Below are 72,089 nucleotides of genomic sequence, written 5' to 3'. Positions count from 1 at the left end.
CAGGTATGTATCTTTTTCCGTCTTTTCGGTTGTTATCAGTATTTTTTTGTTTAGAATTTGGTATCGATTTGGGTAAGTGTTATCCTTGCTTTAATTCTCTGTTATTGTTTGAGTTGTATCATCAAGAATTATTATATGGCATTTTCATGTCATGAATCATTGGTGGGTCAGAAGGGTTGCATCTTGTTGAGCGTGTTTCAATGCGTTCGGTCGTTATTCTGGTTCTTGGTCGAGATCGGTTCAGGGGTATTGTGAGGAAGGTCCATGGTCAGGTTCATCATGTTATTTCTCCAGTATCGTCGGGGTTTAATGGGTTGAGAAATTGGTCTTAGTTGGATCTTGGGAGTGTCAAGGGAAGTTGTCTGTTGCTGAGGTTTTGGTCTTGTCATTAGTTCAGAGGGATTCAAGATTTAAGTGTGGTATCATTAAAGCGTTTGGGGTTCTCAGTTATGCTGGGATTTCGGGGAGTGTTTATCTGGTCTTCAGGGTTGTGCAGTCGTTGAGTTTGGTTATTAATGGAAAAATAGCAATGGTAAGTACAGGTTGTCAGCGGCTCAATCATATGGGGTAAGACGGATTGAGAATCCTTCAAACCTTGTGCACTGGGAGAGCTTCGTCGAATCCAAGTGGGGGAGAACCGTTCAGATTTCCAAGGGCAGAATTAGGCGTGAAACTAGGATTAGTTTCTCCCCCCCCCTCCCGCCCCAACAGCGGGGAGGAAGGCAGCCAAGTAGCCGTCTAGATTGAGGATTTTGGGAGTTGGGAGTTCTTGAAACTTCCTAATAGTTGGTTAGCGCCTCCTTGGTGATGAATAGCAGGTCTTTCGTGGACCCGGGTTGGGTTCCCAAGCATGACTCAGGCCCAGCTTTTTTGGGTTTTGAGCATTCTAACACTCCTATGGTGTACATGCAACCCTATAAACCTTGGATCTATGTTTTCTCTATTATACATGAAAATATTAACTATTCCAAGGTTTCATCCTAACTAGCATATTATGAAGCACCTATACTACAAAGTTCTAGTTAGATGACATACCTTTTGATGTAGCTTGATGTCTTCAAGCTTTAAGAGCTTAGCCCCAATAGTGTGGAAGCCTCAAATGGAATCACAAATCACCAAAACACCTTGGAAGAACTTGAGAGAATATGTATGCACACTAAAATCGGCCCACTCTTATTTTCACACACTTGTGCCAATTTTGTGAGCCAAGGACCCCTTTATATATTATGGAGGATTAGGGTTACATCCATGTAAACCCTAATACCCATGACCTTTCATTTACATAGGATCCATGGGTTAAAAGCTCCATGGACCATCCATGAAAGCTTAGCCCAACCTAAATGAACTTGGCCCATTCCATATATATAAGAGTCCATATTTAATTAGTTCTTTTTGATCACTTAATTAATTCTAAATTAATTCTTGATCAATACTAATTAAATAATATGATTCCATATTAATATATTAGAACTTATAATATATTAATATAAATCATAAATATACTATTCTCAAAAGACTATCCATATAAATTGTGTCGGTGAAGTGCAACCCAAATGGACCATGTCGGGTCGGGTCAAGTACATACCAAATATAGTTATGGACTTAGACATTAATCCAACAAGCTTAGGCACTTGGTCAGATGAGAGTTCGATTGGGGAAGTGTAGGGATGGATTGATAGTTGTGCGGTAAGACCATGGGCGGTGGCCATGGCAAGATAGGAGTGTTGTAAGACTACGGGGTGGCCGTAGCATACACTAGATGGCAGTTAGCGTGGAAGTGTTGTAAGACTGCAGGGTAGCTTGTAGCATTCACCGATCCCTGTGCAGCGGTGAGGGTGTGGCAACTCTATGATTAGTCATGGATTTCTTCTGATAGATTAGGCCAAGGTGGATCAATTCGTAAGACTGTGGGAGAGCCACAACATATTTGGAAATCAGGAAATGGTAGGTTGTTGGAGGTCAGGTATGATATAAGACTACAATTGGTTTTATAGCATTCACTTTTAGCATTAGAATTGGTGGTGAGAAAGTTTGGGCAATTATTACCAGTTGAGGCTTTCTTTTGGTAGTCGGGTGGGGTGACTATGTGTTTCTTTTGACTCAGCAACCGGGCAGGAATCCGGTGTTTCAGTTAGATGGCGAACAAGTTGAGACCAGGGAGGTCTCATCTGCTTTTGGAAAGCAACTAGGGACAGCAAGATGAGTCAGGGCGGTATCGGTGATTTGGGATTTGTGTGTGGTGTCCCTTGTTATTTGGAGTATATGCTAAGTCACTTGCAGTTTGTATTAAATAATATCAGAGTAATTGGTTTAATCCTGTTGCGCAGCTCTCGTTTGAGTCTAACCATTGTAGAGATGAATCTTTTACATGAAGGATTATCTGAGCCTTCTATCAAGTATAAGTGTTCTGCAGCAGTGATGGAGAGTGATTTTATTCCCAACGGATGATTCAAGATAATCAAGGATGGAAGTGCTTTGTTTAAGGTATTCAATAAGGATTTGGCATCGTAGTGGTTCAGTGTGGGCAGTCTGTTCGGGAGTCAGACCAATTTAAGATTTAAAGTTTCTGGGAAGGTAGAAGTGGGTTTCTGCATGGGATTAAGGATTTATTCTTCAAAGGGTTGATGAGTTTCTTCTCAGGGTTGTGGTTGTGTCCCTCGGGCTGCCAGGCATGCTGGGGATGGTAATGAATAATTTTGAGGACAAAATCGAATTCAAGTGGGGGGAAGTTGAAACACTCGGTTTCGAATCGCTCCATTATTCAGGGTCGTGGCCTGATCATCGGTTACCATAAGGTTTAAGGCGTTGGGGAAGAAAGGATTTGGCCCTTTTTGGATGTGGGTGTTATAGTCTAAGTGATTCACATTTTCGTTTGTGTTTTGGAGCCAAAGGGTATAATCGTAAATTGGTAGTTCCGGCCTTCATGAATTTTGGGTTTTTGATCGAGAAGTTTTAAGGCTAAGGTGAGTTATTAGAAGTGTAGGGATTCTCTTCACCTTTCCGTGGATATAAAGTTCGTCGGAAACGGACTTAAAATGAAGGAGTTATGGCCATGTAAAGTTCTAGGGTTTTGGAAGGTCATCTAGTACGCGAGGCATCCTAGATGTGTATGCGGGGAGTACCGAGTTAAGTGATCGCGGGTGGTCCAAGAGTACGTCGGGCGTACTAATGGGTACGCGGGGCGCACTCCCTTTAGCACTAAACCGTATTTTTTGGGGTTTTACCCTATATAAGCAACATATTAACCTTCCTCTGGTCATTTTGGGTCAGCCTCCGCCCCTCTTATCATTCATTAATACCCTAGAGTGCTTAGAGTGAGTGTTGAATATTGGAAGAGTGTTAGTGGTGGTTTGTGCAAGAGAAGGACAAGGTTGAAGACTCAATATTTGGGAAGGAGCTTAGAGATATAATATTTGCATCATCATTTTGTGACTCTGAAGTTATAAAGTCTCTATCTTGCTCAGTCACTGAATAAATCTTCTTTTGAGCTTGTATAGTCATTTTAGTTCCTCTTGGTTGGTCCTTGGGAGCTTGGGTTGTTCCAGAAGCTTAATTTTGTAGATCTGGTCATTTAAGAAGTCCCTTAAGCGTAAAGATGCAAGCTTTATGGTGTATTTGATCTCATACATGTGTTAAGACCTTTTATTAAGCTCTTTTGATCTCTAGAGCCCCATTAAGCCATGCATGCAAGTCAAGTTGCCAACTTTTCAAGATAAGTCATCTATAGGAATCAGATTTGAGGGTTTGGAATAAGGGCTTAAGGGATTAAGTGCTTTTTGGAGTTGGTTGGGGTTCTGAGGAGTACGTTGGGCGTACCCATCTAGTACGTTGTGCGTACTAGCCCTAAAGGGTGTACGCTGGGTGTACCAGCTGAGTATGCGGGGGGTACTCGGCCAAGTTGGGTTTTCTTGAATTGTTGACTTGTTGGGCACTTGACCATTGACCAGAAGTGGACTAGGATTGACCATTGGATATTTTGGGCCTTTTAGGATATTAGGCCTTCCCGGGATAGGTCCATGATGGATTTGGGCCCAATTTGGATATTTGGGCCTTACTGGGTCATGTGGTGTCATTCGGTTTTAGGCTATCTTTAGGCTTGGTTGTTTAGGGCTTTGTGGGGCCATCAGAGGACAAGTGTTTTGGATTGGGGAAAGTTAATGGGCTTTAGGGTATGGTCCATGTAAGGGTTTGTGCCTAATATGGAAAATTAGGCCATAAGTGGGCTTTGGATGATCATTGGTTTGTGGGTCTTTATGATTGGGATTTTGGGCCTTAGTCTTGGACCAAACTAGGTGAGGGGTAAATGGTCCTTACCCTATATTGGTATTGCTCGATTTGGATTGAACCCAATTGCTAATTGAGTGTTATTTGTTTGATAGCGCGGGGATTCTAGCAGATCAGCAGTCAGAGGTTTATTCGTGGGTTCAACTGTCGAGGTGAGTCTTCCTTCGTGAAATTCGTCGGTCGAAAGAACCAAGACCGGCCCACTAGTTATGATATAGCATGATAACTGTCTTTGTGATAATTGTCGGTCGTGTATGAATAGTTTGATAATTCTCTGATTTATGTGTGTTATTATGTGGTAGTGGTAGGGGGTGAAATAGACCTGGTATCCAGTTAAAATAGACCAAAGGGGCAAGTTAGGAACCCATATATGCTCGGCATTATCCAGTTGAACTAGACCGAATGGGCAGGTCGAGCACCCAGATAGCATTATCCGGTTTAAATAGACCAAAGGGGCACGTCGAGCACCCATATATGCTCATCATTATCCGGTTGAAATAGACCGAAGAGGCAAGTCGAGAACCCAGATATGCTCGGTATTATCCAGTTGAAAGAGAACGAAGGGGTAGGACGCGCACCTAGATATGTATGGCAATGTGTTGTTTTGTATGTGGTATGATTGGGGAACTCACTAAGTTTTGTTCTTACAGTTTGTGGTTTATGGTTTCAGGACTTCCAGTTCGAAAGGGTAGGGCCCGGCTTGATTGCAGCGCATACACATGTAATTTCCGCAACTTGTGATTTTGGGAAGGTACTATGATAATTGTTTTTGTGTGAAATACTTCTAAATGTTTGAATAAAGGATAAATGAGTGTTTTGATTATGATTCAATAATGAAAATTTTACCTTAGTATTTTGGGATGTTATACTACCCCCATGGTCTGACATCCAAGTGCGATGGGCTACCCCCATGGTCTGACATCCAAGTGCCTTGGGCTACTCCCCTTGTCTTTCATTGAAATGCCATGGGCTACCCCCATGGTTTGACATCCAAGTGCCATGGGCTACCCACATGGTCTTTCATGTAAGTATCATAAAGACAAATAACATTCCACATAACAAGTAAAGGGCGGGAAATAGTGCCTTCGACTCGCGGACATAGTGACAAAACTCACCTCGCGCTACCGAATCCACAGAAAGAATCTTTGGTTGTTGGCCCGCATACACCCGGATTTTCCGCAACTTGTGATTTTGGGAATGTACTATGATAATTGTTTTTATGTGAAATACTTCTAAATGTTTGAATAAAGGATAAATTAGTGTTTTGATTATGCATTAAAAATGAAATTTTTACCTTAGTATTTTGGAATGTTACAAGTTTGTAACAGAGCCTTGGGTAAAAGACCTTTTTACCCTTCCCTATACTTGGTCTAAGGCCCAATTCCAAATGTCCAAAGGCCCAATTTTCCAACATAATCATTCAAGGCCCAACTATGGCCTAATTTTCCAAATTGGGCCCCATAACCCTTTATGGTCCTGGCATCCAAAAGAGCCCAAAAGATACTAACTATAAGCCTAAAAGGAATCTAATGGCCCAACAAGTCCCAAACTAAGACAACCCAACTATGGCCCAAAACTCAAAATCCCAAAACAATCCTCTGGCAGTACACCCAGTGTACTCGAGATGCACATCCCACGTATTCGACCATGATGCGCAATGTAAAACTTTATGATGCACGTTCATCCAATTATGTTGAGCGTACCTCCCAGTACACCCAACGTACTAGTCAGGAATCCAAAAGACCACATTTTGCTCTTAATGGGTTAAGACAAGATGTCAAAAACATAGATCTGGTCCCTAGCCAAGGTCTTAACCAATAAAGTTTCTAACTTTGCTCAAAAACACGACTTAATGGGACTCAACACTTAAAAAGGAACTTAATAAGAGCTTAATACATGTATGGACCAAAAACTTTCAAAAAGTTTCCATTTTTATGAACAAGGGACCTTGGTGGAGCTTAGATCTAACATCCACTACTTCTCGAGTAGATCAGAAGCTCACCTTTACAATAAGGGACTCAAAAAGGCCAAAAGAACTCCATCAAAGTAGATCCAACTAAAAATATCATGAAGGTTAAAGCTTTTTACCTTAGGAAGCTTGCAAATAGAAAGATACTCCTAGATCTAGAGGCTCAAGCCACACCTCCAAATGATTCTCTTCTTCTTCTTCTTCTTCTTCTTCACAAAACACCCATCAAGCATATTCCATGCTCAAAACTACCAGATTGCACATAGGGTTCGATTCTAGGGTTATAAATGGATGGAGGCTAAAGTTACTAGTGTTTGGTGAAGAGAAAAATGAGCTTAAATAGGGTCCAAAGCCCTAAAATAGGGTTTGCATGAATCTGGAGTATGCCCCGTGTACTCCTAGTACGCTTAGCGTACTGCTCTCAAGTTCGCGATCTTTTGCCTTCGTAAGCCCAGCATACTTACCTTCGCATCAGTACGCCCCACGTACTCCATATGTACACCCCGCGTACTAGGGTTTTGCCTTAAACCTTGCAACCTTCTGAAGGCCATAACTCCTTTGTTATAAGCCCGGTTCCGACGATCCTTATATCCACGAAGACGTAACGAGATGCTCTACACTTCTATCAAATCATACACACCTTAAGATTTCCTGAACAAAAATCCATTTTCCATGAAAGTACGAGCTGACACTCTACCAAGATACCCCTTGGCTCCAAAACACAAACCAAACACCCGGATCATCTAAATTACGTCACCCACACCCAACTGGGAAACGATTCGGGACCAGGCGTTACAATATATATATATATATATATATATATATATATATATATATATATATATATATATATATATATATATATATATATATATATATATATATATATGTGTGTGTGTGTGTGTGTGTGTGTGTCTGTGTGTGTGTATGTGTGTGTGTGTGTGTTTGTGTGTGTATGTGTTTGTGTGTGTTCTCTCTCAATGAACATTCATGTTTTGAGCTACAAGCACCACATTAGCATGGGTCTTTAAACAAATATCAAAAGTCTTTAGTGAATACCCGATAATATAACACTTCTCTAATCTCGATTCAAGTTGGTCATAGTTTTTTTGTCTAACGAAAGACCACGCAACACCATACATAAATATGAGGGAACCTTCCAACTCCACATTTCATGAGGTGTCTTTAAAACCTACTTAGTTGGTTACTAGGTTCAATATATGCTCTACTAATGTAATTGGTAGCAAAGAACGACTCATCATAGATCGAACCATATAACATTTGATTCTTCATTTAGCAATATGATTATCACTAGTACAAAAATGACCTACGTTCACACTTTCAAAAAAAGGCATATGAAACTTTTTATAAAAGTGTGGCCAAAGGTCACAACAAAAATCCAGTGACTATTTTTGGATACATTTAAATTAGTTTATGTGGCCATTGTACAGATAATCAAAACTTTAACTACACTTAATTATACCAAATGTGACAACTATTAGCCACACTCGAACGCTATGACCATATATCACCATCAGCCACGAATATTGATTAGCATTATGATACATTTTTTTATATGAAATAATAGATAAATATATGGTGATATGAGATAATTGTATATGTTTCTATATCAAGATGCCCTTTTAGACATATGAAAGCCAATGTAGCTAAAAGGTGATACTTATGGTCACATTAAATATTTGTGTGTCCATAGGGTGGTGTTTACTAGTGACTTAGTAAAAGCAAGAAAACAAGTCACTTTTAGTGGTATATGGCTATGTGCCTTTTATTATGTGTGTCAAAATATGATGAATTGGCTTTTAAAAACAAATATTGTGAGTGTAAGTAGCATTTGGTTATGGTTAAAATTATTATGTGTGTCTATAAGTAAACCTAGGTATAGAACACATATAATGTCTTATCAGAATAATAGTATGGTCATTAAATGTGTGACTATGATTTTATAATGGTAATTCTTTTTGTACTAGTGTATGTCTAAAGTTAAAGAATAGTCTACATAAAACGAAAATATGTTGCTGTAAGTATTTACTAGTGACATATTAATATATTTTGTGCTTCATTTTTTTTATTTTTTTTTGGGAGAGGGAGACCCTCTCGCAATTTTTATAAAACAAAAAGAAAATGATAGAAAATGAGGAAAAGGGTTAAAAGGGGTCATGGGAGACTTTTACTGGTGAGGTAACGTGATTAACGCGAGGGGGACTGCAAAGTTGGATAGAGAACGAAAGATATAGGGGTTGTTTGGCAGGATAGGTAATCTTTTAAGATCTAGATTTTCAAGAGGTTTGAATTTTTAAGAGGGTCTGAATTCTTAAGATCTGAAATTTTAACATGTTGTTTGGTTGGAACCTCTGAAATTATGTGCTTAATTATAAAAATGACAATTTTACCCTTTGTATTATTTTTTTACTAAATGCAATGTTTATTTTTCTAAAATACAATGCTCTAACTGGAAGAGGTGGAAGTATGATGTTATAATATAGAAATCAATAAAAGTACATTGTTATTTCTAACATTTAGCCCTTTACAAAAACAAGCTTACAATAGATATGAAAACAACCTGAAAAGAACACTAGTACAGAAACAAAAACACAAATTGTGTATATAAATTGCAATTTGAAGGTTTTGTTCCTGACAATTCTACCATGACAACTTTGATGTTGTACAATGCAAATAACGGATTTTTCACCCAGACAGATTCCATATGGAATGAAATTATAAACAGTTCTTATAATCTTGATATTCACATAATTTTGGGCCTACTTGACGCTTACATATTCACATAATCTCTGAAATTATGTGCTTAATTATAAAAATGACAATTTTACCCTTTGTATTATTTTTTTACTAAATGCAATGTTTATTTTTCTAAAATACAATGCTCTAACTGGAAGAGGTGGAAGTATGATGTTATAATATAGAAATCAATAAAAGTACATTGTTATTTCTAACATTTAGCCCTTTACAAAAACAAGCTTACAATAGATATGAAAACAACCTGAAAAGAACACTAGTACAGAAACAAAAACACAAATTGTGTATATAAATTGCAATTTGAAGGTTTTGTTCCTGACAATTCTACCATGACAACTTTGATGTTGTACAATGCAAATAACGGATTTTTCACCCAGACAGATTCCATATGGAATGAAATTATAAACAGTTCTTATAATCTTGATATTCACATAATTTTGGGCCTACTTGACGCTTACATTGAAGCAAGGTTTTTTGACGAACTAATCCAAATTATACATCAACCGCTATCTTACTCCAAAAATGGCTTTATGTTCACAATCATATGCTAAACACCTACAAAAAAAATATCCAAACCAGTCAGGTGGCATCTACAGGAAGTATTAAATTACCATTCAATCTGATGTTGACTAAATGAACAATACATAGTGGTAATCGAATTTTAGGGCAAGACAAAAAAGAAGAAAAAACCGATATATGAACTTATAATTGAATTCATAGCAAAAAAGATTGAACAAATCAATGTATCACTAAGAATCGATTTCAAGGGGGGGAAAAAGAAATTTTTTTGATGTATTCAGGGGAAAAAACAATTCCAGCAAAAAAATTGATTTTAGAGAAAGAAAGTTTTACCCCGAGAGACGTTGTCGTTGGATCTTGATGACGTTGGCAAAGGCACTGGCTAGAGTTGGTTCAAGGGCTGGCGGAGGCGGTCACTGGACTGGAGGGCGATGGCCGGAGATGCGAGCGATGTGGAGGAGTGGAGGTGGTCGTCGCTGTAAGGCAAGAGAAGTAGATCGTCGACTGTAAGGTAAGAGCTTTCACCAATGCTGCAGAGCCGACGCTGACGATGGATGGGTGTGTAGGTCGGAGGTTAGTCTCTCATAGAGGCGGCGTTGTAGGGCATGCTTTGCTAGACGGAAGAAACGAGGAAGAAGAGGTAGAATGAAAAATAAGTGTGAGATTTTTAATTTTTAGTGAAAATTTGTAACAACCAAAGTCCAAATTTTTAGGGATTAGGGCTTATGGATTAAGGCTTGTGGCTTTAAGCTTACTTCTTAGAGTTTGGAGCTTAAGTTTTACGGTTTATGGCTTAAGCAGTAAGGCTTAGATCTTATGGCTTATAGCTTATGGCTTAAGGCTTATGGTTTATGGATTAATATGTCTTATGGCTCATGACATATGAATTAACGGTTAAGTCTTAGGGCGTATGGCTTATGGATCAAGGCTTAGGTCATATGGATTATTGCTAACTACTTATTGCTTATAGCTTGTCACTTAATTATATGAACACAATTTTAAAGAGCACACTTCCTTGTAGAGCAGATCTAGAACCGAGGTATTCAGTCTGGTTTTCGATTCTCCATTTTCCACTAAATTGGTTCCTAGTTCATTGATTGTCGGTCTGATCCGGTTCATGTCCAGACAAATGTTCATCCAAACATACAAATATATTTACTTCAAATTATATTTTTTATGCACCTTCACAAAATCGTTTTCTCTCCATGTTTATATTCTCCAAAAGAAAATGGATTTTTATAAGAATTAATTTTCCCTCCATTTTTATTTTACAAAAAAATTGATCTTTATATCATTTTCCCTCCATGTTTATTTTCCAAAAAATAAATAAATTGATTTCTATATTATTTTTCTCCATGTTTATTTTCACAAAAATTGATTTCTATATGATCCCCTTTCATTTTTCCCGTTAAATATTTAATGATTTATCCCTAAATAACCGCTTAGAAATAGAGGCTCCACATTTCCCTACTCATACTCATGAACATGCCTCTCATCGCGTTTCCAAACATCATCGTTCCTTGCTAATCGGTGTTCCCTGCTCTGGGTCGTCACCATCGCCATCGTCATCGTCATCGCCATCGCCATCGCCATCGTCGGCCAACTCTTGTCTCCATCGGAGACTCTCACGAGTCATACCTACCGTCGCCTCTTCTCGCCGTCCTTTTCTTTTACCTTGCTCATCGATGTTTCCTTCTTACCAGCGTTTCCTTGATCATCGTTTCCTTGATCATCGTCATCGTCGTCCGCCTACTGACGCTATCACAGACTCTCACGCCTATTGACTCCTCTTCCCATTTTTCTTTTCCGTGACCCTGTGCAGGTAATATTTTCAATCATCACTGACTCCCTTCATCGGTCCCTATAATCTTCTGTAAAACTAAGAAGCCATGAAATCTATAGCTTATTTTGCTTTGTGGAATCAGGTGCTCATTTTGCTGAAATAAGATACGTGTGAAAGCTTTAAGGTGTCTACTGGTAAGTTCACTTTCGTTTCTGTCCATAATGTGCTCGATGTAATGCCAAGGTATAGAAGTTGATAATATTCCTTGATTGGTTGATGGTATAGCCATGACTCATGTGGTGCTTGATTGATTTTTATTTCATGGAGATCTTATTAACATTAATTCTGTGTGCTCCACATTACACCTCCATGTTTTTTTATTTATGGAGCTTGAGGTCATTTTATATGTATTAATCTCAACATTGTTTGTGTATCCTCGCCATAGGTGCTAATGCAGTTGAGTACATTATCAACCATGGAGAAATTTTCAAATTTTCTTCGTTTTTGTTCAAGAGAGCAAGTTACCTGTTTTAATTTATGCTCTTATCTTCTTTATCAAAGTTCCTTAATTGCATTATATATACACATAGGCCTGACAAATGTTACATATGGAACAACCTCCCTAAGACATTTGTTTTTATCACTTTCTTGATTGGTTATAAATAAATCATGAAAATATTATCATGTGTTCCAAATTGCTCATGGAACAAGGTCTTGATCGTCCCTATAGGTATGTGTCCTTCAATCCTTCTTCTTCAAGCTATTGTGAGCCTTAGGAAGGACTTTGGGTTACAAAAGAAGGAAGCCATGGAACAAGGTTTTGATTGCGTCTCATGGGAATAATTTACCGAAATTGTAAGTATTACTGCTCAAATCAGAAACTAGCAGCAATCACTCACTTAATGATCATGTTCATATCTTTTTCATGTAGTAACCGTGTTGTAAGCCATGGGAGGTGAGCGAGCAGATATGTGCACTTAAGGATATTGGTCCAAGTAAGTGCTCTAGTATCCGATCAGTTATATTTTTTTTATCAAAATAATTTCAAAAAATATATACATACAACTAGATAAATCATTATAGAATGATCTAGTTGTTGTTCAAACCCAAGAAATCTCATCATTAGAGTTATCCACCTATCTCTTATCATCATAGTGCTCTAGTTAATCTTCTTACTGATTCTCATGTACTCTTCGTCATGCTATATATGCAATTAAATGCAAGTAATGACAACATGCTTTTGATGACTTACTTAATATAGCAACCTACTTCAATTTCCTTTTCCATGTTTAACTTCTTCATAGCATCTGTGGATTTTGTTGGCAAATTGATGATAAATTGACTTCTATTTGTAGTTCCTTGTTATAATCTTCAATGTAGTTAACATAATTTGCAAAATAGCATAACATGTAATTCAATTTTTGAAGTTTAAGACTGATCCATTCCACATCTTGATTTAGGGAAACACATTTATCAAAAAAAGAGTGGAACAAGAATGATTATGTCTTTCAATAGTTATTTGATGCTACATTATCAACTATAAGTAATTTTAGTTCAAGATATCAAAATGCAAAAGACTAAAAAGAGAAAAGAGACCACCTACGCAATGGTACATCTGTTAAAGCAAACATGGAGCAATGGTGTTAATAAAAAAATGTATAACTTAACTTTCTTGGTTACAACTTTGCATATACTTCTATTTTTTATAACTCTGGATATGTTTTGATGCATGAATTTTAAAGTATTATTAATAAATTTTATTTTCTATTATATTTTAATGAATATTTCATTTTTTGTCGCATGTGCTTATACATAATTCATGGCCGTGTTTTAATTTTATATGTGTGACTAAAGTCAAATGACATTTATGATACACAATAGTCACAATAAAAAAATACATGTGTTTAGAAAGTATTTATAGCCATAATTATTTGACATAATGCTTGATTACAACAACACTTTTGCCATGTTTTTCTTAAACCGATGTGACTAAAAACTCAATAAACAATCTTTTTTGTAACTAAATAATAGTTACAACTACACTAACAATAAACTTGTATGACAGTTGGATGAGCAACAATCACAATCAAAAAACGCTTGTGTGTCTACAAATCGTTTATGACCACATTTATTCAACAATGCTTTTGTGACTAATTATTAGCAAATCGCTACTTATGTTATGAAATTAATTACATGTGACCATTTAGTGATCATAGTTACAGTCACCGTAAATGCATGTCTACAAAAGATATCCAATAGTCTTAATAAACTTTGAATTGTGTGACAATTTATTAGCAAAACGCCACATTGAAACAACATGTATCTCGCCAGTTGGTCATATACAGTCACTACAATTACTAAAAAAGTGTGACTACTGACGGTTTAACGCCACAATATTGGATAAAATGATTGATTTTATGAACAAAATTCCCTACCCAATTGTCACACTTTCATAATACGGCCACATGTTTTCATATCATACGGAAACTACATTTTAAAGTGACTATAAGACCCATACGATGGCGTCACCTTCCGTCATACTTTTAGTGAAAAAATAAAATGTCACTATACGTATATGCTCACACTTTTTGGGTGTGTCTGTGGGTCATTTAAGAAGTCCTTTAAGCATAAAGATGCAAGCTTTATGGTGTATTTGATCTCTTGCATGTGTTAAGACCTTTTATTAATCTCTTTTGAGCTCTAAAGCCCCATTAAGCCATGCATGCAAGTAAAGTTGCCAACTTTTTGTGATAAGTCATCTATAGGAATCAGATTTGAGGGTTTGGAACAACAGCTAAAGGGATTAAGTGCTTTTTGGAGTTGGTTGGAGTTCTGAGGAGTATGGTGGGCGTACCCATCTAGTACGTTGCGCGTACTGGCCCCAAAGGGTGTACGTTGGGTGTACCAGCTGAGTATGCGGGGGGTACTCGGCCAAGTTAGGTTTTCTTGAATTGTTGGCTTTTTAGGCATTTGACCATTTACCAGAACTGGACTAGGGTTGACCATTGGATATTTTGGGCCTTTTATTGGGCCTTCTTGGGATAGGTCCATGATGGATTTGGGCCAAATTTAGATATTTGGGCCTTATTGGGCCTTATGGTGTCATTCGGTTTTAAGATATCTTTAGGCTTGGTTGTTTGGGGCTTTTTGGGGCCATCAGAGGGCAAGTGTTTTGGATTGGGGAAATGTTAATGGGCTTTAGGGTAAGATCCATGTAAGGGTTTCGACCTAATTTGGAAAATTAGGCCATAAGTGGGATTTGGATGATCATTAGTTTGTGGGCCTTTATGATTGGGAGTTTGGGTCTTTGTCTTGGACAAAAGTAGGTGAGGGGTAAATGGTCTCTACCCCATATTGGTATTGCTAGATTTGGATTGAACCCAATTGCTAATTGGGTGTTATTTGTTTGATAGCACGGGGATTCTAGCAGATCAGTAGTCATAGGTTTATTCATGGGTTCAGCTGTCGAGGTGAGTCTTCCTTCGTAGAATTCGTGGGTCGAAGGTACCAAGACGGCCCACTAGTGATGATATAGCATGATAATTTTTTTGTGATAATTTTCGGTTGTGTATGGATGGTTTGATAATTTTTTGATTTATGTTTGTTATTATGTGGTAGTGGTAGTGTGAAATTAACCCGGTATCTGGTTGAAATAGACCAAAGGGGCAAGTCGAGCATCCAGATATGCTTGGCATTATCCGGTTGAAATAGACCGAAGGAGCAGGTCGAGCACCCAGATATGCTAGATATTATCCAGTTGAAATAGACCGAAGGTGCAGGTTGAGCACCCATATATGCTTGGCATTATCCGATTGAAATAGACTGAAGGGGCACGTCGAGCACCCAGATATGCTCGACATTATCTCGTTGAAATAGACCGAAGGGGTTGGCCGTGCACCCAGATATGTGTGACAGTATGTTGTTTTGTATGTGGTAAGATTGGGGAACTCACTAAGCTTTGTGCTTACAGTTTGTGGTTTATGGTTTCAGGTACTTCCGGTTCGAAAGGGAAGGGCCCGACTTGATCGCAGCGCATACACCTATAATTTCTGCAACTTGTGATTTTGGGAATGTACTCTGATAATTGTTTTTATGTGAAATACTTCTAAATGTTTGAATAAAGGAAAAATGAGTGTTTTGATTATGCTTTAATAATGAAATTTTTACCATAGTATTTTGGGATGTTACACTACCCCCATGGTCTGACATCCAAGTGTCATGGGCTACCCCATGGTCATTACTTGAAATGACATGGGCTACCCCCATGGTCTGACATCCAAATGCCATGGGCTACCCCAATGGTCTTTCCTTGAAATGCCATGGGTTACCCCCATGGTTTGACGTCCAAGTGTCAAAGGATACCCACATAGTCTTTCATGTGAGTATCATAGAGACAAATAGCATTCCACATAACAAGTAAAGGGCCAAAATTGGTGCCTTCGACCCATTGAAATAGTGAGAAAACTCACCTCGCGATACTGAATCTCACAGAAAGAATCTATGGCTGCTGGCCCACGTATACCCGTATTTTCTGCAACTTGTGATTTGGGGAATGTACTCTGATAATTTTTTTATGTGAAATACTTTTAAATGTTTGAATAAAGGATGAATGTGTGTTTTGATTATGCTTTAAAAATGAAATTTTTACCTTAGTATTTTGGGATGTTACAAGTTGGTATCAGAGCCTTGGTTTGAGGGATTCAGGCATACTCTCAGGTGTGCCTGAATCCAAACTGAGGGTTTGGTGGAAATTTTCATAAATTAAATATTTTATAAAAAGGGGTATCTAATCAAGAAAGGGGTGTGATGCGTGCAATCGGTCGAGCTCAAGTAAGTTCTCCCAAAATACCCATACATGTTATATGATATGATTTGATATATAAATATGTGAATCGCATGCTAGATAGGGTTAAGGATCTGCTCGGTTTTTGCATGATAGAATGCCAGGGGAGATGCCTTTGTATGCCTATTCCATGAACTGGTAGAATTGCATGCTAGTGATGATTAGTCAGCGATAGATTGGCCTTATTTGTGACGCCTTATAGCCATTGGGAGCATGGGAATAGCTATTGGTATCATTACAATGATTGAATTGGCCTTATTTCATGTTCCTCGTTTAGTTGTGGTCCTAAGGTAGAGTCTTTTATTCGATAGTCTATTTGATCATGTTTTGTGTATAATTTGCATGCATAAGGCAATCAACAGTGAAAGTGGAAATTCCTAGCATGAGTTGTAGTGTGTGTGGGTTTGAATGTTCTTTGGTTATTATATGGATTGGAGTGCTACTGCACAAATGTTGCTTGCTTTGTGCTTTGTGGAACTCCTAAGTGATGTGATTTAGCTATTGAGTGAATATGCCAAGTCACATGTGACAAGGGTTGAATAATCTTAGAGTGATGGATTTGACCCTATTGCACATCTCTCGTTTGAATCTAACCATTATGGGGATGATCCTTTTACTCGAAGGATTATCCGAGCCTTGTTGCATGTGATGGTATTCATGAGGTGGTTAGGTGACATTATGGGGAGTTCTTCAGCAACTGATGGCAGGGTGAGGTCGGAAACCTAGGAAAGTTGAGGAATTGCTTCAGTGGGTTTTGTTGTGCTGTTTAGCGAGTGCTTAATGTATGGGTCTGAGAAGGTGACTTAGAGGATTCGTGATGATTCTTGAGGAAAGTATGGATAGGTGTGGAAGGTAGTATTGGTCCCGTACTAATGAAAGCACAAGATCCATACTCAAATCGGGGAGAGTCCTGGAAAATCTAGGAATCCTGTAGGATGAGGATTCTTGGGCATGTTCTGATCTTTTCATTGTTGTTTTTAGTATGGTGTTGAGCGCTTAGGAAGGGAGTTCAGGTTTTGGTTTTGGCTCAGGTGCATGTACTAAGCCGATTGATAAACGCATATGCGGGTTCATCTCGTCGGATATTACCCGCGGTTTCCTTGAATGGACTCATGTAGTCCTTGGTTCAATCAAGGAAAGGATTTTGGAGCTATTGGATGGTCATCTCTAGGTCTTTTGGGCCGAGGTCGTAGCGGGGTTGTTGGGGGCTCATCTGGAGCCCAAAGCTTATGGATCCCTAGAATCCTCAGGAAGAAGGATCCTATTGTTAGCCCATGTCATTTGGGATTGGAGAAGGGTTATGCACCATGTCTTCAGGAAAGTCGACCACATGATTGGATTGCCACGAAGGTTTTGTAACCCCTACACAAGGAGTTACCCGACATCATTGGGTGTATCACTGATAGATTGGTTGACAAGTTCGAGGGTCAGATCTCGTCTATTCAGACAGTTAATGGGATGGTCAGGGTAACTCGGGAGCAGCAGATTGGTTTGGATAGGCAGCTGGGGAAGAGGAAGCGGACTCATGGTCTAGCTCGGCGATCTGGGTAGTTGGACGATGTCGTAGCTGGTGTCAGAGACCCGAAGGGTCGTGGTGGTTGCACAAAAAAGGAGGAAGGGGCGCTTGAGGATGTGCGAAGCAGGTCTAAGTGTGGCACATGCGGAGGGAAGGGTCACCTCCGCCAAGAACGCACATCGGAGGTAGAGTTTTGCCATCGTTGTCATCAACATGGTCATATCAGGGCGAATTGCCCCCACCTAGTGGTTTGGGCAGCTCAGGTTTGATCGTAGGTACTTCAGCATGAAGAGAGATTCGGGATTTCTTCAGATGATATGACGAGTATGTATCTTGTGCAGTCTTTTTGGTTGTTATCAGTATTTTGTTTTTTGGAATTTTGTATCGATTTGGGTAAGTGTTATCCTTGGTTTAATTCTCTGTTATTGTTTGAGTTGCATCATCAAGAATTATTATATGCCATTTACATGCCATGAATCATTGGTGGGTCAGAAGGGTTGCATCTTGTTGAGTGGTGTAACATCCCAAGTCCAGGTATATCTTATAAACCCTTGTTCTTTTGGTAATTGTCAAGTTTAGCCCTTATTGAGAAAAAGGTGGTAAATGAGTACGTGGGGTGTACGTGTGTGTACGCTCAGCGTACTCATGTGCGTGTTTTTGACGCGGAAGCCACCTAGTACGCTGGGCGTACCAGAGGGTACTTTGGGCGTACTAGGTCCATAATGAAAACCCTAATTTGGGGTGTATCCCTATATAAAGGATATGATGGCCCCATTCCTTGCCACCATCCTTAGACAAACAACTCTCTTAAAGCCCAGATTCATGTCAATTATGCTGGTGTGTGCTTTTGAGAGCATTTAAGTGATCTTGTGTGTTCTTGGAGTGAAGAAGGAGCTTTGAAGAAGAAGGAGTGGGAGTCCAGGCTGTGGATCTGAGCATATCTGTGTTGGGAGCTTCATTTAGAGGTACAAAGCTCAAAGCTTGCTCATTCTTTTGATTTGTTCATCATGTTAGATCATTTTAGGTTTTTGGTCCCAAAGTTGGATGCTTTAGGAGGTATTGAGCTCCAGAGACTATGATCAGCTCCTTTGAGTGTCTTTAGTGTTGTAGTGTCATAAAAAAAAGACTTGGACGTTTAAATCAATCCATGCATGAGATATGAGCATTTTGAGATAAGAAAGTGAGAGTTTTGGGTGTTTGTGACTTTATCAGCCATGCAAAGATTTAAAGTCACAGACTTTATGGAGTTACAGCCTTTAGGGAGTCCATATCTGTGATATGAGCTAAGGACTTAACTGATTAAGACCAAACGAGTAGGAAGACCAAAACTGGGGCATACGCCGAGCGTAATCCCAGTACGCGTAGCATAGGATTGAGAATCCCCGATGCATGTGTGGCATCAGAGTACGCCCAACGTAGAGATCTTGTACGCGCAGCGTATGCGCTGCCGTTGACTTTTGGTTGACTTTTAGGGTTTGGTCAATTTGTGGACTATTAAGGCCGTGGAGGGGTAAAATGGTCTTTTACTCTTCTGTGAGTTTGTAGAAGGGTTTGTCTAGCTTCTTTGAGGGCCGCTATTAATTAGGGATAAATATCGTATGTGTTAGGCGGAGGCTAAACCGGTGATTCGAGTTCGAGGTTATCCGATTTCTTACGAGGTGAGTCTTCACACTCTACTTACCTAGAGTGGTAGTTTTTATGTGACCGGAGGGTCTTATGTGCTTATATTGAGTATTGTGATATCCTGCATTATGTTTTCATGATTTGTGTTGTGTATTATTCTGAGCTACTGAGTTAGGACCGGAGGGTCCACCCGAGCTGTGGGACCAGAGGGTCCCACTGAGACACATTGACCGGAGGGTCTTATTGAGTTATAGCCTCGAGTGGCTAATGAGTTCTGTGTGGTATTTTGGGGAACTCACTAAGCTTCGTGCTTACCATGTTATGTGTTATGTGTTTCAGGTACCTCTCAGGATCACGGGAAGGCACCGGCTTGAATTTACACACACACCCGAGTCGGAGATATGTTTATGGAGGATCCTGGATTTGCGATATATATAGTTTTGGAATATGTGTTTTGATAACTTGATATTTGTGGGATTTTTTTGATTTGGAAATGAGATAATTGTGTTTTTAAATGAAATTTTTGTTTGAAAATTTACGACGTTACAAGTTGGTATCAGAGCCTTGGTTTGAGGGATTCGGATGCACCTCCGGGTGTGTTTGGACTCAAACTGAGGATTTGAGAAAAAATTTCAAAAGAAATAATTTTTCTAAAATGAGAAAGAGTTTAAGAGAAAACGAGTTGGAGCAGTGTGTACAATCAGCCAGAGTCCGAATAGTGATTTCCCAAAATACCCTTACTTTTATGTTATGAGATACTTATGAGATATTGGTTATGCATGCTAGAGGATAGGCTAGGTATTTCATATTTTAGGACTAGAGTTGCCTGATTTATGATGCCTTAGGCTAGGAGCTACTGCTATCTGTTATGTGCTTTAAGTATGTGCTGAGTGAGAGTATTTAGCAGGAATCACCTAGAGAGCGTTCTCAGTCGAGAGATAATCTAGGAGAGATATCTGGATGATTTTATGAGGGGTCTATCGAGAAAGTAGTGTGTTATTTGTGATAAATAGAGTACTTGTGAATCGGGATCCTAGGAGGAGGACTTGGGGTGACTACAGGTTGGTGTGGAAGGTAGTATTGGGCTCGTACTACTAAAAGCACCGGATCTGTAAGCAACCCAAGTAAGAATCTTTAGGATGCCAAGGAGCAAGTAGGGGCGAGTGATTGAGTGTGAGTATACTCGAGCGAGTATCTAATGATTTTGTGTTGTGTTTCAGAGACATCATGGTGGGTACACACCACAACCCAGGGAGCAGTGGGACTAGCGATGATGAGATTCGCATGATGATTCATGATGAGGTGGTTGCAGCCATATGAGAGGCGATTCCAGAGATATTTGGGTCTATCAAGACCACCCTGATCGAGATATTTGATGAGCGGTATGTTGCTATTACTGAGGCTGCTGCTGCTGCAGCCACCATAGCTGTCTCCGTTGTTAGGCCACAAGGAGGTGACTCGTTGTTGTTTTAGGAGTTCAGCAACACGAAGCCACTAGAGTTTGATGGGACCCAGGATCCGATCGTTGCAATGAGATGGATCTATGATATCGAGGGGTGTTTTTACACATGTTCATGTCCTGATCATTTGAGGGTTCGGTTTACGCTAAACCAACTTCGCGCGGGGGCGAAGGACTGGTGGAAGTTTGTGACTACCAGTTTTATTCCTGTAGATCTTGTTGCAGTGACATGGGAAAGGTTCACCCAGTTATTCTGAGATGAGTATGTTCCCCCTGTGGAAAGGGAACGTTTGGCCCAGGAGTTTTTGTATCTCAAGCAGAAGACGGAGTCGGTGACTGAGATTACACAGAAGTTCCATGAGAGGGCGTTGTTCTGCCCTGAGCACGTGTCTACTGAGCAGGCACGTGTGAGTCGTTATCTGAGCATACTGAGGAGGGATATATAGGAGTTCGTGGTGAAATCATCATATCGGACATTGGTTGAGCTTCAGACCAATGCCAGGCGCAGGGAGATTGAGTTAGAGTTACAGACCAGGGAGGAGGAGGAGTCCCGGGGTAGGGACCGGAGACCAGTACAGTCGCAGCCGGCGATGAAGCGGGCTAAGCTCGCTGATACGAGGACTGGGGCCAGAAGGGCCGCACTTGTGGTAAGTGCGGCAAGAGTCACAATGGATCGTTTCGAGCGGGGATTTGCTACAAATGCGGCAAGGAGGGGCATATGGCGAAGGATTGCCCGAAGGGGTTTGGAGTCTGCTTTCACTGCAACCAGACCAGCCATCGGAAGGCCGAGTGCCCCCAGCTTCTTCAAGGATCAGCAGAGGGATCTGCACCCGCTGCTTTATGTGCTACTGAGAGTAGGCCAGCAATGATCTAGACACCGAGGGTTCGTGGGAGAGCCTTTTAGCTGACAGCGGAGGAGGTCCGCGCAGCACCTATTGTCGTGGCCGGTACGTATTTCTTATTTATATTCTTTTGAGATATGTTGTGCTTATATTATGGTTTGTGTAGGTACTTTTCTTGTGAGTTTTGTACCTGCTTTGGTGTTATTTGACTCGGGTGTGAGTCGATCCTTCGTGTCTTTAGCTTTTAGTCGTCACATTAGTATTCGACGTGAGGCTTTAAGTCAACCTCTGAGGGTTTCTATAGCTGACGAGCATGCAGTTTTTGCTACTGATGTGATCCAGGGATGTGTAATAGAGATCTTTGGTGTTGAGTTTCCGATAGACCTCGTACCGATCGCGATGGGTGATGTTTGTGTCATAGTGGGCATGGATTGGTTGAGTCGATTTGGAGCTATGATCGACTGTGAGCGTCAGATGGTGACTATATGAGACCCTAGTGGGGTAGTGCTTACGGTGTATGGCGAGGGTACCAGATCTGGATCAGCTTTCTGCTTTGCTGCCAAAGCGAGACAGAGTTTACAACAGGGTTGTATGGGATTTTTGGCGTATGTGATGGATATGCGGGTTGCTATAGAGAGGCCGAGTTCTATCGCCGAGGTTCCGATTATGTGTGAGTTTCCGGATGTTTTTCCCGAGGAGTTGCCGGGCGTGCCTCCCGATAGGCAGGTGGAGTTTCAGATCAATTTGGTTCCGGAGCGGCGCCTATTGCCAAGGCACCTTACCGCCTTGCATCACCAGAGATGCAAAAGTTATCCTCACAGCTCCAGTAGCTTTTGGGGAAGGGTTTTATTAGACGGAGTAGCTCAACGTGGGGAGCGCCGATCCTTATTGTCAAGTAAAAGGATGGTTCACATCGGATGTGTATTGATTACCGGGAGCTGAACAAGCTAACGGTCAAGAACCATTATGCATTAACGAGGATCGACGATCTGTTCGATCAGTTGCAGGGGGTGTCTTGGTTTTCCAAGATTAATTTGAGGTCTGGATATCATCAGATGAGAGTCTGCGAGGAGGATATCCAGAAGTTGACCTTTAGGACTCGTTATGGGCACTCCGAGTTTGTGGTGATGCCTTTCGGCCTCACCAACGCACCGACAGCATTCATGGACCTCATGAACCGGTTGTGCAGGCCTATGTTGGATCGATCGGTGATCATGTTCATCAATGATATCCTGGTGTATTCGAGATCCAGAGAGCAGCACGAGGAACATCTTAGAGAGAGATTCTTGGAGTTTTGAGGACGAAGAGGCTTTATGCCAAATTCTCCAAGTGTGATTTCTGGTTACGAGAGTTCCAGTTCTTGGGACATCTCGTAAACCAGAATGGGATTTTGGTCGATCCGGCCAAGATTGACGCAGTTATGAGATGGGAGGTGCCGAGATCCCCTACCGAGATCAGGCGTTTTCTGGGTTTGGCCGGCTACTATCGGAGGTTTATCAGAGATTTCTCCAAGATCGTCGTTCCTCTCACCAGATTATCCCGAAAGGGTGTTACTTTTTCTTGGGGGCTCGAGCAGTAGGCCAAATTTGAGACTCTTCGCCAAAGATTGTGCGAAGCCCCAGTGTTAGCCCTTCCCGAGGGAGTTGAGGACTTTGTAATTTACTGTGATGCATCCATATCAGGAATGGGTGCGGTGTTGATGCAGCGGGGGCATGTGATAGCATACGCATCGAGGCAGTTGAAGCCTCATGAGACGAGGTATCCCACCCACGATCTAGAGCTAGGGCGGTGGTGTTCGCCCTCAAGATCTGGCGCCACTATCTGTATGGGTTCCGGTGTACCATATATACAGACTACAAGAGCCTGAAGTACCTCATGGATCAGCCCAACCTGAATATGAGACAGAGGAGGTGGTTAGATGTAGTGAAAGACTATGACTGCGAGATCTTATATCATCCGGGGGAAGGCAAATGTGGTAGCCGACGCCCTGACCCATAGAGCAGCGAGTGATCCGATCTGTGATGTGTGTATAAGGATGACGGTGATGACTCCAGTCTTAGATACTATTCGAGTGGCCCATGTGGAGGCCGTGAGACCGGAGAACCGCAAGAGGGAGCGGGTGATTGGGCAGGTGTTTGAGTTTGATACGGATAGTCGTGGGCTTATGACTTTCCGAGGGCAGATTTGGGTGCCCTATACGGGTGGAGCTCGACGTATACTAATGGAAGAGGCGCATAGATCGAGATTCTCGATCCATCCAAGGGCCACTAAGATGTATTTGGACCTGAAGGGAGATTATTGGTGGCCTGTATGAAGAGGGATGTGGCATGGGTAGTTGAGAGGTGGTTGACCTGTCGTCAGGTTAAGGCGGAGCACCAGCATCCACATGGTCCGTTACAACCTCTAGATATTCCCCAGTGAAAGTAGGAGCAGATTATGATGGATTTTATCACCAAGCTACCAAGGATCGCGCGTGGGGTTAACGCGATATGGGTGATTGTACACCGGTTGACGAAGAGTGCTCACTTTCTCGCCATCAGTGAGAGCTCTTCTTCAGAGAAACTGGCCGAGGTTTATGTGAGAGAAGTGGTAGCATGGCATGGAGTTGCGACCTCGATAGTGTCAGATCGAGATGTGCGATTTACTTCTAGGTTCTGGAAGAAATTTCATGAGGAGTTGGGTAAACGTTTCCATTTTAGTACCGCATACCACCCGCAGACGGACGGGAAGAGCGAGCGGACGATTCAGACGCTTGAGGACATGTTGCGTGCATGTGTTATGGACTTCGGAGGAAGTTAGAACACTTACTTGCCCATGGCTGAGTTTTCTTACAACAACATCCATCATTCGAGTATTGGTATGCCTCCCTTTGAGCTTCTATATGGGAGGAGGTGTCGGACTCCCGTCTATTAGGGAGAGGTAGGGCAGAGAGTGATGGGTGGCACTGAGATAGTGCTCAAGACGACTGAGCAGATTCAGTAGGTCAGACAGAGGTTACTGACGACTCAGAGTCGCCAGAAGAGTTATGCAGACAGGCGACGATCAGAGCTAGAATTCCAGGTGGGATATTTTGTCCTCGTGAAGGTATCCCCATGGAAAGTGGTGATCCGATTCAGGAAATAGGGCAAGCTGGGGTCCCGATACATCCGTCCTTTCAGAGTGACCGCCAGAGTGGGTAAGGTAGCATACCGGTTGGAGCTACCTGCAGAGTTGAGCCTGATTCATAATACCTTCCACGTGTCCCAGTTGAGGAATTGTGTAGCCGATGAGACGACAGTGGTTCCCTTAGAGGACATTCAGGTAGATGCGAGCGTGAATTACATTGAGAGGCCGATAGCAGTTTTAGATCGAAAGGTGAAGGTGTTGAGGAACGAAGAGGTGCCCCTAGTTAAGTTTCAGCGGCAACATCGGAGGGGGTCTGAGTGGACTTGGGAGCCGGAGTCTGAGATGCGCGAGGAGTACCCAGAATTATTTTCGGAGCATGACTTCGAGGGCGAAGTCTGATTCTAGTGGGGGAGAATTGTAACATCCCAAGTCCAGGTATATCTTATAAACCCTTGTTCTTTTGGTAATTGTTAAGTTTAACCCTTATTGAGAAAAAGGTGGTAAATGAGTACGCGGGGTGTACGCGTGTGCATGCTCAGCGTAATCATGTGCGTGTTTTTGACACAGAAGCCACCTAGTACGTTGGGCGTACCAGAGGGTATGCTGGGCGTACTAGGTCCAGAATGAAAACCCTAATTTGAGGTGTGCCCTTATATAAAGGATATGATGGCCTCATTCCTGGCCACCATCCTCAGACAAATAACTCTCTCAAGCCCTAGATTCTCGTTAATTGAGCCGTGTGTCCTTTTGAGAGCATTTAAGTGATCTTGTGTGTTCTTGGAGTGAAGAAGCAGCTTTGAAGAAGAAGGAGTGGGAGTCCAAGCTGTGGATCTGAGCATATTTGTGTTGGAAGCTTCATTTAGAGGTATAAAGCTCAAAGCTTGCTTAATCTTTTGATTTGTGCATCATGTTAGATCATTGTAGGGTTTTGGTCCCAAAGTTGGATGCTTTAGGAGATATTGAGCTCCAGAGACTATGATCAGCTCCTTTGAGTGTCTTTAGTGGTGTAGTGTCATAAAAATCGAGACTTGGACGTTTGAATCAATCCATATGTGAGATATGAGCATTTTGAGATAAGAAAGTGAGAGTTTTGGGTGTTTGTGACTTTATCAGCCATGCAAAGGCTTAAAGTCACAGATTTTATGGAGTAAGAGCCTTTAAGGAGTCCAGATCTGTGATATGAGCTAAGGTCTTAACTGATTAAGACCAAACGAGTAGGAAGAGCAAAACCGGGGCGTATGCCGAGCATAAATCCCAGTACGCGCAGCGCGGGGTTGAGAATCCCCGATGCATGCGTGGCATCGGAGTATACGCAACGTAGAGATCATGTAAGCGCAACGTATGCGCTGCCGTTGACTTTTGGTTTGTAGGGTTCGAAATGTGTTGTAAGGTGTTGAAGTATTTGTAATGTTCGAAAGTAGGTGTTATGTTATTTACAAAGGCATTTTTATTTCGAATTTGTAATGCTTAGTCCTTTGTATTTTTTTGTATGCTTTTTAGTTTTCCTATAAATAGGAGATGATACTTAGAGTTAGACAAGTATTCTCCCATTGTATCATGTTTAATACTCTCGGTATTGAAAAGCATAATAGAGAAAAAAACAAGATCATATTTACTCTCGGTGTTCTTAATCCATTACAACTCTGATTTCATTTCATTTTCATTTCATTCTCGATTAACAAACCTCTTCAATTGGTATTAGAGCAGGAATCATAGTGCAATGATCTGATTTTCATCATGTATCAAACGTATTTTAGAGTCTCGTTCTAGATTCAAAAGTTTCTGCACTTTTGATATTGAAAATCATCTTAGATATTCAGTTGTGATTTGATTCTGCAATTAGTTTGTGTAATCGAGTGTTTTGTTTGCTGTTTCTGAACAATTCAATTCATAATTTTCAAATTTCAAAAGTTTCTGTGAAAATTCATTCAATCATTAATGGCGAATTTCAATATGAACACCATGACGTCGTTTTCTCATCTGCTAGGATCTTCAACCAAGATTCCTATGCTCATTCCTGAATATTATGATCAATGGGCGGATCGCATGGAAGATTATTTGAATGGAATAGATGAAGAGCTATGGGATTACATTGAAGGAAACAATCTTCCACCACGAAATGTTCAAAACATTGGTTCATCTGCATCATCTCCAATAGTTACTGATCATACTAAAAAACTGAAGAAGAATGAGAAAAGATGTATGAGGGAGTTGCGTGGTGCATTGCCTCCAGTTGTTTACAACTATGTCAGAAGTTGTAAATCTGCTAAGGAAATCTAGAATACTCTCAAAGAAAATTTTCAAGGAAGTGAAAAGACGAAGATTAATTTTGTGAAGCACTGTTTGATTGAGTTAAAAGAGTTCAAACAGAAGGATGGTGAATCCATTGATGGCTATTATGATCGGTTGAACGAACTTGTCCACAAGTGTAACCGTTATGAAATCACAAGATCAACCATGGAGTTCAATCTCACTTTCATCATAGGTTTACGCAAGGAGTGGAGGAATGTTAGTTTAATGGTTAACACGCAACAGAGTTTCGATACTTCAACACTAAATGGCTTGTACAATCTGCTAAAAAGTCATGAGGGTGATGTAAATAAAATTGCTGAAGAGTCGAAAATGAATCTTGGAAGTCCACTAGCCTTGATTTCGAAAGCTACTGAGAAGGAGATAGTTAAGAAGGAAGATTCCGAAGAAGAAGAATTTTTGGTAAATTCTGATGATGAAGCTTTTGCATTTTACTCAAATAATAGAGTAAAGAAGTTTTTCAAGAAACCTTTTAATCCAAAATCGAAATCTGGTGATGGAAAAGGAAATTTCGTGACTAAAGTTGGAGGAGAGGAGAAGAAGAAGAGTGATAAGATTGAAGTGAAGGTTGAAGATATGAAAGTCGAAAAGAAGCTTAAAGGAGACTCTAGAATCGATTGTCACTATTGTCATGGTGCTAATCACATGGCAAGTGACTGTATGCTTAGGAAGAAAGAGGAAAAGAAAAAAAAATTAAAAGATGAAGCATACTATGTCGAACGTCTGGAGGAAGTCAGGGCAAAGGCAAAAAGTATGTCTCTGGTGGCGAGAGGTGAAGTCGATGATGAACGAACATATCAAATTTGGTCTTCTGGTTCCGATGACGAGGAGATGTGTAATCCAACGCATGATGCGATGTACGCAAAGCTTGAAGAAGATGATGAAGAAGAGCTGACTGGTCATTGTTTCATGACCAAGAGTGGAGACAAATCACCAATGACAACGAAGGTACGTTCTATTCTTCAATCTTTTAATATTCCTTTAAGTGCTTATGATTCTGAATTAATTGATTTTGATGATACTATTGCTTATTTCGATACTTTGGTTATTTCTGCTAGTAACGAAGCTAAGAAATCTAGTACTCAGTTACTAAAGGTTCAAAAGCAGTTAGAATCAAAGAAAATAAAAGCCGAATATCTAGAGTTACAAATTACAAATTTGATGTGTGATAGGGATTCGTTAAATAGTGATCTCAAATTGTTGTTAGCCCAAAGAAACATTTACTGTAATTCAGCAAAAAGACTTTATGCTAAATTGACAGCCTTGCATCACTCTTCTGATATCAGCAAAGAACAACATAGGAAATTGTTGCCATTTTTGTCTTTTGAAAGAGAAAAGATAGATAGCATATCCTATGACGATGAAAAGACCATAGCTGAATTTGATAAAGTTCTAGATAATAGGTATGCTTATGGAGTAGTGAAAATAGATGAATATTTAGATGCAAATGATTTGGTTAATATTGTGAATGAAACTTTGACCAAAACTAAACAAATCAAGATTTTGAAAAGAACTGAGAAATCGAAGTCTGACTCTCAATCTAATTTTGCTGATCTCGAAGATAATTCTTATAATGTCAGTGAAATCAGTGAAACTGAGGAAGAGGAAGAAATTGATTGTTCTCGGTTGTCTGTCATTAATTTTACTTCTCACTTCAAAGGTTAAAGGTAAAGAAAAATGTAAAGATTCTAAAGTTCCAATTGACATTGACCAACCTTCAACTTTGAAAACTTGTGACTATGACCATGTGACTATCGAAAATAGTCAAACGGACAGTGATGATGATGAAGTACCAACAGAAACACAAGTTCCTCAAGTTTCGAAAGAAACAAAGATACCTCAAGTAGTTGAAGATCAAGTGTATGACGAAACAGACAAATTTGATAAAGTGATGAAAGAAAAAGGTGCTCATTATCTCGAGACAAATACGGTTGTGTATCCAAATTTCATATGCACAGATGATGTCATCTTTCCAAATCAGGTGTTTGTTACAACTGAGAATGTTGATAACATCAAACCCGAATTTAACAAGTTGGTTGAAGAAGATAACAAGCACATATCAAATGAAGGGTTCTTTTCAAATCAAAGCACAGTTGAAAATAGTCTAACAAAAAATTCTTACACCTTTTAAAGACAAAAACCACGTCGAAATTGGTCTGAACAATCCACAAGTGTCAAAGTAACTGAAAAACCAGTCAAAACAAAGCAAGTTTGGATTGAAAAGTCTGAAAAAGAAAATGTTGTTTCTAAGAAAAGTGAAGTTTTTTCTAAAACTGTCAAACTGAATTCACAAGAATTTAAAGATCAAAATGACAAAGTTTCGAAAGATAACAATATTTCAAAGAGACAAGCTCGAAAGAAAGTCTTTTGGAATATCATGAAGTTTCGAAAGAAAACTGATGTTTTGCTTAATAAATCTTCTGAACAACAAAAGTCTAAATGTGTTCAGACATCTTTAGAAAAGAAACAAGCAAATAAGCGAAATCCAAATTTCAAATCAACACATTCGATTACTTCAAATTCTCAAAAAAAGTCTTTTGTTAAAAAGAAACAAGTTTCAAAACCAAAGAATTCGTTTTCTCAAAAATCCACTCTCAACTCTAAAGTTCAAACATCTTTTCATGAGAATTATGTGAAAACCAAACCTTTTCATAAAAATCAATCAAATCAAAGGTTTTCTTCAAATAATTTTCAACCAAAGGTTTTTTCTTCAAATACTAAACCAAATTTTCATCAAGTTTCTCATCAAAATCAAACCATAAAACCACAATCTGTTTTCAAAAGAAATAATGTTGGTTATCAAACTCATTTTCAAAATTGTTATACCCCACATGTCTCAACACGTAAACCAACAAGAAATTTTGAGAAGTTACCAATCAAAGAAAGGAAGGTCGAATCTTTCAAGCCTACTTCAACTCCAAATCCACCCTCGAAACAACCTGTCAAATCTTCATTTGTTAAAGGACAAACAAATGTGAAGAACATCAATCACTGGTTGGAAGGAAAAGGGAAGAAATACCAGTCATCGAACTTCTCTCAAGAAGTGATTAAGGAGGAATACGAAAAATATCTGAATAACTCTTCAAAAGCAAGTTCCTCTTCCCAAGAGTCGAACATTTCTGTTAAAAAGTGGAATGCTTTTCCCAAAACAACGGTTGTGACACCAGTTACGAAGGAAAAGGAATATGTCAATGTTGATATTAAATCAAAGAATACTTACTTTTCTGTGCCTTCGACTAATGAAGTGGACTTAGTTGATAGTCTCAAGTCGAAAGTTTGTAATTGCTTTAAAATTTCTTCATTTCCAAATAATTTTCAAACTAATAACCAAGGACCCAAACAGCCTTGGGGACCTAAAATTTTCCATTAATTTCAGGTTTCATGTGACGAGCAATATGATGAACAATGGTACATAGATAGTGGTTGCTCTCGTCACATGATGGGTCGAAAGGGGAATCTTCGAGATTATCGATCATTAGAGAATGCAGGAGTTGTGAAGTTTGGAAACAATCACAAATGTCATGTTCAAGGCTATGGGAAAATCACTAATGGTACTTTCACTATCAACATAGTCACATATGTTGAAGGTCTTCAAAAATTACTTGATCAGTGTTTCACAACTTGTTGTGGGCACTAGAAATCAAGTGGTGTTTAACGAAGAAGGCAGTGTGATCTCGAACATTCAGACAAATGAAGTTTTGCTCAAATCAAAGCGTAAAGGTGAGATGTTCACTCTTGACATCAATCCTATTGTTGGGAAACCCTTAGTCTGCTTACTTTCGAAAGCTTTTTCAGATATTAGCTGGCTTTGGCATCGAAGGCTTTCACATTTGAACTTTTGAAATCTGAACAAATTGGTGGTTCAAGATCTGGTAAGAGGGTTACATGTTTTAAAGTTTGATAATGATACTTTTTGTGCAGCTTGTGAACAAGGGAAGCAGCATAAACAAGGTCATCCAATTGTCATCGATTCGAAGATTATCGAACCATTGGAATTACTTAACATCGACTTATGTGGACCATCAACTGTTGAAACTCTCAACAAGAAACGGTACATTTTGGTTATTGTTGATGATTTTTCTCGATTTACTTGGGTTTATCTTCTCAGGTTAAAATCTAAAGCTTCTCAAGAAATGATCAACTTTATCAAGAAAATGAAGACGAGTTTGAAGAAGAAAGTGCGAATGATCCAAAGTGATCACAGCTCTGAATTTAAGAACCATGTTCTTGATTCGTTTTTAATTGAAAAGGGGATTTCGCATAATTTTTCTTCACCTTACATACCTCAGCAAAATGGTGTTGTTGAAAGGAGAAATCGATCTCTTTGCGAAGCAGCACGAATAATGCTCATCTATGCGAACCTTCCTCAATATCTTTGGGTCGAAGCAGTCTCTACCGCATGTTTTACTCAGAACAGATCATTCATTCATCAAAGATTCAATATTACTCCTTATGAAATCATCAATAACCGAAAGCCTAATGTCAAATTCTTTCATGTTTTTGGTTGCAGGTGTTTTATCATTAATCTCAAGGATAATCTTTTGAAATTTCAGTTCTAAGGCTGACGAAGGAATATTCTTGGGTTATTCTCATAATTCGGTTGCATATCGAGTATTGAATCGTCGAACTCGAAAAATTGAAGAAACATTGAACTTAACTTTTGATGATTATTATATCAAACAAGTTGACAAATGTTTTGATCAAAATCCAATTATTAATGAATCAAAAGAGGATATTGATAGTATTAATTCATATGATTTTGATTATGATTTAACTTTTGGTGTTCCAGCTACGGCTGCTGATGCTGAAGTCAATGCTGAAGTCAATGCAGAAGACAATCGAATTCCTGAATCAACAAAACATTCTGAAGTTTCAACACTTACTCAGGATGCAGTAGTTCAATCTTCGCCATCTCATTCTTCTGAAAATGACGAAAGTATGCCCCATGATCAAGTGGAGGGGGAGCACTTGCATTCGACTTCTCATGTTGAGCGGGAGCATTCTTTCGAGGGGGAGAATCAAAGAATGGATGATATTGTTGAGGGGGAGTCACATGGAAATACATATGTCGAGGGGGATCATAATGTGTCAAATGATATTAATGTTGAACTTTTCATGATTTAAGTGATAACATTTCTGTTGCAGGATCTGAAAATGAAGAAATGTTCGAGGATGCACCATTAGATTTTGATCCAGCATATCCTCCAATGGATAAATGGGTTAAAAACCATCCTAAAGAACAAGTGATAGGAGATCCACATGAAGGAGTGCTCACAAGAACTCAAATACGTGCAAAGAATGAAGTACTCAATGCTCATCAAGAGTTTTGCATGTTTAATATTTTTATTTCGAAAATTGAACCAAAGTCAGTTAAGGATGGAATGGAACACCCAGATTGGGTTGTTGCAATGCAATTTGAATTGGCTGAATTCGAAAAAAACAAGGTTTGGAGATTGATTCCTAAACCAAAAGATGTTTCGATTGTCGGGTTAAAATGGATTTTCAAAAATAAAACCGACAAAGATGGTAATACTGTTCAAAACAAAGCTAGGCTTGTTGTAGAAGGTTATTCGCAACAAGAAGGTATCAATTATGAAGAAACCTTCTCCCATGTCGCAAGACTCAAGGCTGTTCGAATATTTTTAGCCTATGCAGCTCATAAAGACTTTGATGTATATCAAATGGACGTTAAATGTGCATTTCTTAATGGTGAACTTGAAGAGACGGTATATGTGGAACAACCTCCAGGTTTTATAAATGAAGAATTTCCTGATCACTGTTATATACTAGATAAAGCCGTTTATGGGTTAAAACAAGCACCACGAGCCTGGTATGCAACTTTGACCAACTTTTTGAAACTTTTGAAATTTAAGCAAGGATCTGTTGATCCCACTCTTTTCAGAAAGAAGGTAGGAAATCATTTAATGCTTGTTCAGATTTATGTTGATGATATTATTTTTAGCTCAACTGACCATGGCTTGTCTAGTGAATTCGAAAATTTAATGAAGAGAAAATTAGAAATGAGCATGATGGGTAAAATAAACAATTTCTTGGGTTTAAACACTCGGCAGAGCTGAGAAGGTATTTTCATAAATCAAGAGAAGTACACTCGAAATCTTCTTGATAAATTTGGCATGAAGAATAACACAAAGCTTGGAGTACCAATGGTGGTTAGAACAAAGCTTACTCCATCATTAGATAAACTTGTTGTGGATATCACTTTATACAGGAGCATGATAGGTTCGTTACTTTACCTTACAACTAGTCGACCTGATATCATGTTTTCTGTGTGCAATTGAGCCAGGTACCAATCAAATCCAAGAGAACCACATCTCACAGCTGTCAAGAATATTTTTTGATATTTGAAAGGAACAATTTCGTTAGGATTATGGTATCCTTCGAAAATAGGTTTCTTCATTCAAGCTTTCTCAGATGCTGACTTAGGGGTTTCAATTTGGATCGCAAAAGCACAAGTGGTGGATGCCAATTACTTGATGGGAAGCTTGTGAGCTAGCAATCGAAGAAATAAACTTGTGTCTCGATTTCGACAGGAGAAGCAGAATATGTGGCTGTTGCAGCTTGCACTTCTGAAATCATTTGGATTCAAAGCCAACTGCGTGACTATGCAATTCATATGAAGAAAATTCCTTTATATTGCGATTCACAAACTGCTATTCGCATTTTCCATAATCCAGTTCAACATTTGAAAACTAAGCATATAGCTCTTCGGTATCATTTCATCAAAGATCATGTTGAAGATGGGAATATTGAAGTTCACTTTGTAAAAACAACTGATCAACTTGCTGATATTTTTACAAAACCTTCACATGAAAAATCATTTGTGAGAATTTTGGCAGGTCTTGGAATGATCGAAGGAAGTTCAGTTCCTGGATCCTGTTCGAAAGAATGATAAAGAGAAAATGGAGGACAGCTTTCGGAGTCATCGGTTATTGTTCATAGTCAACGCTTCGACATGCTTCGCTTTCGATATCATGTTAAGTTGCTAAATGAAAAATCTTCGCAAGTTTGGTACATTTTCTGTTCTTATTTTCGAAAAAAAATTTCCTTTTCGAAAAATCAAAAAGACCAAAAAGATTTTAAATTTGTTTTGTCTTTTAATTATAGAAAAATCAAAAAGACCAAAAAGATTTTAAATTTGTTTTGTCTTTTAATTATAGAAAAATCAAAAAGACCAAAAAGATTTTACTTTTATTTTGTTTTAATTTTCGAAAAATCCAAAACTACAAAAAGATTTTCTTGTTTGTTTTGTTTGTATTACATTTTGTTAATACAGATTTTATCGAAGATCATTCATGGTTCATGCTTGCAGTTCTAGGGTCAGATATATTTTCGAAAAACTTTGTACTAGTTAGAATGTCCCTAGAAGCATGTTGCAGCGTGTTGACCCAAGCCTCCTTTGACTCAATGTGTGATTTCGAAGCCTTAATGAAGTTTTCATCACGAAAATTACTACCCAATTAGGCTATATTCACATTAGTCCTTGAGCTACCTTACTCTTCTCATTTGAGTTAAGAGTTTACTGCTTGGTCCATACATAGCAAAGTTACTTTCGAATCTTTTTCATCCAAAAGTTCTGACACTTTCACACACAATGACATATGTCCAAGAGATTTCTGGTATAAACCAATCAGGATCTAGACATATCAAAACTTTGTGTTTATCATCTAACATCATGAGACCGTGATGAAAGAGAAACCCTAAAAGTTGAACCATTTTTAAGGAATTGACGGGGAACTTTGTTCTAGATTTAACGAAACATTTGTTTCTGTACCAACCTTCGATACTCCAAATCATATTCTATTATTTTGAGTGGTCTTCATCAAATGTTCGAATCCCACGAAGTTTGTTACCCAACAAGATCCAGCTAATATTTTGTTTTCTTGAATATGATTTTCGTGTGAGTATTATTTGTTCTTTCAGTCAATTATAAAAGTTTTTCCAAAGCCTACTTGTCACTGACTACACTAGTCAAACAGGTAATTTCGTTTACAAATTGACACTCAAATGCTTTGTTGTGCATTGTAACGAAATGTTAAGCCACCTTTAAAGTTGTCTAAAAAGAAGCCCTTCGATACTTATCAACAAGTATTCGATTGTAATTTACGGGAAACCACACAAGCAGTTGATCATCTCTCTTGATGATTAATGAAGTAATCTTTGCCTGGGATTTATCTGCTTTTATGTTGAAATTTAATTTTTCGACATCACAGATCCAAATTTTTCTTAATTTGCTTTTTATCTTTTACTTTGACACGTTGCACTCACGAAATCCTTGAGGTTCAGAGTACTACCAACTCAGGCTGATGATTTCGACAGTCTGGCATATGACTTCGCTTTTTAACCCAAAACTGAAAGAGCCTAACCTCCATTCCGAAGGTATTTGACGGTTCTCATTCTCTTGGGGCATGTTAACAGGATGTTTGATGTGACATTTTGAATGTCATTCCGATTTTCAAGGAAAAGGGATCATCACTTTATCACGCATGGCTATTTTATCGGCGTATAGGTGTGATTTCTAGGTGACACGTCAGATGTCATTTAATGATGATCCCGCTTCAAATTAAAAACCTAAAGGTCACATATAAAAAGGGTTCAAGGGGTTCATTTCACGGTTACATATTCTGAATATCCCCAAATCGCAAAAAGAACTCTTTGACTTCTTCATCGTTCTACAAACCCTAATCATCGCTAATCCTGTTACTGGTGCTGATCCATCTCAAACCACTGAAGACGTATCTTCTCAGCCAATCATGAAGATCCAAAGTACCAATTATCAAGTTGATAGTGATGTTTCTGTTATATCCAGAGGAGCTAAAGATGTTGATTGTGGCTTTACAACATTCTCTTTTGAAAACTGCAATTTTCAGTTCCTTTGCAGTTCCAATGACATCGCTTTCACTTGCAGGATCTACTGCAACATACAGCAAAACAATGGACGTCATTACATTCAACCTGATTAATGACAAGAAATTTCGTATCTCCAAGAAGTTGTTCTGACAAATTCTTAAAATTCCTAATTCTCCACCTTTCTATAAGGTTACGAATGAACAGGTGTTGCATATGTTCAATGAGATGGGTTATCAACCTACTCTTACAAAGATAAGTGAGTTCAAGAAATCCAGTTTACCGTGTATCTGGAATTTTCTGTTTGGGATTTACATTTGATGTCTCACTGGTCGAAGTGCTGGTTTAGGTAAAGGGAGACTGGAGGTCTATGCTATGGTAGCTGGAATATACTATGATATTGCAGTTGACTATGCTACTCAAATGTGGAAGGAATTCTTGAAGAGTGTTGAAAACACCAATGTAGTTTATGGGATTTCTTGTGCAAGGTATTGGAGCTTGACTCTTTGATTTGCATATGAGAAGGAAGGTATTTTGGTACCCAATGATGAGGCAAAAGCTGAATTCCTGAAGTATAATTTTCCAAAAACAATTGAAGACAATGCAGAGGAGTTTCCTAACATTGCAAGGATTTCCGATGGCATGCTCAAAAAGGTTGATCCTTCGATTTCAGTGTTAAAGGCCTATTTGCAAACCATCGATCGAGACTGGAGTTTTCTTATCGCGATTTGATGAGGGTTCTTCCAAACGATCTCGAATGTCTAAGAAGGTTGAAGTGAGTCCTTCAAAACCAGTTCAAGAGAAGAAAATCACTAAGTCTCCAAAGAAGAAAGAAAATGAAGAGGTTGTTGTTTCGAAGCACTTGGAAAAGCCTGTTGAGCCGGAGTCTATTGAGCCTACTAAGGAAGTTGTTCCTTCGAAAACTGGAGTGTTCAAGTGTATAAAAAAGAAAGCTCATAATTCACGAAGTTCTTCTGAAAGGTCTCCTAGTTTTTCTCCTTCTATGGTTCGCAAGCCACATGTTACACGAAAAGGTCTTGTGATTCGTTAAGTTCTTGTTCCAGTTTCTCCATCTACAAAGAAACGAAAAGCAGAAGACATGGAAAAACATATTTCGAAGAAGCAGAAGAAGAAACTTCGAAAGTTGGTGATTAATGATGAGTCTACTGAAGAGGACGTAGTTCAGAATTCTCATGTGCCAAACTCTCCAGCAAAATCAAATGTCGAAACGACTGTTGTTTTTTCGCAAGTGTCTACACCAAAACAAATTGTTGCTTCTCTACCTTTGATATCTACTCTCGAAACTTCACATGATCAAGGTACATCTATTATTGTTTCTTCTACCTTCGAAACTTCCACTGTCGACAATTCCACAACCTTACCTCCATTTGTTTCTACTCCAATTTCTACCCACTCACCCACTTTCGATAACATTGTTGATGAACCTATTACTTCCTTATTTTCCTCACAATCTACCGAACCACCCGTTACTCATGAAGAAACTCCAACTCCAATTGATGACGATGAGAATGTCTTTGATGGCACTTTTGATGACATTCAGTTTGATGTGGAAGAGGAGGAAATTCCAGATAACATGATTCTAACAGGGAAACAATTCAAAATTCTAAATCGAAAGCTTAATTCTCTGCTACAAATTCAAGCTGATGGTCGAGGGAAAAATTCGATATCAAGTTTGGAGATGGATATAATGCTCAAACGTCAAGAAAATCGTCTTCATGATGCGATTTAGGATGCTGATAGAAATAATGAGAAAAGGATGAAGAATCAGTTATCCACTTTTGCATCCGATTTACAAGACTTGAAGGCAGTAGCAAAGGAGAGACACATCTTATTTGTTCAAGATGTTAAGAAAGTTCGAGAGGATGTTAATTCAAAATTTCAAGAACTAAGGGATGATATGAGCAACGAAATAGCATTAGCACAACAAGACTATGCTTCATTGAATCAGAAGGTTGACATTATAGCTGATGCAGTCACCAAATTTGTTAAGTTGTATGAACCTCTGGATCCAAAAGTTGAGCAAATGTCTGTGGATGAAGCTAACAACTTTTCGAAATCAATCAATTGTTAAGTGAACTGAAAGACCTGGTTTCGAAATCTGGTTCATCTTCTATGATAACTCCTGAGTTTTTAACTCAGAATTTCAGTGTGTTCGAAACAACCTTGCAAAAACAATTGGCCCCATCGTCCCAACTTCTTAGTATTTTACCAACGAATGCCCCACCTATTGTCATAGGGGTGCAAGGGGGAGAGAGAAGGCCTATTGGAAAAGAATAAGGTGCTTCGGGGATGACTGGTGAAGAAGTTAAGGTGGTTGGAAAGGTTTTTGCAACATATGATCCTACATCAAAATCAACTTTATCAATGGCTGATCCAGTAATTGCAATTGTTACAACTACAAGGACGATATCGAAAGGCATTGTAGTTGGATCAACAAGTGTAGGAAGTTCATCAAAACCTGTTCAAACTCCAACAAATATGGATAGAGGGAAAGGAATTGTTGTGGAAAAATCGAAAGAAGAGAGGAAAGCAGAGGTTGAAGCTGAAATGGAAAAACAGAGGCAAATTCAGAGCTTGATGAGGCTTCGACAAAATGATCCTCCAAATTTGAATAAAGAAGATCCAAGGAAATTATACAGTTATGAGAATATCGAGGCCAGGGTTGCATAAAACGAAATGCATGATTTTGAGAAGAAGCCAAGGAGGTGTTATGTTATAGAGAACTCAGATATGAATCAACTTTATTTTCCAATCAACAAAATGATGTTTCTTACAGCTCAGTACAAGATTGTTGATAAATTCAAGGATCAAGATGAATACATTCATATGAATCTGAGATTTCATGCAGTGTTAGGAAAGGAACCTGATGAAGTTTAGTCTCTTGTGAAGATTGTGCAAGTTATTGGCATAACGAAGGATGTGTTGTTTAAAAATATGTTGCAGAATTTTCGATACCACGTAGTGAGGGCAAACAATGTTGCAGTTGACTTCTCAATTGGAGATTTCCCTCTGATAAACCTGAATGATTTGATCCAGGTAGCAACAATTCTCAAAGATATGGATGCTTCGAAACTCTAGGAAACAAGCAAAGAGGTGTTACGTCTTGGATTAGGGCATATCAAGATTTTCATAGACAATTACTATGATTGTCAAGCCTTACCAAATGTGGAGTTAGCATTGTCTGTGGGAAAAGAAGTTAAAGTTTCGATATCTGAGTTAAAAAGTCAAGTTGAGTTGAAGAATTATGTTGATGGAGAGATTTGCTTGAAGCCTTTTGGTATTGTTTTCATGGGAAAGACCAAGAAAGGAAAAAGAACAAAATTCTTATTTCAGTTGGGTGATGTCGAAAAATACACTTCTACGCATTATATAAACCTGATTGTGAGAATGAGCAACTGTAAGAAGAACAATGAGGCTTACAAGGTCGAAATGAAGAACATGATGAATTGGCATGCAGAGATTCGAAGAACATTACATATGGCTGCTCAATTTTTGATTAACTAATTTCGACACTGCTTACAAAGGGGGAGATTGTAGGGTTCGAAATGTGTTGTAAGGTGTCGAAGTATTTGTAATGTTCGAAAGTAGGTGTTATGTTATTTACAATGGCATTTTTATTTCGAATTTGTAATGCTTAGTACTTTGTATTTTTTGTATGCTTTTCAGTTCTCCTATAAATAGGAGATGATACTTATAGTTAGACAACTATTCTCCCATTGTATCCTGTTTAATACTATCGGTATTGAAAAGCATAATAGACCACAAAAAAGATCTTATTTACTCTCGGTGTTCTTAAACCATTACAACTCTGATTTCATTTCATTTTCATTTCATTCTCGATTAACAAACCTCTTCATGGTTGACTTTTAGGGTTTGGTCAATTTGTGGACTATTAAGGCCGTGGAGAGGTAAAATGGTCTTTTACCCATCTGTGAGTTTGTAGAAGAGTTTGTTTAGCTTCTTTAAGGGTCGTTATTAATTAGGGATAAATATTGTATGTGTCAGGCGGAGGCTAGACCGGTGATTCGAGTTCGAGGTTATTCAATTTCTTACGAGGTGAGTCTTCTCACTATACTTACCTAGAGTGGTAGTTTTTGTGTGACCGGAGGGTCTTATGTTCTTATATTGAGTATTGTGATATCCTGCATTATGTTTTCGTGATTTGTGTTGTGTATTATTCTGAGCTACTGAGTTAGGACCGGAGGGTCCACCCGAGCTGTGGGGCCAGAGGGTCCCACTGAGACACATTGACTGGAGGGTCTTATTGAGTTATAGCCTCGAGTGGCTAATGAGCTGTGTGTGGTATTTTGGGGAACTCACTAAGCTTTGTGCTTACCGTGTTGTGTGTTATGTGTTTCAGGTACCTCTCAGGATCACGGGAAGGCAACGACTTGATTGTACACACACACCCGAGTCGGAGATATGTTTATGGAGGATCCTGGATTTGTGATATATACAGTTTTAGAATATGTGTTTTGATAACTTGATATTTGTGGGATTTTTGTGATTTTGAAATGAGATAATTGTGTTTTTAAATGAAATTTGTGTTTGAAAATTTACGGCATTACAAGTGGGTTTCAATGTGTTCGGTTGTTATTCTAGTTCTTGGTCGAGATCGGTTTAAGGGTATTGTGTGGAAGGTCCATGGTCAAGTTCATCAGATTATTTCTCAAGTATCTTCAGGGTTTAATGGGTTGAGAAATTGGGCTTAGTTGGTCCTTGGGGGTGTCAAGGGAAGTTGTCTGTTGCTGAGGTTTTGTTCTTGTCATTAGTTCAGAGGGATTCAAGATTTAGGTACGGTATCATTTAAGCGTTTGGGGTTATCAGTTTTGCTAGGATTTCGGGGAGTGTTTATCTGGTCTTCAGGGTTGTGCAATCGTTGAGTTTGGTTATTAATGGAAAAAACAACATTGGTAAGTACTGGTTGTCAGCAGTTCAATCATATGGGGTAAGACGGATTGAGAATCCTTCAAACCTTGTGCGCTAGGAGAGCTTCATCGAATCCAAGTGGGGGAGAACTGTTCAGATTTCCGAGGGCAGAATCAGGCGTGAAACTAGGATGAGTTTCTCCCCCCCCCCCCTCCCCACGCATCGGGGAGGAAGGCGGCCAAGTGGCCGTCTAGATTGAGGATTTTGGGAGTTGGGAGTTCAGGAAACTTCCCAGTAGTTGGTTAGCGCCTCCTTGGTGATGAATAGCAGGTCTTTCGTGGACCCAAGTTGGGGTCCCAGACATGACTCAGGCCCAACTTAGGCTCTTGGTCAGATGCGAGTTCGACTAGGGAAATGTTGGGATGGATTGATAGTTGTGTGGTAAGACCATGGGTGGTGGCCATGGCAAGATAGGAGTTTTGTAAGAAGTGTTGTAAGACTGCGGGGTAGCTTGTAGCATTCACCGATCCATGTGCAGCGGTGAGGGTGTGGCAACTTTGTGATTTGTCATGGATTTCTTCTGATGGATTAGGCCAGGGTGGATCAGTTCGTAAGACTGTGGGAGAGCCACAACATGTTTGGAAATCAGGAAATGGTAGGTCGTTGGAGGTCGGGTATGATATAAGACTACATTTGGTTGTATAGCATTTACTTTTAGGATTAGAATTGGTGGTGAAACGGTTTGGCAAATTATTACCAGTTGAGGCTTTCTTTCGGTAGTCGGGTGGGGCGACTATGCGTGTCTTTTGACTCAGCAACTGGGCAAGAATCCGGTGTTTCGGTTAGTTGGCGGACAAGTTTGGACCAGGGAGGTCTTGTCTGCTTTTGGAAAGCAACTAGGGGTAGCAAGATGAGTCAGGGCGGTATCAGTGATTTGGGATTTATGTGTGGCGTCCCTTGTTATTTGGAGCATATGCTAAGTCACTTGCAGTTTTTATTAAATAATCTCAAAGTAATTGGTTTGACCATGTTGCGCAACTCTCGTTTGAGTCTAACCATTGCAGCGATGAATCTTTTACATGAAGGATTATCTGAGCCTTTTATCAAGTATAAGTGTTCTGCAGCAGTGTATGGTGAGTAATTTTGTTCCCAGTGGATGCTTCAAGATAATCAGGGATGGAAGCGCTTTGTTTAAGACTGGGATTTAATGAGGATTTGGCATGGTAATGGTTCAGTGTGGGCGGTCTATCGGGGAGTTAGACCAATTTAAGATTTCAGGTTTCTGGGAAGGTAGAAGTGGTTTTCTGCATGGGATTAAGGATTTATTCTTCAAAGGGTTGATGAATTTCTTCTCAGGGTTGTGTTTGTGTCCCTCGGGCTGCCACGCATGCCGGGGATGGTAAGGAATAATTTTGAGGAAAAAATCGAATATAAGTGGGGGGAAGTTGAAACACTCGGTTTTGAATCGCTCCATTATTCATGGTCGTGGCCTGCTCATCAGTTATCATAAGGCTTAAGGCCTTGGGGAAGAAAGGATTTGGCCCTTTTTGGATGTGGGTATTATAGTCTAATTGATTCGCGTGTTCGTTTGTGTTTTGGAGCCAAAGGGTATAATCGTAAATTGGTAGTTCGGGCCTTCATGAATTTTGGGTTTTTTATCGAGAAGTTTTAAGGCTAAGGTGAGTTATTAGAAGTGTAGGGCTTCTCGTCACCTTTCCGTGGATATAAAGTTTGTCGGAAACGGACTTAGAATGAAGGAGTTATGGCCATGTAAAGTTCTAGGGTTTTGGAAGGACATCTAGTACGCGAGGCGTACTAGATGTGTACGCGAGGAGTACCGAGTTAAGTGATCGCGGGTGGTCCAAGAGTACGTTGGGCGTACTAATGGGTACGCGTGGCACACTCCCTTTAGCACCAAACCGTATTTTTTGGGGTTTTACCCTATATAAGCAACATATTAACCTTCCTCTGGTCATTTTGGGTAAGCCTCCGCCCCTCTTATCATTCATTGATACCCTAGAGTGCTTAGAGTGAGTATTGAATCTTGGAAGAGTGTTAGTGGTGGTTTGTGCAAGAGAAGGATAGGGTTGAAGACTCAATATTTGGGAAGGAGCTTAGAGATCCAGTATTTGCATCATCATTTCGTGACTTTGAAGTTGGTCTCTATCTTGATCACTCACTGAATAAATCTTCTTTTGAGCTCGTATAGTCATTTTAATTCCTCTTGGTTGGTCCTTGTGAGCTTGGGTTGTTTAAGAAGCTTAATTTTGTAGATCTGGTCATTTAATAAGTCCCTTAAGTGTTATTTGTTTGATAGCGTGGGGATTCTAGCAGATCAGCAGTCAGAGGTTTATTCGTGGGTTCAACTGTCGAGGTGAGTCTTCCTTCGTGAAATTCGTCGGTCGGGGGAACCAAGGTCGGCCCACTAGTTATGTTATAGCATGATAATTGTATTTGTGGTAATTGTCGGTTGTGTATGAATTGTTTGATAATTCTATGATTTATGTGTGTTATTATATGGTAATGGTAGGGGTGAAATAGACCCGGTATCTAGTTAAAATAGACCAAAGGGGCAGGTTATGCACCCATATATGCTAAGCATTATCCGGTTGATATAGACCGAAGGGGCAGGTCGAGCACCCAGATATGCTCAGCATTATTCGGTTGAAATAGACCGAAGGGGCAGGTCCAGCACCCAGATATGCCCAGCATTATCCGGTTGAAATAGACCGAAGAGGCAAGTCGAGAACCCAGATATGCTCGACATTATCCGGTTGAAATAGAACGAAGGGGTAGGTCGTGCACCTAGATATGTATGGCAATATGTTGTTTTGTATGTGGTATGATTGGGGAACTCACTAAGCTTTGTGCTTACAGTTTGTGGTTTATGGTTTTATGTACTTCTAGTTCGAAAGGGTAGGGCCCGGCTTGATCGCAGTGCATACACATGTAATTTCCACAGCTTGTGATTTTGGGAAGGTACTCTGATAATTGTTTTTATGTGAAAGACTTCTAAATGTTTGAATAAAGGATACATGAGTGTTTTGATTATGCTTTAATAATGAAATTTTTACCTTAGTATTTTGGGATGTTACACTACCCCCATGGTCTGACATCCAAGTGCGATGGGCTACCCCCATGGTCTTTCCTTGAAATGGCACGGGCTACCCCCATGGTCTGACATGCAAGTGTCGTGGGCTACTCCCCTGGTCTTTCATTGAAATGCCATGGGCTACCACCATGGTTTGACATCCAAGTGCCATGGGCTACCCACATGGTCTTACATGTCAGTATTATAGAGACAAATAACATTCCACATAACACGTAAAGGGCGGGAATTAGTGCCTTCGATCTGTGGACATAATGAGAAAACTCACCTCGCGCTACCGAATCTCACAGAAAGAATCTTTGGCTGCTGGCCCGCATACAACCGTATTTTCCGCAACTTGTGATTTTGGGAATGTACTTCTAAATGTTTAAATAAAGGATAAACGAGTGTTTTGATTATGCTTTAAAAATGAAAATTTTACCTTAGTATTTTGGGATGTTACAAGTTGGTATCAGAGCCTTGGGTAAAAGACATTTTTACCCTTCCCTATACTTGGCCTAAGGCCTATGTCCAAATGTCCAAAGGCCCAATTTTCCAACATAATCACTCAAGACCCAACTATGGCCTGATTTTACAAATTGGGCCTTAAAACCCTTTATTGTCCTAGCATCCAAAAGAGCCCAAAATATACTAACTAGAAGCCCAAAAAGAATATAATTGTGACAACCCGATATTTCTAGTCAATGTAATGTTCTAAAGTTCAAGTATTGTAACCTATTTTTGAAATAGTAAAAGTAGCGTCAAAAATGAAATGTTCAAAAGTCTCAATTGGGATATATAAAGTGATAGATATCGTAACAAGGTTTTCAGAAATATAAAAAACACTAAAATCCGAGTTATAACGAAGAAATTATGACCAACCAAAAATCCGCGACAAAACCGGTAAAACACTGTTAAGCATAAAAAGTGAAATTTCAATCAAACGCTTTTTAGCCTTAAGTATCAAAATGAAAGTCATAGATAATAACAAACCGTGAGCGTACATAAAAGGAACGTCCAAATCTTACTTCGTATGAGGAAGTTATGATTTTTTTAAAGTTTCAGAACAGCAGTAGACAACTAAAAACTCGAAATAAAAATCGAACGCTTTTTAGCCGAAGCGACCTAAACGAGAATTGAAGGTCTCAACAATAGTAGTACAACAGTAAAAACACAGACGGAAACGGACATCGGATGAAGAAGTTATGAATTTTTAACGGATTTTTCCTGTCCCGGCCTATTAAAAGATATATAATTAAAAATAAAATCAAAATTTGCCAACGAAGTCTAAATGAAAGTTGTAGAGTATATTCTCACCTACGCGTGGATATAAAGAACGTCGAAAACGGAGCTCGTATGTGAAAGTTATGAATTTTTGAAGTTCAAGGCACGCATACCAAAGCTTATCCGAAGAGTACGCCCAGCGTACCCAATGTACGCCTAGCGTACTGCTTGTAGAGCTAGTACGCCCAGCGTACTCTAAAGTTACGCCCAGCGTAAATCGGGGTTTTAGCCCCTATAAATAGGATGCGAGGGCTGCCCGGGTTTGGTTGCTTTACTCTCATTCCTTTCACCTTAAAACACCTCTCAAGCCCCTCTAAACCACCCTGAAGCCCTGGTAACACCCTAGCACACGACGCAAGTCCCGACGCCCGAAGTTCCCGAGAAAAAAACAGACTTTCCAGTCGAAGTACTGCCCGCGTAAAGCCCGGTTTTTCACCAGAAACCCGCTGTTTCGTCAAGAACAATCCTTCATAGAAACGAAACGTTGCCCGATTCACCACTTATCAAGTGAGTTCATACCCCTATGCTTTTCCGAGTTTTTCATGTTTTCAGGGGGGAAATACAAGCAAAAGCACAAGTAATCTTGGGCTCAAAGTATATTATTTTGTTTAAGATAATTATATTTTCAATATACTTTGAACATGGAAAATAGTTTTACCAAATGGGTTAACAAATCAACCCGTAGAAACAGTTTTCAAAACTAAGGCAATGAACTTATAAATCATGAAGTAAAAGATATCGTTTTATAAAGGATTCATGTTAATTACAAAAAGGGTTTTCAGCAGTATTACTTGTAAATTGGTTAGTCTAAGTTGGAGACACGTCCTTGGTAACACTCACCACCGAAACAGAGTGTAGGACTAGCACCTATGACCAGAATCTCTTGTAGGGAGAGCGTGACTGTTGTCTATAGATCTATACGGGACTGACTATCCCGCACCTCGCTGCTAGCTACAGTGGGACCGGCAGGTCTACGGGTGACAAAGTCATAAAGGATACTGGCCCCGATACGTGCCATATCAAGTTAATGTATGGTTATAGAACTCACAATGTAGATAACAGCGATTTACTTACGTAATAATGGATCGAGTGAACTAACCTCAGAGTAATAACCAATTGATTACTAGAGGGTATTAATAATACCTTCAGGATTTAGTTCACCATGTTTTTTTATTTGTTTTTTTATGTAATAAGGCTAATATACCTCACTAGGAGTAACCAGGGTTTTTCAAAGAAAACTACGTTTAACGATATAAGTATGGTAGATACTTGTATACTTCATTTTTGAACGAATAACCAACAACCTACTTTTTGGAAAATATAGGATTTTCCCAGGATAACACGGTATTTTCATAAACGGATGGTTTAACATTGAACTAATGGAAGTCATGGAAGGAATGGGTTTCAAACATGCTTTTATTAAGAAAATATGGGATTTTCTTGAGGAACACTTTTCAAAAGAATCAAGAACATTTTCCACCAAAACTAAATGCTTATGAACTCACCAGCTTTATGTTGATATTCTTTCAAAACTACTTGTATTTGTCAGGGATTCAGTAATACAGGTAAATCTTCAGCTTTTGGAGAAGGGACGCTAAGACGTCAGTCTTAAAACTTATTAAATCATCATATTGTAATTTATTTTGAGACATGTATTGTATTCAACAATGTAACTTTTAATTTATATTTATGATGGTTGTGTTTACTTTCTTTACAAATATTCAACTGTTATGATAGTACATTAAGTCATCCGCCCCCGAATGTTTTCGCCATCCTGGTTTGGGGGTGTGACAGATTGGTATCCGAGCATTGTTTATAGTGAACTAAGTATATCAAACCACATAAGATATACAAACTATAAATGCAAAGGGACTAAAACCCTCTGACAAAACGTTTTCACAAACTATACTTTTAATAAATTAAAATGCTAGTTTTATAAAAGTATAAGCACATGCATGCATCGGTCTAGTATCATAGTCAAAACTATACAAAAGTATTAAGACAAGTTGAACACTACGATTAGGCCTCAGGGTATGTAATCAGATCGAGGATGAATATAGCCTGATCAACTATATTTATCCAAGATGTGACCAACGTATGTCGAGGAATAGTAATAAGTGAACAACAAGTCAAAAACTTACCAAAGGAAATACTAGAATCAAACTTACGAATTTGGAATACTATAGGAGTATTTCATAGTACTATAAGAACCGTAATAATCGTTCGAACCTCGATATTTAGTTAGAACTAGGAATCGTCAAATAAATAGAATCTTATTCAAAAACCAAAAACCTTCACTGGCAGGTCTATAATTGCAAAGTGCATACTTTAAAGTTACACATGATTGAGATTTTATAGGCTTAGGATTTATGATTTCGCTTTAGGCCCTTTTCCTTGTTTGGATGTGGACTTACAGTGAAGCTACTTATCTAACGGCCTATTCGATCTTGATTGTATGTGATTTGTATACACTAGGTAATTATAGGAGGACCCGGTGTAGGTCTTATCACAAAAATTACCTTCCTAGCCTTAAGTTATATTTATATTTCTCTTATCCCTATTCTCGCTTAGATAAAAATGGCTGGAATCCATCCTCCTAGAGATCCGTACTATCCTAATCAAGAGAATGCTGGTTGGCTCGGTGCCGAACCAAAAGATGAGCCGCAATTTCCCCTAGACGATGATTTTGCTGAAGACTTTCCCGAAGACGACGGTTCCGGATCAGAAGCTTATAATCCACCTCCAGTTGCTCAGAACCCTAACCCTCGTCAAAACTTTCAAGACGCGACGCCTTTATGGGCCATGAACCTAGACATGTGGAGTCATGAACAAGGTCAAAATTCCCCCTACCAACGAGACCGATGCTTCTACAATATAGAAGTTGGAGGTTCAGCAAATAGAGCACTTCCTGTGCTGGTTTGTCGTGTTTCTCACAACACGGAACAAGGAAGAGCTATCATCGACCGAGTGGTGCAAATTGAGGCTACCACTGGTGTCGACGATGTCCGTCTTCGCAACCTGGAAGACAATCATAACACAATAAGGGATCGTACCAACTTCTTGCAGGAAGAACTGGCGGCTTCGCAAGCCGAAGTGCAACGATTACGAGAACATCGTGCTGTACAAGATAGGCGTGTATTTGAAATAGAACACCAGTTAGCCAAACCCAGGGCCGCATCTAGTAGGAGGTAGATCATACCCTACTCGTCCTCTGTTTACTATTTTGGTTATAGTCTAAGTCTTCGGAGATGTCTTAGAGTTATTTTTTTCATGCTTTTTCAGTTTGACCGCGAAAATCCATTTTCGGTAGGTCATTTTAATGTCGATGTTTTTCCCAAAATTGTGGTGTATTGTAGACCTCTTTAAGGACAAATTTTCCAAACTCTATGTACTTAATACACCTATACAATCGACATTTACTTCTTACATTTTGAAAAACAACCACTCAATTTCACAATATTCTGTTACAAGTTGTACTTGTATTGAACTCCTAATTCCAATTCCTTACAAAATCCCTATCGAACTAAGTGTTTTAATTATGAGATATCAAATTCATGTTCATTCTTGATATCTTACAATCGTTTTATCTTTTAATCTTTATAGTAAAAGATGCCTCCGCGTAAAAAACCGAACCAACTTAAGATGTTAACGTCAATATTCTGTCTTAATAACTTAAATGCTTTTACAGTACTATAGAAACATAGCAGATATGTAGGTTGAATCATCGAGAACAGTATAACAAAACGAAAAACTTACAATCGCATGAACTTACGGGATTCGAACTCTTCATTATGAGGTGACGGAGATCAGTGTAAGAATCGGAAGTAAGACAGCACAGAAATTCAATATACCTACGAAGGAGAAGGACACCCTATAAATACCAGGAGAGAACAAATCATTATCACCCAGAATAGAACGGAGAACAGAGGAGAACCACGCGTGTTTCATGCAAAGTGTTTGAGTGCCTTTTCGTCACAAGTAATAACTAATAAATAATGCAACTTAGTGAGTTAATGAATACATTACTCACATTAGGATTCGAACTTATCGTCATTTCCTGTATTGGCTAATAACAATAATTCGGATCACGAAATTTCAATCGAGAGTGATTACTTCTCAAATTCATAAGTCGATTTATTGTAGACTCTATTATGAATTATTCAAATCTTTTCGAAAATTGAATCATAGTATCCACCAACCAAAGATAATTTCGTTCGGATGACACTCGTCTGGTAACCATTCTAGAAACTTCATTCTACTCTTTTACTAGGACTGCATCATAGGGATGTAGGTCAAATCTTTGAGATCAGTATGACGAAACAAAAACAATTTATATTAATATAAATTATTAGAATACATCTAAAGCCAACCATAATCGCTCACGAGCCCATTTTCTCATTTTGTAACAGAATCATGCCTCCGAAGAAACGTAACCAACCCTCCGATAAAACACAAATCCTTCAGATAGATGCGGCTACGTTTCAAGCTGCAGTCACATCAGTCGTAGCAGCTGTCATGACTCACCTTAATGCTTACAACACAAATGTTAGTAGAAATGTGATCGGCAATCCCGATCGTGGTGATAACCAATTTGAGCAACAAGTGCCTACTTGTAAAGACACTCCGAACCTCAAACCTAATGTTCTGAAACGAAAGTTTGAGAACAAGAAAGGGAGTTGTACAACTCAAGGGTCTACAGAAGGGCAACAAGCTGGGGCAGTCAATACCCCCATGCCCTGCTATCCCAACACCGACCACGCCGTACTTAGGAAACCTCCCCCACTGCAGCAAGTGCAACTACCTTCATCATGGGGCCTGCTGAGTGCTGCATTGCAATGGATGCAACATGAAGGGGCACATCGCCCGTTTCTGTAGGACTCTGATCGAATTCATCACTTCAACTACCAACGTTGGAACCAGTCCAATATGTCATCTTTGTGGTGAAATAGGACATTACAAGAGGCACTGTCCAACAGAGAAGAACGATCGGGGAGCAGGAGGAGTTTGACCCCAGAGAATGGGGAAACATCAAAGAACTCTGCTATTTTTCTTTGTACGCTTCCAAACCCCAATAATTTATTTATAATTATAATTACTCTCTCATTCGAACCAAATCACAGCACTCATATAAAACTGAGGACCCTATCAGGTAAGCTATGATGGCTTAGTGTATACATTAGGGTCATTTATAATTAAGATTTGTAGATTTAAGGTGAGTGATCCCGCCTCATTTCTTGTTCCTTGTTTGGTTGTGGATTTAGGGCAGGGTTGCTCAGTCAACTGTCTTACCAATATTAATTATACATGACTTGTGTACACCAAGCGATGATAGAGAGACCTAGTAGGAATCATTCCATGAAAGTTCATAGTTTCAAATTATCAGAACCCTCGTATTAGTAATATCCGCCAATTTTGAATTAAAAAGGGGATTCGTAGCAAAATAACAGAATAAAACTGAAGGCACTGAAAACTTATGTACATAGAATTGCTCATCATCCTAGTAGTCATATCTTCCAGAATAACTTAGTATCTACTTCGTTGATAAGTTCCGACATCCTCATCCGACATGGTTTGGCTTGATCCCTACCATGCAAAAGAACTTTTTCCTTAAACAGCTGTCAGATGAAATCCTTCCAATCCATAACGCAAACCTTTATACCATCTCTCACTTCAAAACTTCAGAAGTACCCATGTGAGGGGTACCACACCTTCTAGCCTGCTCAATAGATAGAAAACTTGAAACAGAAAGCACCAAAGAAGTCTCAGAAGTCAGTACCCACCCGTAGTATACCCGAGAGATCTCCGAGGAGAACCACTTGAACTGCAGGTCAAGTTCAAGAATAAAGTATAAGAACTCATTAGGTTAATCTATCGCTGCTAGGTGTATATGCGAGAGTGGCATATGATTTAGACTCAACAAGATTTAGGATGTGTGATTCCGCCCTACTTCCTGTTCCTTGTCTGGTTGTGGACTTGGGGCAGAGCCACCCAACTGAACGTTTTGTCGATCTAAATTATATACAACTCGTATACACGAGGTGAGGATGGATGAGCCAAGGATGAGTCTTATCATGAACTTCAGAGCAAAAGCCCGCATGCTTACTATAACAACCGGAGATACCTGAGTGGGAGTGGTAGCGGATTGCAATGGGCTAAAAAAATCAAGTTACCGAGGCTACAGGTGGACTTGATGCCATTTTGGGTGATCGTCGACAGGTTAACCAAATCCGCACACTTCCTACCAACAAAGGAAACAGAGAAGCTGGAGAAACTAACTAGAACATACATCACGGAGATTGTGCGACTGCATGGTGTACCAATATCCATTATCTCGACAGAGATAGTAGATTCACCTCGCGGGTCTGGTAGTCATTACAAAAATCTCTAGGAACGATACTAGACATGAGTACCGCCTACCACCCGCAAACCAACGGACAGAGTGAGAGGACCATTTAAACCTTGGAAGATATGCTAAGAGCTTGTGTGATCAATTTTGGTAAGGCATGGGATACCCATTTACCATTGGTCGAGTTCTCGTACAACAATAGCTATCACACTAGCATCAAGGTTGCTCCATTCGAAGCCCTCTATGGCCGCAAGTGCAGATCACCTCTGTGTTGGGCTGAAGTGGGTGACACGCAACTAGCTAGAGGACAAGTACCTAACAGCACCCTCACTGGCCTGTAAATCATAAGGGAAACTACCGAGAAGATTGTCCAAATCCGGGAATGATTAAAGGCTTCAAGAGACAGACAAAAGACGGAAACCCTTGGAATTCTAGGTTGGGGACCGAGTACTATTCAAAGTCTCACCCTGGAAGGGATTAATACGTTTTGGAAAATGTGGGAAACTAAATCCATGGTATATCGGACCATTCGAGATCCTTGCCAGGATTGGCCCGGTAGCATACAAACTTCGATTACCACAGGAACTCAATAACGTACATCCTACCTTTCATGTGTCCAACTTAAGGAAGTACTTGTCCGATGAGACCCTCGCCATCCCTCTGGACGAAGTTGAAAATCAACGAGAGTCTCCACTTCGTAGGAGAACCGGTAGAAATAATGGATAGGGAAATAAAAAGAACAAAACAAAGTCGCTTACCCATTATGAAGGTCCGCTGGAATGCCAAGCGAGGACCTGAATACACCTGGGAGCGCGAAGGTCAGAAGAAACAATAATACCCGCACTTTTCCCTAATCCATAAATACTTAATGAAGAATTAATTTCGCGACGAAATTCCCTCTAACGGGGGGATGATGTGACAACCCGATATTTCTAGTCAATGTAAAGTTCTAAAGTTCAAGTATTGTAACCTATTTTTGAAATAATAAAAGTAGCGTCAAAAATGAAATGTTCAAAAGTCTCAATTGGGATATATAAAGTGATAGATATCGTAACAAGGTTTTCAGAAATATAAAGAACACTAAAATCCGAGTTATAACGAAGAAATTATGACCAACCAAAAATCCGCGACAAAACCGGTAAAACACGGTTAAGCATAAAAAGTGAAATTTCAATCAAACGCTTTTTAGCCTTAAGTATCAAAATGAAAGTCGTAGATAATAACAAACCGTGAGCGTACATAAAAAGAACGTCCAAATCTGACTACGTATGAGGAAGTTATGATTTTTCTAAAGTTTCAGAACAGCAGTAGACAGCTAAAAACTCGAAATAAAAACCGAACAATTTTTAGCCGACGCAACCTAAACGAGAGTTGAAGGTCTCAACAATAGTAGTACAACAGTAAAAAGACAGACGGAAACGGACATCGGATGAGGAAGTTATGAATTTTTAACGGATTTTTCCTGTCCCGACCTATTAAAAGATATATAATTAAAAATAAAGTCAAAATTTGCCGACAAATTCTAAATGAAAGTTGTAGAGTATATTCTCACCTACGCGTGGATATAAAGAACGTCGAAAACGGAGCTCATATGCAAAAGTTATGAATTTTTAAATTTCGAGGCACGCATACCAAAGCTTATCCGAAGAGTACGCCCAGCGTACCCAATGTACGCACAGCGTACTGCTTGTAGAGGGAGTACGCCCAGCGTACTCTGAAGTTATGCCCAGCATAAATCAGGGTTTCAGCTCCTATAAATAGGATGCGAGGGTTGCCCGTGTTTGGTTGCTTTACTCTCATTCCTTTCATCTTAAAACACCTCTCAAGCCCCTCTAAACCACCCCGAAGCCCCGGTAACACCCCTAGCACACGACGCAAGTCCCGACGCCCGAAGTTCCCGAGAAAAAAACAATCTTTCCAGTCGAAGTACTGCCCGCGTGAAGCCCGGTTTTTCACCAGAAACTCGTTGTTTCGTCAAGAACAATCCTTCCTAGAAACGAAACGCTGCCCGATTAACCACTTATCAAGTGAGTTCATACCCCTACGCTTTTCCAAGTTTTTCATGTTTCAAGGGGGGAATACAAGCAAAAGCACAAGTAATCTTGGGCTCAAAGTATATTATTTTGTTTAAGATAATTATATTTTCAATATACTTTGAACATGGAAAACAGTTTTACCAAATGGGTTAACAAATCAACTTGCAGAAACAGTTTTCAAAACTAAGGCAATGAACTTATGAATCATGAAGTAAAAGACATCATTTTATAAAGGATTCATGTTAATTACAAAAAGGGTTTTCAGCATTATTACTTGTAAATTTGTTAGTCTAAGTTGGAGACATGTCCTTGGTAACACTCACCACCGAAACAGAGTGTAGGACTAGCACCTATGACCAGAATCTCTTGTAGGGAGAGCGTGACTGTTGTGTATAGATCTATACGGGATTGACTATCCCGCACATCGCTGCTAGCTACAGTGGGACCGGCAGGTCTACGGGTGACAAAGTCATAAAGGATACTGGCCCCGATACGTGCCATATCAAGTTAATGTATGGTTATAGAACTCACAATGTAGATAACAGCGATTTACTTACGTAATAATGGATCGAGTGAACTAACCTCAGAGTAATAACCAATTGATTACTAGAGGGTATTAATAATACCTTCAGGATTTAGTTCACCATGTTTTATTTATTTGTTTTATTTATGTAATAAGACTAATATACCTCACTGGGAGTAACCAGGGTTTTTCAAAGAAAACTATGTTTAACGATATAAGTATGGTAGATACTTGTATACTTCATTTTTGAACGAATAACCAACAACCTACTTTTTGGAAAATATAGGATTTTCCCAGGATAACACGGTATTTTCATAAACGGATGGTTTAACATTGAACTAATGGAAGTCATGGAAGGAATGGGTTTCAAACATGCTTTTATTAAGAAAATATGAGATTTTCTTGAGGAACACTTTTAAAAAGAATCAAAGAACATTTTCCACCAAAACTAAATGCTTATGAACTCACCAGCTTTATGCTGATATTCTTTCAAAACTACTTGTATTTCTCAGGGATTCAGTAATACATGTAAATCTTCAGCTTTTGGAGAAGGGACGCTAAGACGTCAGTCTTAAAACTTATTAAATCATCATATTGTAATTTATTTTGAGACATGTATTGTATTCAACAATGTAACTTTTAAATTATATTTATGATGGTTGTGTTTACTTTCTTTACAAATATTCAACTGTTATGATACTACATGAAGTCATCCGCCCCCGAATGTTTCCGCCATCCTGGTTTGGGGTGTGACAATAATGGCCCAACAAGTCCCAAACTAAGGTCCCGTTTGATAGTTGTTGACTGAAAAAGTGTTGATTGGGAAATATCTATCTGAGTAAGAAGTTCTGACTGAGTAAGAAACCATGTTGTTCGATTGTACATCTGACCGAATGTGCTGACTGATTTTTAAATGACTGTTTTACCCTGATACTTTATACTACTTTATACTACTTTATACAAGGATGGATGAAGTTGATGAAGAGTTATAAAAACATACAAATTTTTATACAAAATGTAAATTACACACAAATCATTTGAAAATCCAAATAAAAAATGGTTAACTATTTGTATTCTATGAATGTTAATTTATATATATTGTATGATTAAACTTTAATATATAATTCTTGAAATTTAAGTTATATAATAAAAAAGTATGTTAAGTATTTGTATTATGGAAAGTTGATTTATATTGTATTATCTAATTTTCAATATAAAATTCATAAAAAGGACTCTTACGATCTAAAAGCCCAACCCACATAAAAAGAGTTATTGGATATTCACGTTCCAGTCTCACCCTAATTTATCTTGGCCGTCACCCTCAATCTCACCCATCCTCCGTCTTTTCCTAATTAGTCATCGTGCAACCACCCAACCCACAAATATAACGCTAGAAGACGAAGCAGCCGGAGAAGGCAGAACGCCTCTGTTACAGTTCATGCGCGTCTCCTTCTTATGGCCATCATCCTCTGATTTCCACTCTATTCTTCCTCGTTCGAGAAGGCAAAACACAGACTCGTAATTTTTGCTTACTGCAGGTGAATAAAATTTGCAAGGAGGCGCTGAAAATTGGAACGGAGGACAAGGGAATTTTTGGAAACGGCTCTCTCTTTCTCACTCAGACGACTTCCCTTATCTTTTCCGCTCATATCTGGCTTACCGAATCAGACATCTAAAATCCGCTTAACAAACAACTTTTGCTGACCGAGTCAGCCAAAAAAGTCTGACCCAACTTGGTCAGACGTATATCAAACACAACCTAAGACAACCCAACTATGGCCCAAACCTCAAAATCTCAAAACGATCATTTGGGAGTACGCCCAACGTACTCGAGACGTACGCCCCGCGTATTCGACCATGATGCGCAATGTAAAACTTTATGATGCACATTCCTCGCATTACGCTGAGCGTACCTCCTCGTACGCCCAACGTACTAGTCAAGAATCCAAAAGCCCACATTTTCTCTTAATGGGTTAAGACAAGATGTCCAAAACATAGATCTGGTCCCTAGCCAAGGTCTTAACCAATAAAGTTTCCAACTTTGCTCACAAACACGGCTTAATGGGACTCAACACATATAAAGGAACTTAATAAGAGCTTAATACATGCATGGACCAAAACCTTTCATAAAGTTTCCATTTTTATGAACAAGGGACCTTGGTGGAGCTTAGATCTAACATCCACTACTTCTCGAGTATATCAGAAGCTCACCTTTACAACAAGGCACTCAAAAAGGCCAAAGAACTCCATCAAAGTCGATTAAAAAAAGTATCATCAAGGTTAAAGCTTTTTACCTTAGGAAGCTTGTAAACGGAAAGATACTCCTAGATCTAGAGGCTCAAGCCACACCTCCAAATGATTCTCTTCTTCTTCTTCTTCTTCTTCCGGAAACACCCATCAAGCATATTCCATGCTCAAAATTACCAAATTACACATAGGGTTCGATTCTAGGGTTAAAAATGGACGGAGACTGAAGGTACTAGTGTTTGGTGAAGAGAAAAACGAGCTAAAATAGGGTCCAAAGCCCTAAAATAGGGTTTGCATGAATCTGGAGTAGGCCCCGTGTACTCCTAGTACGCTTAGCGTACTGCTCTCAAGTTCGCGATCCTTCACCTTAGTAAGCCCAGCATACTTACCTTCGCATCAGTACGCCCCACGTACTCCCTATGTACACCCCGCGTACTAGGGTTTTGCCTTAAACCTTGCAACCTTCTGAAGGTCATAACTCCTTTGTTATAAGCCCGGTTCCGATGATCCTTATATCCACGAAGAGGTAACGAGATGCTCTACACTTCTATCAAATCTTACTCACTTTAAGATTTCCTGAACAAAAATCCAGTTTCCATGAACGCCCGATTTCTAAATATGAGGGAACCTTCCAACTCCACATTTCATGAGGTGTATTTAAAACTTGCTTAGTTGGTAACTAGGTTCAATATATGCTCTACTAATGTAATTGGTAGCAAAGAACGACTCATCATAGATCGAACCATATAACATTTGATTCTTCTTTTAGCAATACCATTATGGTGTAATATGAATAGAGATGTTGTAATCACATCACAGATCTATTTTAGTTAGGTAAAACACTTTGCCAATTTCGATCACAATGAAACTCCTAGAACTATTGATATTCGTTGAACAATCAACGACATGTTAATATTGGATTATGCTCTTCATTTGTGACTGGGATACTATAACTATTTCGACAATTGTTACTAATCATTATTTACGGAAAGTGACAAACGTTGAGTATAATAGTCTTGATACGTAATATATATCAATCTATGCTAAAAATATAAATTTCCTTATTAAGTTAAATAGGAAAAATCAACTAAATCATCCGTAAATCGTAAAAATAAGTGCACAAAAAGTTATGTTATTTATAACATATTCCGAAAGTACGTGTCTTCCCAATCCCATAAATATAAATTCATAGAAATTCGACTCCGTATGAATTAGATATGATTTTTAAACCAGGATTGTGTGACATCAAAAACTACAAATAGAATGGTTGACTTTTAACTAAAGTCACCAAAAGGAGAATCATAATACGCATCGAGATAAAAGTTTTGAGAAAAAGAATGCCAAAATCGGAGTCCGTATGAGAGTGATATGATTTCCGCAAAATCATTAAATCGTATAAAAATAAGTGCTTAAAATAAATCAAGAATTAGCCAATGCAACCTAAAGGAAAGTTGTAGTAGTAGTTGATAGCTATACGTGGGTATAAAAACGTCGAAAATGAAGCTCGTATAAAAAAATTATGGGTTTTGAAAGAATCAACCATTTTTGTGCACGCCCGGCTCGTAGAGCGCGGCGCGCACCAGCTTCTAGAAGGGAGGTACGCGAACCACATGATTTTGGACATGTGTCACATTGTGGGAGGACCCACTTCATCATAGTACGACGCGTCCCTCCCCTTGCGTGTCACACTTTTCTATTTTTGGCCCTATATAAAGCGTTGCATGCCCATTCCATTCTCACGTTCAATCCTTTCAATCTTCTCTCGTTTTTCTTCAGAAATTCTCCCTAAAAAACTATGAAATCTATTTAGTTTATATTTAAATTATCATTTAGTTTTCCCCTCGAGTCCGGTCAATCCCAAGCCCCCGACTCCGCCAGCCGCAGTCTACAGTCTAGTAAAGCACGCTTCATGGGTTAGTTTCACGACCTCACTTGTACTGTTTTCAAATGTTTTATGGGGGAGGGAATACATGCTATAAAACTATTTTAATAATTTTACAAAAATATTATTATTCACAATATATCAATAGTTTTGAAACTGCGTGCAACGTTAGGATAATATTATGCCCAATAGTTACTCTGCCTAAGCTTTAAAAATAATATTATGCCTAGTTGTTATAATGTCTAAGATCATACTAGAGGATTATACTTAGTTGTTATGTTGACCTATTTCCTAGAATAATTTAATATCTAGCCGTTATTTTGGCCAAACATTTAGGATAATTATATACCTAGTCCTTACGCCGGCCATTTATGTAGGATAATATAGTACATAGTGTCGACCCAATCTAAAGAAATAATGTTATATCTCATCGTTATACTAGCCACTTCTCTAGGGTAACATACTACCTAGAGTTGGCCAAATCTAAAGAATAACATAATACATAATCGTCATGTTAGGCCATTTCTCTAGGGTATCATAATACCTAGATCCGGCAAAAAGAATAACATTATATCCAATCGTTACTCTCGTCAATGGATAATGGAAATAGATTATGTCATCTCTACGACCAATTTAAATGTATAATAAGTAGTATGTTAGAACGTCTCTCAACTCTTATAATGACTACATCATTACTCCGCCATTTTGGCTTTCCTAAGAATACCTACTTTAAATATAATCATATATTAATAATAATTATAAAACTAATTAAGATTTTAATTACGTCATAAGTATACTATTATAAAGGTTAAGATTGTACGATATCCAATTAACCTATATGGAGTATGGAAGTTCACTCGTAGTCACCCTAACCTATACATAAGAACACCCTCCCTTCCGTAAAATACCCTCCTAAGATATGAATACGTAAATAATACCTAGGAAGAATAAAAAGTTACAGAATCCATAGTACCAATGGATAGTAGGATACTATTTTCAAATCAAGGGATCAAAATATTTTTACAACTTAAAAAGGTTATAAACAAAAAGTATTTTAAAAGTATAGAACAGCCTATGAACTCCCCAACATTACGTTGACATTTTCAAAACCACATATATTCCTAGGAAACCGTAAGATGAAAGATTGAACCTCCAAAAGAAGCGGTTGATCGACGAAGCTATGAAGACTTATTATCGTTATAGTTATGTGTATCTATTAAGGAACCATTTGTATTAGAAACTCTAGTATTTGAAAAATATATCGATATAATATTTTTATCTATAGTGGAAGTAATATTTGTGTTTTATATTGTTTTCTACTATTCAATGTATGTTCAATACCTATGATCCAACGTCCTAACATCACACAGCTCAGCATTTCTGCCACTAGCCGAGGGTGTGACAGATTGGTCTTAAAACTATTGACTATAGTGAGCTAATACTTCCTTAGGAATTACGACTATAGCTTAGGGGATTATACTTTGATTAGGTTTGTCCGCAAACCTTCAAATAAAAGTAGTATTATTAATTACACTACTGACAGACTACTTGCGGGAGAGGTGCCTAAGCTGGAAATGGTCACTTTGGGTTACTGGATTTTTGAACAGATATATGCTAAAATGGTCATGCCCTCCGACCGTTTCTACCTGTCCTATCCTTACTTGATAGTCTTGAAGTACAAAACAAGAATTAATAAAACACAGTTTGATACAGTTTAGGCATTAATTGGGGATATATCCTGCTGAGGATGCTGATCATCCTTTCTTAGAGTCCTACTTGGACAGTTGTATTCTCTTGGATCCAAGGGATTACAACTATTTGGATGTTTGGGCCCTCACCGTAGGGGAGTACGTATTAAGGACAGGGAAGGAGGGTAGTTTCATATCTCCTCTGTATAGGTTTATGCACCGCCTGATTGCCTCCACTATTCACCATCGTGAGGAGCACGATAAGGTCCTTACAGACGATCTTTTTCCTATGTGGTGCCTGCTTCGCACTGATGTTCACCTTCACATTCCTTACACCATCGCCTCCTTTCTTTCCCCCTAATTTAGCTCTGGGCTCTCAGCCACGGAGCAAGATCTGTGGTGGCCATTTCATCAGTTGCATGGCTTGGTCATATGGGGTTGATACCCATGGGATGACTCATTATCCCTTCTGGGAGATGGACGAGGTGGCTATAAGCGGTTATACGTGGGCTAGATCAAGTTTTGAGGATTCCTCCTAATGATGTCGATGTGCCCATTCATGAGGTAGATCCGGAGCATCGAAAGGAGTGAGAGTTTGAGCATGGTTATCGTCAGCAACGCGTTCGACGCCCTCCCCCTGCTGCTCTGCAAGGTCCGCGACCTAAGATGGATATATCCTATCTCTCTAGGCGTATGGACGAGCTACATGGGGAGTTTTATGATTTCAGATTGGAGGTTCATTGAGATCACATGTGGATGACGGGTGCTATGGCGGAGCTACTTGCAAAGCGAAGGGTAGCTTATCCTTCTCATCCTCACCAGAGGGATGGAGCGAGCACATATGGTATGCATCCAGGTGATGATAGTGATGATGATGATGATGATGAGGGGGATGATGGTAGTGATGGGGATGGATATGACGAGGAGTACATTGATTAGTTATGTTTATTTGTCGTTACTTTTGGGTATGTAGACTATTTTTGGTACTCTTTAACTTTTAATATATCTTAGCTATATTGTATGGGTGTAGATACCCCCTTTTTGTAGACGACTTTACGATGTATCTATGTGCATTTCTTTTGGAATAGTATATATTTTTATATATTGGTTGGTTTATCATTGCATTTGTTCTATGCCTTCTGGATTGCTCAAGCTTTAAATCTATTAATTACCATATTTAGGTTTAGTAGTGCATTAGACCCATCCAAAATAAAACATAGTTGATCAGTTCTATGTCTAGTCTTGGCCTGGCCAATGTATTGAAAAACTGATATAGGCTACTTAATCTAGAATATTTATTGCATGTAAATTGTAATGTGTATTTATAAATTTTCGGTTTTGCACTTCAAGACTATAAAATAAGGATCAGACAGGTGAGAAGTATCGAAGGGCAAGAGCATTTTAGCATATAGTCGTTTTAAAATCCAACAACCCAAGCGATAGTTAAAACTAGTTACCTCTCCTGTAAATAGTCTATCGGTAGTGTAATTCAATGATACTTTTAGATGTAGATCTGAGGGCAGATATTTTATAGAGTATATGTCCCTAGGTTATAGTCGTATTTCCTAGAGAGTTACTAATTCGCTATAACGCTTAAGATCTGATACCAATCTGTCACACTCTCGGTCTGGTGGCGGAAACACCGAGCAGCACGACGTTAGGGATGTTGGCTTTAGACGAGGTTTCTACCTTGATTTTTGTCTTGAGTGTCATTCACTTCGATAGAATTAGGAGTCGCTCGTGACTGTTGGCTGATAGGTCGAATGTCTCCATTGAATGTCCTAAGAATACATGTGAGTTTTGGAAAATATCAACATAATGTTGGTGAGTCCACAAGTTTCATATACTTGAAAATACTTTGGTGAGTTCGTTAAGTCAGCTATTGTCGTGTTCTATGTTAGCATGTATCACCCTATCTCTTAGTATTCTGGTTATGGGATTCAGATAGTTTAGTAACTAGATCTGATCCTATTTGGATAGATAAGTGTATCATATTGTTGGTTTTTGGAAAAGCCATTGTTATTACTAAGGTAACATTATCTTAGTGTCCCTTTATTGTGTTACGTGTGCTACTTTCTCAATCATTACATTTTATGTTTGATAAGAGTAGTTTGAACTCATTTCATCGATTTCAAGTGTACTATCACTACTTATTTAACTAGTAGTATGGGGATTGCTAGTTTTTAGTTTATATTGTTTATTGTAAACTGGTTTCCTCGAGTTTGTGTGTACTAGCACTACTTTCTTAGGTTATTTCCTAGTAGTAGTCAATGATAGCTAGTTTTAGTTTAACAAAGTCATGATGAGTTCCTATAATCAAGCTATGACTGTTGATCCCGAAAACCACGACGCTTCATTGGACGTCGAAAATGTGTTTAGAAAGTTATGTATGCTGCAACTTGTCTTTAGGTTATAGCTAGGAACTACAGGTGGGGGTGTCAACCCCATATAGATCTATATATATCTTTCCTGCTCACTTAAGATTTAACGATTATAGGTCAGGAGTTAGCTGAAAATCTATTAGCGTGTTGATGAATCATGTTTCATCTAACTCTTGTTGTGGGGGGGCTCCCCTAGTCGGTCATGTTGTTATTCTCGTTGTGTTCATATGTTTTTACTTATTATATATATATATATATATATATATATATATATATATATATATATATATATATATATATATATATATATATATATAATTTGCATGTTTTGCGTAGCCGGCACTAGGTACTAAGCTTTATTCAAAGGGTGGCTATAATAGCGACGAGATTATCAACGTTTCCTAGCAACTGGCCAACATATCGAGTAGGTACGATCTTATCTACTAGTGGGAATCAGTATAAAAACTAGGCATAATACTACCTAAAGATTTTGGGCAAAGCATCTACCAGCCATAATATCATCCTAATGTTATGAACATAATTATCTTACTATAGTTAATAATAAATATGTATAGTTTCATTTTAAACATGTATTCCCCCCAAAAAGGTTTGGAAAATGGAGCCGTTAACTCACCGGTAATTTATGAAACCATTAATGTAGGGTAGAAACCACAAGTCTGACTCTAGAGAGGCGCTCAAGAGTTATTGGCAGAAAATTTTAGAGAGAGAGAGAGAGATGTGTGTGTGTGTTGAGGTGTGAGAAAGTATTAGTCGAGACTTTCTATTTATAAAGGGTTTGGGTTGCATGCACCACATTGCACGCCACGTAATATGCGTGCAAACCACCCTGATGCTGACACGTGTCCTCTGCCTATGTTGCCTCGTCATCCGCATCCCGGAGGATCAGGGTGTTAGAATGCACACTTTGTGTGTCCCATGAGAGCACGTGAGGATGTTTTCTAATCTTTGAAAATCATAACTCTCACGTACGAACTCCATTTTCTACGACTCTTGTATATCTTTGTAAGTCTAGTCGTTCTCTACAACTCTCCTTTTGGTCGTTTTTGTTAGTTTTGAATTCTGTTTTTTTTACTTGATTTTATTATCCTTATGGTTTTATAAAAATCATAATCTTCTCATACGATTTCTATTTTAGGTGTTCTTTGTTCCATAATTTATACTTTAAGTAGTACTACGATTGCCTAGTTTGCGACTTTTTCCAAAAGTCAACCAATTTCTTTGTTGTTTTTGTCGTTGTAATTTTTTAAGTATGGTATATATTTATTTACAATAAATGTCATATGTCAACCATACTGTGTCGGATTCTTATGAAATTTAAATTTTTGGAATCGCGGTGTCTTAAGGAGTCTAAACATGCTAACCTGCTCTCATGGTGACGTGACTTTTTGCGCACTTATTTTTTAGCCTATGGTTTGACGTCAATAAGGGTGGTAGTCGAATATATTGAGATATATTAGGTGTTTACAAGAGCATTCTAACTGTATTGTCATGTTTTGTTGTTAGCTATTTGACGGAGGTTGATGACGTATTTTCCGGGTTGTCACACTATGTTCTTGTCGATGTTGTTGATCCCTTTCTTCCGCAACATGTATGTGAGTTCTACTATACTTCTACTTGAAATGATTCTGAAGTAATTGTTGGCATAATCGATGATGGGGATTATAGGATTTCAATGACTTAAATGGATATTTGAAGTGTTTTACAATTTCCAGTTTGTGATGAATACTTTCCTCTTCCAACTATGGATTAATGTCGTGTTGTTCTATAAAATTTGGACTATGATTTTAAGAATCAGAAGAACCACAATGTTCTTTGATAGCATCTTCCTGCTACTTGAAAATTTCTCATTGGTATTCTCGGCAAATGTCTCACTCTCAAAATTAAGAGCCTTGATCAAATGAATTCTTTTGAACAATGTATCCTTTTCTCTGTCATCAATAACAAGCAGCTTGACTTTTCTTAGTTGATATTTGATCAAATTGTTGAGATTACCAGAGGTAATAAAAGGTCCACTCATGTCCCATACCCTATATGGTTAGCACTCTTTCTTCAATATGTTGGTACGGGTTATGGTGATGATCAATCTGCAGGATGGATTCAATCTTTCACCTCTTCCAAGTTGTTCAATCAAAACACCCCGATAAAGATTGGAGCATTACAAAGGGTATGTATAAGTGGATTAACGCTCCATATGAGTGTGAGAAAATGCCATATGTTGCACCTGTTGTCTTCTTAGAGGATGAAATAATGAAGGATGAGACCTACGCAGTGTCAAACCAACACACTAGAGAAGAATCACAAGCATATACTAAGAGTCTTTCTCAGTATGAATAGGATGTTGACGTTGCCAATGAGAATCTTGATGTTGATATTAATTTCAAGTACAATAGTCAAGATACGAAATTGGTTACTATTTATCAAGTTCAAGAAAATCAAGTGAACTTACAGGATTTCAATGAAGCTGAATCAAGTCGACCAAACAAACACATTCGATTTGATTCCCCTCCATCAGTTGGAGAAGAAGAGGAGCTCGTTCCTGGAACTCCTCTAGCTCAGCAAGGTAATAATGATGACACTGATTATATCTCCGAGACTCCTCCACATGATCATGGTAATGCATCTCCTGTTCATACACCCTATCATGCTCGTTTTCGAACTTCTCTATTTTGCAGTCTTGAAGCTTTACAACTCTAACATGATCTTACATCATCTACTCAGCCTGAACAACTTTCCCCTATTCAACAAGTTCTTCTAACATGAGCAACAGTTCGGGGGGAGTAATCATTTCCAAGCTAGTTTCTTGTTGATTTCAAAGATTTTCAGAAGAAAACTCTTTCCACATTGGAGTCTCTATTTCAACTCACTTTCAATATGATATACTGTCTTGTTACAATCGAGACTGATGCTGCTAAAATAAAGAGTATAATTTCAAGCACTGACAATAAAAATTAAGATGGGTATTAGTCACCTCTAGGGGAAGACCAACAACCACCACTTGGTTCTACAGGTACCCCTCCCTTCAGCGGACCCTCCACATCAATGTTTCTGCCTCCACCTCCACTACCTTCAGGTCCTTCACCGTCCACTCTTCCTCCTCCTTAAATTCCTCCTCCAGCTCCTCATAATTAAATGCTAGCACTTGTCATTATGCCCTCCCCTAAAACTGATGATGCAAAAAAGGGGGGAGAATCTAGCTAAGGATTTCACCAGTGGCACTGCTTCCAATGATGTTGAAACTGAGGAAAACATTCATGGCGTTCCTGATAAACAGATGTTGATGATGAAGTCTATTATATAGACCTATCTTTTATTGATATGCAACCTCTTTAGACAATATATCCTGACACTGATACTACTGAGGCTAATGTTGAAGGGGAGCAATAGGTTCCTCAAGGGGAATTAACTGTCATTAAATCTGATGAAGATGATTTTCCACTAAGCAAGAAAAGAAAGGCATCAACTGCCCCTTATGTTGGTCCTTTCAAAAAGAAATGTAAAGTGCATACAGTTTCTGAGATGGAAAATCTCTGGGGTGTTTCTATTGAAGAGGCTAAGGAGTTTTCCAAGCAGCATAACATTCAATTTGCTAATCCAATGTATAACAAATGAGATTCCAAGATGATTCAAAAGGTGGTTGTTGGCCCTGTCACTCTGTCTGATCAGATTGAATGATTGAAAAAGTTCAATATGAAAGCCTCAAAGGAGAAATCTATTCAGGAAAGTGAAATTACCAGACGTGAAAGGAGCAGGTTTGGAAATGTACTGACAAGAAGAAGTGATCCTAATCCAATCATAAAAGTAAGATGTTCCAAGACCAAGTCTGAAAGAATGCTTTCAGTATATATCATAAGTCATGGTGACAAGGGGTAAAGCTGCTGGCCAATATATTGAAGTTCTGTCTTCTCAAGATTTGGTGAAGTTTGGTTACAATGAATGAATGCAACTTCTTGAGTTGAAAAACAAGAAGAAGGGAAAATATATTGAGGAATTGAGGCTTATTCTAGAAAGACTCATCACAAAGCTTAAGGATTTTGACTTAGTGCCTAAGACCTCAAATAAACCTTCCTCATCCTTAGCATATGCTTCAGTGTCTCGGACGAAAAATTTCAAAGGAGTCAGATTTCTGCTTCCTTATAACACCAAGGTTATTGAGAACTCTTTGCTAGTGGGTGTTCTTCCAGTTCCACACATGTTCATTCTTCAACCAGAGCATGGAATTTTCTATATAGATGAATCCAAGTGTATGTGCTTCCAACGCTCAAATGATCTTGCCAATGAACCCACTGAGCACCTGGTTCATTTCAGAATCAAATGTCTTGTCTTCGCAAATCTTGCTTAAAACTATTACTTCTTAATTTCAATGGAACTAAACAATAGAAAGAAAGAGCTTGCAATCTCGGACTATTTTTGGTTCAAGCCAAACACTGAACAAGATTTTAATGAGTTCTACCATCAATCTAAAGAGGAAAACTTTGGATTTTGACATCATTAGATTGGGGAGATTATAAGGTCAAGCCTTAGAATCTGATGATGTAAAAATAGTCACGCCGACTCAATCAGAGCCAACGTCTCACAAGCGCCATCGTGAAGTTATGTTTGGAAAGTCGTGTCAGCGTAGTATGTATATCTTATATAATCTCTTTTATTTATAGAAGATACGCATATAGTTAGCAGATCTAATATCTTAGTGATATCAGATATACTTTATTATTATCATAGATTAGGTGATATCACTCATTTATAGGGATTCACATCGTATTCTCTTTTCTTTATATACTATGCTTCTGATCATTGGTTGATCATCGAAACCAAGAGCTTTGTGCTTATTCTCTTAGTGAGAAATATTCTTAGTGAATATCTTTGTGTCAATTCTTCTATGTTCTTTGTTTATTGTTAATTGATATCGATCAAGGAACCTACATATATATATATATATATATATATATATATATATATATATATATATTGTCCAGTTCCGGTGAGAACTCTTTTTAAAGTGAGGACTCCTTAAAAAATTGAAAAAAAATATATAAAAAAAATACAAATCATAAAATCGAGCATAGTACTATATCTGGGAGAAAAAAAATTGGAATTTTTTTTTTTGCATCATTAAAATTGAATCATAGATCATAAAAATTGAATCATAGATCATAAAAATGATCAATGCTTTAATTTTAATGATGCAAAAAAAATTTCCAATTTTTTTTCTCCCGGATATAGTACTATGCTTGATTTTATGATTTTGTATTTTTTTTATATTTTATTTAAATTTTAAGGTGTCTTGAGGAGTCCTCACCCGATCTTATCTCTCTCTCTCTCTCTTTCTTTATATATATATATATATATATATATATATATATATATATATATATATATTTATATATATATATATATATATATTTATATATATATATATATATATATATATATATATATATAAACCTTTTAATTTTAGGGTTTGTCCTTTTAAATATTCATATTTAATTCTCTTATTAAATAATATTTAAATTTTAACTAAATATTCAAATTTAAATCTATTTCAAATAATATAATAAGTTAAATATTCATATTTAAATCTTTATTTAAATAATATTTAAAATTAAAAGAGATATCTTATTTGAATTTATATTAAATATTTAAATTTATTAGTCTATCAAATATATTTAAAATCCGAATTAATTTAAATTTCAAGATTTAAATGACATTTAAAATTAATGTGTTTATCCAAATCAAGGAAATCAGCAAACCGAGGAGGAGCGTCGCGTCGAGAAAGACACATCCTGTCTTATGAACATTTTTTTTCGTTTTCCATATTAGGAGTGTGTGTAACTAAAACCTATTTGCTTTGATAGCACTTTTGGGAATTATGGAAATTTATACACACTAGTATGTGCAGTTGAATAAAACATTTAAACCCTATCTATACATGCATCCTAAGGATCTAGGTTTTACTATTGTAGAAATCTACTTTAAAACTTGAAAGAAAAATTAACATTTTGACTCTTTGCTTGAGATCTAGTCACAACTACTTTGAAAAGGACGACAAGGACCCAAAACAGGAATCCCTCTGATGGAATCACACCCAAGACACCAACTAGCAAGAATGAACTTTAGGATAGATGATGTTTTATTCAAAAATCCTATAACCGTAGAAAAAGGTTATAATTTTTGTATATATAGAGAGAAGGGAGAGGTGGATGAGTTTATGGAGACCAAAAGAAGTGTCAAGGTTATAATTTGTTTATGTGCCACTCATTTGCTATGAATAATGTAGCGAGAAGAAAGACGTAAGGAGGGTTTCTGGTACGGGTGTCATCAATGTGGTGAAAAGGGTATGGCTTGAAGATTGTGAACGTGAAAAGAAACAACTTCCTGTACTTCAGAGACACGTTGCTTATGATTTGCTCCTCCCAAAAGCCAAAGGTGTGCATTCATTTCATAATATCTAATGACCAATTTGCCTATATATACTAAATAACCATTTGCATTTATATCATATTCTCACCATTACAACCATGGCAGTGTCACAAATTTTGACTAAACCTTATAAAACAATGTCTCAATTTGTTTATCTTGTTCCCTGATTTGCAGATTCCTTGCCCTTTAATAAGGGGTTTTTAAGGGAACCCCTCCACTGCTCACCCACCTTTGCCAGATGATCAGTCTCAAAGTCAAAAGGTATACAAAGTCTAGTTTTATGTCTCATCCAATTTATGGTCTCCAGTTTAATTCAAATTTCCAAGTATAATCCTTATCCTTATTTGAATCAATTCATATCTTTTTATCTCTAGGATAAAATCGATCCTTTCTATATCTTGGAAGATTTTGGAATATTCCAATTAATTACTAATAAATTAATTAATATTCAACCCATTTAATTAATTAAAACTGTTTAATTAATTTCAAAATAATTTCCATTTGATTTATTAATTCATAATAAATTTACAACTTATTTTCTCCTAATTCCTTATTGTTTAATTGGTTCATGAGGGAAACCCAATATTATTAGAATTATTACCAATTAGTTAATGACCCTGGACACTCAATCCAACATCAACTAACCCATAATCTAAAATGAATTGGTTAAAACATTGAGCAACAACCGGATAAAAGAAGACCCAAAATGTTTAGAACCATATCTAACTTTAATAAAATCTCCCATAACTATAATGACACCATCATATATAAGAAAAAGATTTAGAAGCAAAATCAAAATCTCTTTCTTTTTATCAAGTTATTGAGGAAAATACACAATAACCATCAACATCTTAACATTAACCATCTTCCAAACTCCTTTAACCGCAATATAGTGTGTATGCAAAAAACCATTAGATTTCACAAACACATTAGGATCCCATATCGCTAGAAGACCCCTAGAAAGACCTTAAAGCTCAGAAATAAGAAAATCACAAACATTATTACTCCACAAAGACCTGATGAAAACAAATCATGATTAAAAACCATAGTTTCGTGAATACTAATTTTTTTTGACAAAATGTTGTTACACGGCTTACGAAGCCAATATCTCTTGTCAATATGTATATTCAATAAAATACTATTCACGATGTCGCCTCATTACCTCCCATTATAGTATTCTCACTTTTTAGTTATAACACAAATTCATTCATATCTAAAACCCATGACATTTCCCATCTCATGCAATACAAAATCCCGTTCTAAAACTGAAGTTTCATTATTGTAAGGAACATGATTATTAACATAAAAAGAACCCACAATGATTAATTAATCTCCAACCTAGTTCAATTAAAAGTGGGTTACAAGCATCGTAATCTAGTCTAGGGATAAACTTAGTCTTATGGAAGATATCTAGTTCAATTAAGTTTGATATTTGGTAGTCTCATTAGGAGAATGTGTGTATGCTAAGAACGGAGAGTAAAGTTATGTTCCATGACACTATCAGGTGTCGATGTATGGTAGCTCCATACGGGAGTACATTCTGGTATTCCCCTTGGATGACCAGAAATAGTGGGTCCAGATCAGGCAATTGTAACGGTATGTCTGGTCACCTCCAAGAGTAGGTGACAACACTTGATCATTCTAGATAGTCTTGTGAATTACATTGGTGGCGTGAGCTCATTACTTACATACGTAGATGAAATGGGATACCATATTCATCAAATACTCTGATGACCTATATGCCTTTATGACTGCACCAACCAAGAAAGCCTCTAGCTGAGTAGTCAATATTTTTAACTATTCATCAGGGGAGATAATTTCTCCTTGATAATCTTCGAGGATCGGTAGGAATAGATATGTGGGAATGTAAACATATATGGATATTGTATGGTAACAGTTGATTTTGCAGGTCTGATAATTAAAGAATATTATCATAACAATATTGTGGGATTGAAATCCCTATGTATCTTACCAGGCTTTCCAACCTAACCCACTCAGTTTATATGCATCATAGGTATCAAGACTTAAGCTACTGGAACTTGATTAGGATGTTGAGTGATTAAGAGATAGGCTACAATAAAGTTCAGGATCTATAGGTCTTTACGCAGTAACTTATGTTTCTATATCGATTATGACATCCTTAGGGTTTTATTAAATTGAGACGATCATTTGTACTCAAAAGTTTTCAAATGTACTGGAAAATTCCGCATCAATGATAATATAAGCGTAAAGAAAAGTGTTAGTTGGTTCTAAAAATTAGAGGATGTCACAGTGCGTGAACCACTTAGATTGTCGGCTAATATTGTTTTTTCGTTGGATGACTTTTTCGTCGTTATATCGACTAAGGGTTGGAGCTGGAAAGATGCCCTAGGGGGCACAACTTTCCCGTCTGGCACATGATCGCTCACGTCCAATCTCTTGTACGTTTATCAAGGTGTCGCCGCCTAACGTAGTTTGGTGTGTCCTGATGGGGCGCTATCTTTATCAGCTTAAGCACACTTCCAGCTTAAGAGAACACTCATGACTATAAAAAAAACACTCGGACTAAAAGAGTCAACCCCCCCCCCCCTTAAAATTTTCCAAATTAAAAGAACACTCATGACTAAAAAAACAACTCTATATGTATCAGCATAAGCACACTTCCCAATAGCCATTGAAATGGCTTGTTCAAAACCTTTTGGATTATTTTATCTCTTCTTGAATGAGATCATGTAGATTAAACTGCACATTTGCGGTCCAAGACCGGTCTTGGGTCGGTCTCGAAACGGTCCGGTATTTTTGAGGTTGGTCTCGAAACGTCCGGTCTTTTTCCAGACCGGTCCCCGTCGGTCTTTTTCTTGTCTGGTCTTCATTTGGACCGGTCTTCATTTAGATCGGTCTTTTTTCGGTCCGGTTTCGCGGTTTTTACGTGCGCCTTTTTCGGTTCGATTTACGAGTTTTTTTGGTTCGTTTCAGAATTTTTCAATTCTTTTGTTTTTGTTTCAAGTTTTTTCCATTAACAAATATTTGATTTACACCAAAATGATAAATTAAGATTTATTAAATAGGATAATTTTAGTTTAATAAAAGAAAAAAAATGAAATAAGTTAGATAAATTGTGATTAAAATTTGTATAATTAACAAAAAATGATATATTTATAAATTTTCGTTACCGGTCTTTTTTTTTTCCAAACCGGTCTCGTTCGGTCTCGGACCGGTCTTGAACGGTTCGGTCTTTTTTGGGCCCGGTCTCGAAACGGTCCGGTCTTTTTGAATCGGTCCGAGACGGTCTCGAGCCGGTCTTTTTTCGATCCGGTCTTTTTTAGGACCGGCCTCTTTCCGGTCCGGTCTCGTTTTAGACCGATTCGGTCTCGGTCTTTTTTCGGGTCCGGTTCGAGACCGGTCTTTTTTTGT

This window comes from Lactuca virosa, chromosome 5 (genome assembly GCF_052849685.1).
Source record: "Lactuca virosa cultivar CGN04683 chromosome 5, Lactuca_virosa_CGN04683_v6, whole genome shotgun sequence".
Classification (NCBI taxonomy): domain Eukaryota; kingdom Viridiplantae; phylum Streptophyta; class Magnoliopsida; order Asterales; family Asteraceae; genus Lactuca; species Lactuca virosa.
Note: the sequence above shows the minus strand (reverse complement) of the source record.